The 70233-nt window shown below is 46.4% G+C and overlaps 4 protein-coding genes across 7 annotated transcripts; 2 read left to right on the top strand and 2 right to left on the bottom strand.

Annotated features, from left to right (window-relative positions):
* Nucleotides 1-13205: 13205 nt before the first annotated feature.
* On the bottom strand, nt 13206-23799 carry LOC108937521 (coiled-coil domain-containing protein 13-like). Of its 4 annotated transcripts, none has more exons than XM_018757532.1 (19): nt 23649-23797; nt 23129-23183; nt 21927-22220; nt 21010-21137; nt 20457-20599; nt 19626-19712; nt 19257-19373; nt 18914-19018; nt 18505-18660; nt 18188-18364; nt 17477-17683; nt 17194-17276; nt 16876-16953; nt 16685-16777; nt 16380-16499; nt 15089-15240; nt 14909-15005; nt 14222-14553; nt 13206-14100 (listed from the first exon to the last, which is right to left on the bottom strand). In XM_018757532.1, exons 3-18 carry the CDS (start codon nt 22187-22189, stop codon nt 14379-14381), a joined length of 2181 nt encoding a protein of 726 aa, XP_018613048.1. In that variant the 5' UTR covers nt 22190-22220; nt 23129-23183; nt 23649-23797; the 3' UTR covers nt 13206-14100; nt 14222-14378. The 4 variants fall into 4 exon arrangements, with proteins under 4 accessions (XP_018613048.1, XP_018613047.1, XP_018613049.1 ...); XM_018757531.1 differs by having other exon boundaries at nt 21927-22204; XM_018757533.1 differs by lacking the exon at nt 23129-23183 and having other exon boundaries at nt 21927-22204.
* Nucleotides 23800-29666: 5867 nt separating this feature from the next.
* On the bottom strand, nt 29667-34103 carry higd1a (HIG1 hypoxia inducible domain family, member 1A). Its single transcript, XM_018757926.2, has 4 exons — nt 33558-34103; nt 32061-32146; nt 31432-31566; nt 29667-30704 (listed from the first exon to the last, which is right to left on the bottom strand). Exons 2-4 carry the CDS (start codon nt 32137-32139, stop codon nt 30646-30648), a joined length of 273 nt encoding a protein of 90 aa, XP_018613442.1. The 5' UTR covers nt 32140-32146; nt 33558-34103; the 3' UTR covers nt 29667-30645.
* A 2699-nt stretch (nt 34104-36802) lies between these two features.
* On the top strand, nt 36803-42581 carry LOC108937776 (atypical chemokine receptor 2). Its single transcript, XM_018757925.2, has 2 exons — nt 36803-36890; nt 39435-42581. The coding sequence occupies exons 1-2, from the start codon at nt 36841-36843 to the stop codon at nt 40531-40533; spliced, it is 1149 nt and encodes a 382-aa protein (XP_018613441.1). The 5' UTR covers nt 36803-36840; the 3' UTR covers nt 40534-42581.
* Nucleotides 42582-53219: 10638 nt separating this feature from the next.
* Nucleotides 53220-54793, top strand: LOC108919335 (5-beta-cholestane-3-alpha,7-alpha-diol 12-alpha-hydroxylase-like). Its single transcript, XM_018727257.2, has one exon. The coding sequence runs from the start codon at nt 53243-53245 to the stop codon at nt 54776-54778; it is 1536 nt and encodes a 511-aa protein (XP_018582773.2). The 5' UTR covers nt 53220-53242; the 3' UTR covers nt 54779-54793.
* The last annotated feature ends 15440 nt before the right edge of the window (nt 54794-70233 follow it).

The following is a 70233-nucleotide window of genomic DNA, read 5'->3' as shown; positions in this document are numbered from 1 at the left end:
TTTTGCGGGGCCGGCGCTGTGGCTTGCGCAGCAGCCGGAGTTCAGCTGGGAGCTACGGTTCGGGCTGGAGGTAGGGTTAAGGCTGGAGCCTGGCCCATGCATGGAGATAGGGTTAAGGCTGGAGCTAGGGTTAGGGTTCGGGCTACGGGAAGTGCTGGGCCCGGCTAAGGGTTTCAGCTTTTTGCTGGGCCGGCGCTGTGGCTTGCGCAGCAGCCGGAGTTCAGCTGGGAGCTACGGTTCGGGCTGGAGGTAGGGTTAAGGCTGGAGCCTGGCCCTTGCATGGAGATAGGGTTAAGGCTGGAGCTAGGGTTAGGGTTCGGGCTAGGGTAAGTGCTGGAGCCCGGCTAAGGGTTTCAGCTTTTTGCGGGGCCGGCGCTGTGGCTTGCGCAGCAGCCGGAGTTCAGCTGGGAGCTACGGTTCGGGCTGGAGGTAGGGTTAAGGCTGGATCCTGGCCTATGCATGGAGATAGGGTTAAGGCTGGAGCTAGGGTTAGGGTTCGGGCTACGGTAAGTGCTGGGGCCCGGCTAAGGGTTTCAGCTTTTTGCTGGGCCGGCGCTGTGGCGTGCGCAGCAGCCGGAGTTCAGCTGGGAGCTACGGTTCGGGCTGGAGGTAGGGTTAAGGCTGAATCCTGGCCCATGCATGGAGATAGGGTTAGGGCTGGAGCTAGGGTTAGGGTTCGGGCTAGGGTAAGTGCTGGAGCCCGGCTAAGGGTTTCAGCTTTTTGCGGGGCCGGCGCTGTGGCTTGCGCAGCAGCCGGAGTTCAGCTGGGAGCTACGGTTCGGGCTGGAGGTAGGGTTAAGGCTGGAGCCTGGCCTATGCATGGAGATAGGGTTAAGGCTGGAGCTAGGGTTAGGGTTCGGGCTACGGTAAGTGCTGGAGCCCGGCTAAGGGTTTCAGCTTTTTGCTGGGGCCGGCGCTGTGGCGTGCGCAGCAGCCGGAGTTCAGCTGGGAGCTACGGTTCGGGCTGGAGGTAGGGTTAAGGCTGAATCCTGGCCCATGCATGGAGATAGGGTTAAGGCTGGAGCTAGGGTTAGGGTTCGGGCTAGGGTAAGTGCTGGAGCCCGGCTAAGGGTTTCAGCTTTTTGCGGGGCCGGCGCTGTGGCTTGCGCAGCAGCCGGAGTTCAGCTGGGAGCTACGGTTCGGGCTGGAGGTAGGGTTAAGGCTGGAGCCTGGCCCATGCATGGAGATAGGGTTAGGGCTGGAGCTAGGGTTAGGGTTCGGGCTAGGGTAAGTGCTGGAGCCCGGCTAAGGGTTTCAGCTTTTTGCGGGGCCGGCGCTGTGGCTTGCGCAGCAGCCGGAGTTCAGCTGGGAGCTACGGTTCGGGCTGGAGGTAGGGTTAAGGCTGGAGCCTGGCCTATGGCATGGAGATAGGGTTAAGGCTGGAGCTAGGGTTAGGGTTCGGGCTAGGGTAAGTGCTGGGGCCCGGCTAAGGGTTTCAGCTTTTTGCTGGGCCGGCGCTGTGGCTTGCGCAGCAGCCGGAGTTCAGCTGGGAGCTACGGTTCGGGCTGGAGGTAGGGTTAAGGCTGGAGCCTGGCCTATGGCTGGAGATAGGGTTAAGGCTGGAGCTAGGGTTAGGGTTCGGGCTAGGGTAAGTGCTGGGGCCCGGCTAAGGGTTTCAGCTTTTTGCGGGGCCGGCACTGTGACTTGCGCAGCAGCCCGAGTTCAGCTGGGAGCTACGGTTCGGGCTGGAGGTAGGGTTAAGGCTGGAGCCTGGCCCATGCATGGAGATAGGGTTAGGGCTGGAGCTAGGGTTAGGGTTCGGGCTACGGTAAGTGCTGGAGCCCGGCTAAGGGTTTCAGCTTTTTGCGGGGCCGGCGCTGTGGCTTGCGCAGCAGCCGGAGTTCAGCTGGGAGCTACGGTTCGGGCTGGAGGTAGGGTTAAGGCTGGAGCCTGGCCTATGGCTGGAGATAGGGTTAAGGCTGGAGCTAGGGTTAGGGTTCGGGCTAGGGTAAGCGCTGGAGCCCGGCTAAGGGTTTCAGCTTTTTGCGGGGCCGGCGCTGTGGCTTGCGCAGCAGCCGGAGTTCAGCTGGGAGCTACGGTTCGGGCTGGAGGTAGGGTTAAGGCTGGATCCTGGCCCATGCATGGAGATAGGGTTAAGGCTGGAGCTAGGGTTAGGGTTCGGGCTAGGGTAAGTGCTGGAGCCCGGCTAAGGGTTTCAGCTTTTTGCGGGGCCGGCGCTGTGGCTTGCGCAGCAGCCGGAGTTCAGCTGGGAGCTACGGTTCGGGCTGGAGGTAGGGTTAAGGCTGGAGCCTGGCCCATGCATGGAGATAGGGTTAAGGCTGGAGCTAGGGTTAGGGTTCGGGCTACGGTAAGTGCTGGGGCCCGGCTAAGGGTTTCAGCTTTTTGCTGGGCCGGCGCTGTGGCGTGCGCAGCAGCCGGAGTTCAGCTGGGAGCTACGGTTCGGGCTGGAGGTAGGGTTAAGGCTGAATCCTGGCCCATGCATGGAGATAGGGTTAAGGCTGGAGCTAGGGTTAGGGTTCGGGCTAGGGTAAGTGCTGGAGCCCGGCTAAGGGTTTCAGCTTTTTGCGGGGCCGGCGCTGTGGCTTGCGCAGCAGCCGGAGTTCAGCTGGGAGCTACGGTTCGGGCTGGAGGTAGGGTTAAGGCTGGAGCCTGGCCTATGCATGGAGATAGGGTTAAGGCTGGAGCTAGGGTTAGGGTTCGGGCTAGGGTAAGTGCTGGAGCCCGGCTAAGGGTTTCAGCTTTTTGCGGGGCCGGCGCTGTGGCTTGCGCAGCAGCCGGAGTTCAGCTGGGAGCTACGGTTCGGGCTGGAGGTAGGGTTAAGGCTGGAGCCTGGCCTATGGCTGGAGATAGGGTTAAGGCTGGAGCTAGGGTTAGGGTTCGGGCTACGGTAAGTGCTGGGGCCCGGCTAAGGGTTTCAGCTTTTTGCGGGGCCGGCACTGTGACTTGCGCAGCAGCCCGAGTTCAGCTGGGAGCTACGGTTCGGGCTGGAGGTAGGGTTAAGGCTGGAGCCTGGCCCATGCATGGAGATAGGGTTAAGGCTGGAGCTAGGGTTAGGGTTCGGGCTACGGGTAAGTGCTGGGGCCCGGCTAAGGGTTTCAGCTTTTTGCTGGGCCGGCGCTGTGGCTTGCGCAGCAGCCGGAGTTCAGCTGGGAGCTACGGTTCGGGCTGGAGGTAGGGTTAAGGCTGGATCCTGGCCCATGCATGGAGATAGGGTTAGGGCTGGAGCTAGGGTTAGGGTTCGGGCTAGGGTAAGTGCTGGAGCCCGGCTAAGGGTTTCAGCTTTTTGCGGGGCCGGCGCTGTGGCTTGCGCAGCAGCCGGAGTTCAGCTGGGAGCTACGGTTCGGGCTGGAGGTAGGGTTAAGGCTGGAGCCTGGCCATGCATGGAGATAGGGTTAAGGCTGGAGCTAGGGTTAGGGTTCGGGCTAGGGTAAGTGCTGGAGCCCGGCTAAGGGTTTCAGCTTTTTGCGGGGCCGGCGCTGTGGCTTGCGCAGCAGCCGGAGTTCAGCTGGGAGCTACGGTTCGGGCTGGAGGTAGGATTAAGGCTGGAGCCTGGCCCATGCATGGAGATAGGGTTGGGGCTGGAGCTAGGGTTAGGGTTCGGGCTAGGGTAAGTGCTGGAGCCCGGCTAAGGGTTTCAGCTTTTTGCGGGGCCGGCGCTGTGGCTTGCGCAGCAGCCGGAGTTCAGCTGGGAGCTACGGTTCGGGCTGGAGGTAGGGTTAAGGCTGGAGCCTGGCCTATGGCTGGAGATAGGGTTAAGGCTGGAGCTAGGGTTAGGGTTCGGGCTAGGGTAAGTGCTGGAGCCCGGCTAAGGGTTTCAGCTTTTTGCGGGGCCGGCGCTGTGACTTGCGCAGCAGCCCGAGTTCAGCTGGGAGCTACGGTTCGGGCTGGAGGTAGGGTTAAGGCTGAATCCTGGCCCATGCATGGAGATAGGGTTAAGGCTGGAGCTAGGGTTAGGGTTCGGGCTAGGGTAAGTGCTGGAGCCCGGCTAAGGGTTTCAGCTTTTTGCGGGGCCGGCGCTGTGGCTTGCGCAGCAGCCGGAGTTCAGCTGGGAGCTACGGTTCGGGCTGGAGGTAGGATTAAGCTTGGAGCCTGGCCTATGGCTGGAGATAGGGTTAAGGCTGGAGCTAGGGTTAGGGTTCGGGCTAGGGTAAGCGCTGGAGCCCGGCTAAGGGTTTCAGCTTTTTGCGGGGCCGGCGCTGTGGCTTGCGCAGTAGCCGGAGTTCAGCTGGGAGCTACGGTTCGGGCTGGAGGTAGGGTTAAGGCTGGAGCCTGGCCCATGCATGGAGATAGGGTTAAGGCTGGAGCTAGGGTTAGGGTTCGGGCTACGGTAAGTGCTGGGGCCCGGCTAAGGGTTTCAGCTTTTTGCGGGGACGGCGCTGTGGCGTGTGCAGCAGCCGGAGTTCAGCTGGGAGCTACGGTTCGGGCTGGAGGTAGGGTTAAGGCTGGATCCTGGCCCATGCATGGAGATAGGGTTAGGGCTGGAGCTAGGGTTAGGGTTCGGGCTAGGGTAAGCGCTGGAGCCCGGCTAAGGGTTTCAGCTTTTTGCGGGGCCGGCGCTGTGGCTTGCGCAGTAGCCGGAGTTCAGCTGGGAGCTCGGGTTAGGGCTGGAGATAGGGTCAAGGCCGGAGCCTAGGCTATGGCTGGAGGTAGGGTTAAGGCCGGAGCTAGGGTTAGGGTTCGGGCTTGGGCAAGTGCTGGAGTCCGCCTAAGGGTTTCAGCTTTTTGCGGGGCCGGCGCTGTGGCTTGCGCAGCAGCCGGAGTTCAGCTGGGAGCTACGGTTCGGGCTGGAGGTAGGGTTAAGGCTGGAGCCTGGCCCATGCATGGAGATAGGGTTAAGGCTGGAGCTAGGGTTAGGGTTCGGGCTACGGTAAGTGCTAGGGCCCGGCTAAGGGTTTCAGCTTTTTGCGGGGACGGCGCTGTGGCGTGTGCAGCAGCCGGAGTTCAGCTGGGAGCTACGGTTCGGGCTGGAGGTAGGGTTAAGGCTGGATCCTGGCCCATGCATGGAGATAGGGTTAGGGCTGGAGCTAGGGTTAGGGTTCGGGCTAGGGTAAGCGCTGGAGCCCGGCTAAGGGTTTCAGCTTTTTGCGGGGCCGGCGCTGTGGCTTGCGCAGTAGCCGGAGTTCAGCTGGGAGCTCGGGTTAGGGCTGGAGATAGGGTCAAGGCCGGAGCCTAGGCTATGGCTGGAGGTAGGGTTAAGGCCGGAGCTAGGGTTAGGGTTCGGGCTTGGGCAAGTGCTGGAGTCCGCCTAAGGGTTTCAGCTTCTTGCGGGGCCGGCGCTGTGGCTTGCGCAACAGCCAGAGTTCAGCTGGGAGCTAGGGTTAGGGCTGGAGATTGGGTCAAGGCCGGAGCCTGGGCTATGGCTGGAGATAGGGTTAAGTCTCAAGCTTGGGTTTTGATTTCAGTATTATATTTAGTGTTTTGTTTGTTTTTTTATTTGGAGATGACCTGATAGAAAATTCAATTCAGTTTTTTAAATTGTCTGCTCAAGATAAGTTTCGTAACATATAATTCATTGTAATTACAGTACAAAGAACAATCTCTTTATTTTTAAGGAAGATTTGATTGGAAATTGTCTTTTTTCTGAGCTCCTGTGGTATGTGTTTATAGATCTCTGTATAAAAATAAAAGTTTGATTAATAAATGTCCTCTAAACGAAATGAATGAAAGCACTGTTTAACTTTTTATTGAATATTGTCCTTTGTTATATATCAACTGGATGACAGATAAAAATGGGCCAAAGCAATCACGCAATACACGCTGTCCAGCTCTCCTGCGATGATTCAAGGACTTCAGCTTCACTGCAACCATAACATTTTGAAAAATATTGATATTATAAAAGGCTTGCAGAGCATCACATTTCAACAATGAAACCAAAGAGGAGCCAAGACTGAATCACACATAAAATGGGGAAGGATAATAATAGGGTCCAAGGAGACGCTACGGGAGGGGGGATGGGGCACTTGGCCTCTGCTTCATCCACTGGGAATGTGTGCTTTTCAGCCCAAAGCCATCAGGCTTCTTGCCATAATACACGTGCTTTTGGAAAAGGCTCACGTCATTTGTGTTCACCATGGTCATAAATCAGACCCAACTTCTAATACGCCCTTCACTTCTGTTGTGGGCTTGGTTTTAAAAGCCCTTTTTCTTTCTGTCTTCTTGTTGTCTGCCACTGGAATTTCTCTTGGCTTTGGTGATTCTTTCTAATTGAATATTTGTATTTGGTGGTAAAATTTCCTCTTTGCTCTGTAGTTTTTGGAGACTGAACACCACTCTGGAACCTCCTCCTAGGTATTCCCGGGTTGTCTTCTAGCCTCTGTGTAGCTGGGGGCCAACAAACTCAGTGTGTTCTGAATTAAGGGCACCTACTTAGAGAGCCAGGGTTCACCACACCAAGATATGGTGATCTTTCTTTGCCCTCTGCTCAGCAGCACCAGCATAGCAATATAGCTGCACGTCGTTGTATACATGTAACTGTAGGTATGAGTCACGTCAAAACACTGTGGGCTTCCCTGCAGTTTCTCAGTGTCACACTTTTTTTGTTGAAGGCTTCATATTCCAAATACATATTTTTCTCAACTTATAATATCAACACTCAGGAAACACAGCATACTAGTAGTTAGTTTAGTACTGGACTCAGTGAGACTTAGTGAAAGTAAGCTTTGGTTTATGGTTGCTGATTTGTTGGGTTGTTTAGATGTTTATTCATTTCAAAAAGGGTCAGAAGGACAAAGGTAGCTGAACAGATGGCGCTCAACTGGGCTTCATGTCTCAAGTGCTCTGCAGTATGTACGGGTGGCTGATACCCATGATGTTCTGCGAGGTGATGCCAGTGGTGTTGGACTCAAGCAATGAGTCAGTGACACCATCCTTCCACTTGATCTGAAGATCCTCCATGACTGGATACTGAAAATTTTACAGCTGATTTTTACTACATTTCTCTGGTATTTTTGTTCCTGTCACCTAAAAACCCCAAGAATATAGGGGACAGTCTCACCATTCCAGAATGAGTGATTGTTTTCCCTTTAAATTGCACAGGTAGATCTGACTGCATCCGTCAAATCCTTCTTAAAATCCCTTACATTTCATTATGAAGTACACAGGAGGGGTAGCCAAAAGAGATTTCTGTCTGCTGAAACTTGATTGGAGCCTTTCGAGAACACAAGAATTTACAAGCAAGCTGTACAGACAACTCCATACAGGAAACACTTATTTAGGAAGTGCTTGCAAGCAGATGAATATACAGTGGAGATTTCGCTGCTGGCAAGATGAACGAGGCTCCATTCACCCCCTGGACACAGAGTGGCCCCAACAACATTCTCAGCCCATACCGCCACATACCATATGAGCTATGAACAACACCTGATCTAAGGTGGCCTTGCCTGGCAGAGCATCCTTACCCAGGACCAACTGACAGCACCTACAGATACATCAGTTTGAATCCCTCCGCTTTACACTTTCTCTGTGTTCTCAGATGACTTTGTTTTCACAAAGTTTTCCTCCAGTTGTGCTAGAAAAGGTTCATCTGACAGCCTGCTAGCAAAGCTCTTCATAATTCCTTGCAGACAGACCCTATCCCTGATTTCTTTTATTAACCTTTGAGCTAATTCCTTCGACCAGAGGTTTACAGTGTTGGCTTTGTACACTGAACCACTTACACTAATTTATTCAACAGGGTAATTTTAATGAATCAGAGTAAGTATCTTGATCAAGGGTACTACAGCAAGAGGAGGGACTTGAAGCTGTGTCCTTTGACAATGCAGCAACAGCTCTAATCTACCGCAGCTGCTGCCACTTCCTATTTTTGGATGTTATATTGTTGTGAAAATGTACTGTTAGATAACTTACACCATAAACGTATCTTAATTTGCTCTGTTTGTGAATCGCAGTGAACAGACTATTCACATAATTTAAGGCTGTTGTGGTCTGCTCTTCCTCACCAGCAGCCCTGGTTATTAGGGCTATTAACAGCACCCTGGTCTCTTCTGGAGGTTTCCTGGACAATGGCTGCAGACGCTCATGGATGGACAATTTAGTTGTAATTTTGTTGTCGCTGACCTGGCTGTTACTTTGCACAGATTAGGCTGTCAAGTAATTCATCAGTTAGTGGGAATGGCAGTGCTCAGCATTGGTTACTGTTGACAGTTCATCATGTCCCAGTGCATGAACTGTCTGCAGTGACTGCCAAACACTGACGTTAAAGACTGTGGGAAAAGTCTCAGAATCCATAGTCTGATCAATGGTCTCTTTGAACTCCATTTGATAGAACAAGCACTCTTATCTTTGGGGCCTGTAGAACATAGAGTTCCAGTCAGTAACAGGAAACAACATGAGCATGTGTCCTTAGGTGGGATTCAAATCAGAACAGCCTTTACTCCTTCTCCATCTCCAGCAGAGGGAACTTGAAGTGTTGAGATTATAACAGCACCACAGGCCACAGTTGCTCAGCCTCAGCTATTCCCCTAAATAAAACTTCACATTTACGTTCATTCATCACACTTTTCTCCAAAGGTAACCCACACACACACACACACACAATGGCAGAAACCGCTTGTCCTGAGGGAGGCTGCGGCGAACCAGAGCCTAACCCGGCAACACAGGGTGCAAGGCTGGAGGGGTGGGGGACACACCCAGGATGGGATGCCAGTCTGTTACAAGGCATTCCAAGTGGGACTCAAACCCCAGACTCACTGCAGTACTGCCCCCCATCCAAAGGTAACCAAAATGCATTAACAACAGACCAACAACTTTAGACGGACACATGATTTTCAAAGTCCAGCTTGTGTGCCTGATACCACCATGGTGCTGGTTCACGTCCCTCATATAGCTGCCTATAGAAGTCACTTTTTTTATAACAAATAGAGAATCATAGCAGATGGTGCCGGACTCATTTATGTAGCTGTCAGGACATCGGTGTCTCTGAAGTGCATGGGTATGGGACCGTTTGGCATTGAAATGATGCAAGTCATACAATAATACAGAGGGAAAGATGTTCAAAGCCTTGTGCTAAAATTAAGGGTGCTGGACACAAACAAACCAACACTGTTTAGTCTGCTAATTAATTTGACTGATTTTACATACTTGTCCCATATGTGGTTTCTTACATGTAATATTGTATATACTTTTTAGTTTTTATTTATTTTGTTTGAAATTGCATTTGTCTTCGGGTACACTGTAACCCTTAACCTAGCCGTCAGCTTAACTGACACAAACAGTAAACAGCCTCCTAACCTGACTTCAATAACGTAATGTTTTATGCCATCTGCAGCAGACAGCTACACTGTCAGTATTTCAGAGACTGCTCAAACGGGAATCCTGTAGGGCTAGCAGCAGATACAACACAAATGCTGACTCATCTGTTTGCACCCACACCCAGCCATTAGGCCTCTCGCCACTTTTAATCGCACTGCGCAATTTCAGTATGCTCCATGCCAACCTGAAGCCACATGCTGAGATTCCTGTTTAGCCACAGGAATCCAATAACCGGTTTAACCCGGGGCTGAATGACAGTCCTTCTACTTGGGAGCATCAAGAAGCAAAAGCAAACAGCAACTCCGACTGAGCTTCAGATACTTGCTGACAATGTCCAAGTGGGCCATCACTTCCTCCAGGGGCATTGAGTTCCATGATTTTGGATTTTGCTTGAGGTTCTCCGCCTCTCCTTAGCTTAATAGTTCAGACTGTGTGAACGGCTTGTGTTAATTGTATTACTTTTTTTTTTGCAGTTTTTACTGTAATGGATTTACATTCATTCCCTAGTAACATGAGAGCATGGACATGCACAATGCGATGGATGTTTGACAATGTCCTCAGGCAGCCCATGCAGGGTCACCGAGGTCATGGGGGGAGCCAGCGCCTCACGTTGCTGGATGAGGCCCCGCAATCTGGGACTTGTTATACATCTCAATGGGTCTCTGAAGGCACATGGATGGAGTTCCACAGTAGTGGGTTTGGAAGCCACAGTGAGGGGAAACCACAGAGTTGCTCAGCATGGAGCTGCAGGCGCTGCGCTCAAGATGTAATGCAAATGGACATATAGGACATGTTCTAATCCACCAAACTTACAATTTGCTGGAACAGGAAAGTGCTGAAGTGCTGACCCTCAGGTGACCATTACCTGTCCAGCAAGCTCATGTGTGGAGAGCAGTGTGTCAAAACAGCTGGCCACATGAACCACGTGAGCACTTCTGAACCTGTGCTGCACCGCGGGGAGGACTACACTGGCCATTGGTTATGACTCACTGCACACTTACTCTCAGATCAGAGACCTTTTTCAAAGCTACATCCTTACATAAATTTGCTTCCAAATTTCAGATGTGGTTTTTCAAGCATTTCTCACTGGAGAATACAAATATCACCAAGAAGACAATTTAAAAAAAAAACTGAATAGCCTCTGGGAAGCTTTTAAAGTGATGATTCCGAATTGCATGATGCCAACCATGTATGGTACATTCAGCAGAAATTCAGTGGTTTGCTCAGATCACCTTTCTTTATATAAATCCTTGCATCTCGATCCTTGTTATATATGAGTTGAATGGACTGGTTTGGAAGGTTCTTTACCATGGGGTATGAGCAGCTACAGATGTCACACAGTGAACAACGGGGTGGCTCAGCTGCACTCTTTTGTGTAAAGAAGGGCTCAGTGGTGCCTGCAGGGGCTGAGACTCTTTAACGCAGCTGTGGTGCCATCTGAAAACCGAAGACACAAGAAGCTGATGTTTCATTTACTTTCTTCAGCTGCCACATATTTCAGATCATGCAATATTCTAGGGCCACCATTGACTGACTCTGATTTGAGACAAGACCTCCAGGTGTTGCAGGTGGCACAGTGGAACAGTCAGTAGCGCTGCTGTCTTACAGCAAGAGGATGTGGGTTCAATCCCTGGTCAGTCTGTGTGGGGTCTGCATGTGCTCCAGTTTCCTCCCACAGTCCAAAAGATATGCTGTTCAGGTTTCCCCATTGTGTGTGAGTGACAGAGAGAGTGTGTTCCACTGATGTATGGATGAGTGGCCCAGTGCAAGTAGTGTATCTAGCAGTGTAAGTCACCTTGGTGAATAAGGTGTGTGGGCTAGTAACACTATACAGAGTTCATTAGAAGTGACTGAGGTATGTACTCTGAAACGATAAGGTAAAAACTACCCTGGAACTGGTTAAATACATATAATTAATAATACACATATAGAATATTACTTTTTTCTAGTCAGGCTGCTGCACACACACAGCCTAAAACCGCTTGTCCCAAGCAGGGTCGCGACACACCAGAGCCTAACCTGGCAACACAGGGCGCAAGGCTGGAGGGGGGAGGGACACACCCAGGACGGGACGCCAGTCTGCTGCAAAACACCCCAAGTGGGACTCGACCCGCAAGAGAGCAGGACCTGGCCAAACCCGCAGCGTGACCGTGCCCTACTGCCAACCTGTTGCAGTAATCAACAAAACTATAATGTACAATTTTTTAAAATACTATAGTAAAACGCTAATAAAAGAGCACATATTTACATAACACTGAAGATAACCTGCTAAACCTGGGAAGGAACAGCCATAAGCTCAAGTTTTCCTACTGATGAGATAGGAGGTAGAAGAGACCTGATCACAGCAACTAAGGGCACACACACACTCAGACACAGAGCGCTAGCAAAAGGACCTCAATTTTTAACTGATACGCTTGATATCATCTGTTTAGTTACGGCTTTGTGGAGCCACAGCGGGCAGGACATTGGGACGACAGCTCTGTGAACAAGTGCTATCAGGACTCAGTGCTGCTCTGGCCTGGACTCTTGATTTAATGAACACTGAAAACATTTTTGAGCATCTTAGTGCGTGGGTGTATGTGCCAACATTTTTGAGCATCTTAGTGCGTGGGTGTATGTGCCCCTTTTTCTCTAAATTGTCTTTAAGCGACAAACTAAATGCTCACATTAGGTTGCAGCTGAACTCATTGAGCATATGCGCAGACGTACACACACGAACACACACACTGTGTGCACATGGGGCACTTTACTGGCAGTCCCCTCCTGCTGTCAGCCCTGCGTCCCATCACTCAGCAGCTGCACAGCACAGTTCCTCCATGTGGCCACACAGCTCACACACAACTCTCAGAGACACACAGCCTCTTGCCTGTTCCACGGCCATAAAGGTTTTTTGAGGGCCACTATTTTAGTGCGATGATGTACTCTCACCCGTTGCTGTCCCATAGGGCCTGGAGCCCACAAAGTGCCGTTTCAGGACAGACAACTAAGCCAGCCACGCTCTGAAATTAGGCGTGATGGGGACCCCGGCGGGACACTTCTCCGGAGCGGTGCACATGCATCCCACATGGCCTCAAGGGCAGCCTGTGTCCCAGGAAGTGCCGCGGTTCGTCCGGCTCCTGTTTAACTTCTCCGTGTTCCAAATTTGTTTTGGATCTTCACACATGTTGACACAACTCTTATTTGCACATTTAAAAAAGAGAAATTCATTCAACTCCTTCACAGGTGCGTCAGTGGGAGGGGCCTCACACGCACACAGCACGAGCAGAACTCTGTCATGTTCCTTGGTGTCGCGGTCACGTCCCCATACGCGGATTTTGTGCTGTTTTTGTTACTAAGACAAAAGCAGTGATTATTTAATATCACTGGGCCCCCTGCTGCTGGCCCACAGCAGCACTTGCACCCACAACCGAGCTCATTCTTTAGGGCCCCTGAAGCTCCTGTTTGCCACTTTAGTGTCCTCCTTTCAGAGGTATAAATACAGCTCTGTGCTGGTGGTTGGGGGGATTTGTGCTGAGCGTGGCAGAGTATGTGAAAAAAAGTTGACATTTTCAAATCTTACATATAGATCAAAACTGTCCTGTATACCGAGCTCACCTTTATTTTGTATTTACTGCTTATATTTAGTTGCTCTGAAGGGCCATCGTGACACAGCGGGTACCACTGGTGCCAACAGGCCTGAGTTATGCAATTGAACACAGGTTTGAATCCAGCTCAACAGGTAGACAGTGTTTCAAAGGCAGGCACAGAAAAACATGTAACACAGTGTTACAGCTTTAAAAGAGCACAACAGTGTACTCATAAAGACCACACACACACACACATTTTCAGAACCGCTTGTCCCATACGGGGTCACGGGGAACCGGAGCCAACCCGGCAACACAGGGCGTAAGGCCGGAGGGGGAGGGGACACACCCAGGACGGGACGCCAGTCCGCCGCAAGGCACCCCAAGCGGGACTCGAACCCCAGACCCACCGGAGAGCAGGACTGCGGTCCAACCCACTGCGCCACCGCACCCCCCCCTCATAAAGACCATCTATGACAAAAGTACGTGTTATAAACATTTTTTCACAGGCAGAGAAGCGCTTGGCGATATCGCCCTCTACTGGTACAGCTCTAGTATAAACAGCATTCTGGTTCTACAGTCTTTGTTGTTACAGCTCTGCTTCACATGTGCAAGGAAACAACTCACCCCACCTGACAAAAGTTCAGGTTCAGTACACACTCTAGTTTTGTCATCAGTTCCACAGCTCATCACAGACACACAAGGACATGGGTGTGTAACAGTGCTGAGACCAGCGGCTCAGAATTCAAGGGTGAAACCATTGGAATAACACAGATGTCTGCTGGCACCTTGATCCAAGACGTCCTCACCCTGAGTGATTGTGCTCACACTTCCATCTCCAGCTTTTTGACTTTGCCCTCCCTCTCATCTATCATGAGCCACAGCTGCTCCACCAGGCCATCGTAGTGCTGGGCTTCGGTGTTCCTCCAGGTTCCTCTGCCTCCCCTTGGAGAGATGATGCTGCTGACTCAGCAACTTGAGTGCCTCCTGTAGCTGTTTCATTTGCCTCTGCCAACATGTAGAACTGGGTGTGCCCCCAGGCTATGAGTGCAAAGCACACTGGAAGCCTGATTGGAAACACTACAGTCTTAATGGAATTGTACCCAATGACCTTTGCCCCTCAGTCCTAATGTCCCCATTTCATTAACATAACAGAAAACGGTGCTTAGAGAAAAATGACTCCTGTTCCAGTTGTAGGAGCTCTGATTCTCCCTTTGAATATGTTGAGGTACTGATGTCAGATTGCTTCGCTGTAATAGCAGTGGACACAGGGATCATCCCAGTGAGCACACAGCTGTCAGAACATCGCCTTAGCTGAATCTGCCACCTATACACAAATAAGACACCAAAAGAGTAATTTGCATATCCATTTGTAATAACAAATCTGGAAAATGGCAAAAAAAACCTTTTCATTTTTATATTTTTATTTTCAGACTTGACATACACACCTGTAAAAACTGTCCTGAGAGTGAAGCTCATTGAAAAATGTTCATTTCTACTCTCCTCACACTTGCTGTAGTTGAGATCATCATGGAAAGGCCCACAACTTGTTGGTGACGAATGCACAGCAGTGGCAGGGAGGTGAACTCACTGCTCTCTTTCCAACTAGCACTGCGTCCCAGGGCTTGTGTCTCGCCGGTGCTGCCGCAAGGCCTGCAGGAAGACCTGCTTGACCTGGTCTATCATTTCGCTGTAGAGCCGCAGGTCATTCTCCTTGGCCTGTCGCAGGTTCCGTAGGGTGGCCCTGAGTGCCTCGCTCTCCTCCTGCTGCGCGTCCAGCCTGCGGCAGAATGAGCAGTCACCCTGTTTCAGCCACATGCTGCTGGAGCATGAAGAGCTTATTAATTATTAATTTCAGAACATCAGAACACTATTTGGTTATAGTAATGGTCCATAACCCCCCCTGCACATGACTGAGAGCTCCTCACTACGATGGAGATGGGCTGCTGGAGCTTTTGAGCACCTCATCGTGAAGAACAGTCTCATCTTCTGATTGACAAGAGGCTTCAGGCCTCAGGTAATGTGTTGCTCAGCTGGAACACCTCTCCTAAAGCTGTAACTGTGCCATCTTCAGCTGTTACTTTTTGTGACCTTGACCTAAAAAAACGAGCAACCAGCAATCTTCATCAACTCACCTGGCCGAAAGCTCATTGATCTGGGCCTCCATGGCGATACCCAAGTGGCTTCCTGGGGACAGGTCAGTCTGGCTGGTGCAGCTAGACACACTTGCTCCTGGGCATCATAAGAGGAATGTCAGAAGGGGAAGACAGCGGTGCCCTTCCTCTCCTCTCCGCTCTGCTCTCCTCCCCTCGTACCTGCCCGGCCCTTAGCTCCGCCCTTAGACCTGAGCTCCTTCCCCTGGTCCATTCGGGCCTTCGCCAGCTGTTGCTCCAGAAACACGCCCCTCCGTCGCTCCTCCTGCAGCTTCTGCTCAGCCTCCAGGACCTTGTTTGTGGCACTCTGTTCCCTGTCTCCCGGAAGGAGCACACGTCATGAGCAGCGACACCACATATGACCTTACACACATTTTCCCCCACAGTTTATTGTGTGAATAGCTCTCCTGGAAACCATGATTAAAAACCCAAATCAACACATTTGCCTGGTAGCTTCTCAGTCATCGCATTGGGTGTTTATCACCAAAGGTCCAACCACCATGCAGCGAAAGTACACAGAAGATGGTAATGCACCAGTCAATGGAGTAATAATACACCTGAAATTTTACCTCTGTCATTGCCAAACTGACACACTGGGGAAAAGGGATTTTGATAGCTTGAACTTGATCAGAAATAAATATTTAGCTAGTCGGGCTGAAGAAACTGGGTTGAGAGCACCTTAACATTTTCCATATTCAAAATAACCTACAGTCAACTTAAGAGTGTAATCCAGTGACATAAATGGTGTCCAAACTGGTAAAAATCCTTTCACCTGCTAAATGTACACAAATACAGTCAAACCCCTGAATTTGCAGACAAGAAATACGCAATGACCAGAAGTGTATAATTTCAAACATTAACTACACTCAGCCCTCCTATAACTGAGTCCTGTATAATGAATAACTGCAACCATGTCCTATGAAAATATGTATCCTTTTCATAAAATGAGTTTATAACTCAGTACAATGCCATTTTGTTCATTACATGAGAAAACAACTGCACTCCAGTGCAGTGCAATTGCTGTGCAGCTTTGAGGCTCCCGGCAGGCTGGTATAAGGACAGCTGGATAACAACAATTCAAACCTTAAAGGTGCAGTTTTTAAAAACAGGTGAGAGGCTTCCTTTCTATGCTTTTTATTGATGCTTCTCACTCACCTAGGAGGGCTGTTATATATGTTAATTGTCCCCAAGAACTCTGTTTAAACTGAATAAAGTGAACGTATGAAACCTAGGAAAACATACGCTGCTCCACACCTGCTGTGGAAAAGGAGCCTTTGTAGGTAATACAAATATGTACTGAGCTGTGTGTTACAACAGCAAATTAAAACTGGTACCAAACTAAGAGATCTGAACAATCCCTGTGGAGAATAAGGGGGCTGAAGAGGCCTAAATACTCAATTCAGCCTTTAGGGTCCAAGCCCAGGCCAGTCCACCACCGGGACACGGGACAAACCTGGCCTGATGCACTTTCACCAGCTCAAGAAGCTTGTCTCTCTCCACACTGGCTGCTTGATAGAGTGCCCGGTACTCTTCAAACTTCACCTTCAGAGACTGCACTTGGGCCGCATTCGAGCTGCAGAACGAGTCAGACCAAAGACTGAGTGACAGACAGAGCCAGGAGCAACCACAAAGAGAAGCTTTTAGTAATGGAGTGAATTAAAAAATAAGATTTTAAGCACTTTTATCAACAAATAGTGTCCTGAAATAGCATTATTAAAAAAAAAATAAAGAAAATGTAATGGGATTGTGGAGACAAACCCAATTGTGGAGGTCCGTCCTGAAGCGGGCGCTGTACCAATCCTCTGCTGTTCCTCCTGAAGTTTCTGCTCACTGCTCACTCCACTGTGATCCCTGTCCCATAGAGTAAAACCCAAATTGAGATGACCCACCACTAGTTACTCTAGTCCAACAAATCAATTAGCACAGTTAATATAGGTGTAAAGACAAACCCAGCAAAGTCCTTTCCTCCTGAAGGAGGCACTGCTGCTCCTGCTTCCACTATATCATGGCTAAGTTTGGAAACTGAGCTGCCAATAAGGAAACAGAATAAATGAGCTGATAACAAGACAGAGGATTTCAGATGCACATATAAAGCTAAAATGGATCAGTTGTACCTATATTGTTTCATTATTTCACAATTCAGTTTATGGAACAGTAACTGTATGGCCATCAGTCTAAAAAAGGCAGTACAAACAGGACAATGCTAATAAGGACCATCCGTGACAAAAGTACAGGTTATAAACATTTTTTTGCGGCCAGAGAAGAACCTCTTGGTGATATCATCCTCTGTTGGTGCAGCTCTAAAAGTACAAGCAGCACCCTTGGCTCTGCAGTCCTCGCTGTCACGACTCTGCAACACATGTTCAAGGAAACAAAGTCAAATCCAACTTGCCCTACGTGGCCAAAGCTCAGGTTTAGTCCACACTCATCCACAGCTCATCTCACTCTCTCACACACAGACATAGCAGCGGCTCAGAATTCAAAGGGTATTTAAATAAGCTTTGGAATAACACAGATGTCAGCTGGCACATTGTTCCAAGATGTCCTCACCCTGAGCAACTCTGCTTGCACCTCCTTCTCCAGTGTCTTGATCTTGAGCTCTCTCTCAGCCACCATAAGCCGGAGCTGCTCCACCAGGCCACCGTAGCGTTGGGCTTCACTGTTCAGTCGCTGCTCCAGGTTCCTCTGGGTCTCCTGGGAGAGTAGATGCTGCTGGCTCAGCTGCTTCAGCGCCTCCCGCAGCTGCTTCATCTGTCTCTGCCAACACATAGAGGGATGTGACACCAAGCGACGAGTGTGGAGTACATTGGTGGCTTGACTGGAAACACTGGTGTTTTAATGGAATCGTAACCCCTGAAAACCGTCATGAGGTCCCCCAAGGCTGAGTTCCAGCAGCATCTCCTCTAAAATAAGTGGAAGATCCCCCAAGCCCTGGGATCCATAACAATCTCTCACACACACACACACACACACACACACACACACACACATTTTCAGAGCCGCTTGTCCCATACGGGGTCACGGGGGAACCAGAGCCTACCCGGCAACACAGGGCGTAAGGCCAGAGGGGGAGGGGACACACCCAGGATGGGACGCCAGTCCGTCACAAGGCACCCCAAGTAGGACTCGAACCCCAGGCCCACCGGACAGCAGGACCGTGGTCCAACCCACAGCGCCACCGCGCCCCCTCGGTCCATGACAATCATTTCCAGGGAAATTAAACACACAAACACAAAGCAGGCAGGCCTTTCCCTGTCTCACCTGCAAGGTGTCTATCAGCTCGTTGTCATGCTGGCCCTTGTCCAGTAGTGTGGTCACTTGGGTCCTCAGTGTCTTTGCCTCTGTGCTCAGAATCTGATTCCTGGCCTTTGAGGCATCCAGCTTTTTCTTAAGCTCCTCATGGTCCTTTAGCAGAGACTCGTAGGCCTCTGTGAGCCTCTGGTGGACCAGCAGGATAGTTTTAGAGGATTTTTTAGAATTCCATCTCTTGCACTTCTATGGTATTTACTGTGTGTGCATACTAACTACATGTAGTTTTGTTGAGGAAGGACCGATGAGAGCTAGCCTAGCGCCACTACCTCCACAGCCTCCCGCTTTTCCCGCTCCATGTTGCGCAGGTGGCCAACGCTCTTGTCCCGGGGAAACGGGGACCTTTGCGTGTCCTCGTGTGGCTCGGCATCACTTTGCATCCTCTTGTGTGCCGCCTGTCCCAACTGCTGCTCTAGTTCCCGCACCTGGTATACAAGCAGTGTCATGAAGTTGCTCAGGCAGATCAGTTAGAATTAATAATACCTGTTACAATGTTATAAATTTTATAACCTTATCAGTGTGTGTGCAGTTCCTTGAGCATTCTGTGCTCTAAAATAAGTTTCAAATGTTATTAATCTATACTTTGTCCATTTTACCGCTATAGCGTTATGTTAGTCTGGGGCGTGAAGCTGTGGGTGCAAAATTGGGCATCACTGAGCTCAGCAACAAGTCCCTCACCCGTGCCTGCAGGGCCAGGATCTGCTGGGAACGTCCCCTCCAGGTCCCTGGAGAGCTCAGCAACTGCTGCAGACTGACATCTTCCCCCACCTCGCTGCTCAGGACCTGCACACACACAAACACAGCCAGTGCCAAACCCAGCGGCACAAGAAACGCAGCCCTACTGTGAAAGAGACGCGAGAGAAAAGAGCTCACAGGTCATTAGTTCCATGTACAACACAGGGCTTCACTCACTCATGCTACAGTTCTCTTCTCTATTCATTACTTGTGTGAATAAGCATGAAGAGGCTAAAAAAATGTATGGGTAAAAGATGGGAAAAGGATGAGGAATGAAAGCACAAACCTTGTGTGCCATTTTCAGCTCCTGTTTCACAGCCTGGATCTGATTTCGGTATTCCGTTATTTTAAAATTGGCAGCAGAGAGTTTCTCCTGCAGGGATTTCACTTCAGGACTCTCGGCCTTCAGGGTTAAGGGAAAATCAATGAGCATTTTCTACTCCGTGTCGCCTGTGGGACACACACACCTGTGCTCTGCATCTCGTAGGGACAGAGTGTAGTTTTACAATGTTCTACGTGCTGTGTTCTTCCGTGACTCTATCATGTGCTGCCTTAATTATTGCAAAAAGTTTTGTAAGGAAACCATGCTATACCCTACCATACATAGTATTACCAGACCTGGATAAACTGATAAAGTAATGTTGCCAGGTATTACCAAAAATTGTGATGCCCATGACTCTTGTAGCTTGGATGACATCTTTTTGTCCCCACGAGCAACATTCAGAGATATTAAGTTCTGGAGCTGTTGAAATACATTGAATATGTTAACGAAAGGTGAATGTTTTTCCATCTCTGCCCTTACACACTGCTTCCACATGTTATGGCCAAGTTACACTTTTTATACAAACATTTTTCAGGTTATTTATTTATTTTTAATTCCATTTTCTTCACCTAGCCATTTCCCAAAATTCCTGTTTGCATCACAGCAACGAAATTTTAACAACTCACCCTGTAGATAGCAATAAGGATTCACTCAAGGAGGAAAAAGTGTGTGCAATTGCCTTATTTTTGCTCACTTAGACTTTTTACAGCTTCTGTGTGGTGTTTCAGAGTGTCAGTGATCGACAATAAAATGAGGAACACTGAACAGGTAAAGGGGATGAATCTGTCAACAATCAGCACTGAACAAGAGTTTCTGAAGACAGCACATTTTTTTTTAGTCATTTTACTTTTAATACTGTCTGAGGTTTTATATGTGTGTATGTTCAAAGGTCTTTTTACATAATTTTTGTATGCATTTTATCAGATGCTAACCAACAAATAAAATGAGAGACACCTGCTGTTAATCTTTTACTGACAGAGAATTAATGGGTACAGGTTTTTTGGATTTAAATTACAAACAGATTTCTCTTCACAGTTGTGTTTGAAAGCCGAGGAGCCACTGTATTAATTTTGCGACATTATAAATACACTAGTTTGCTTCTCAACCTATGACCACGTGTGTCTGTATTTTGCGCATACAGGCAGCCAGAGGAACTGAACCTACCTCCTTCTCCAGGTCTTTCACCCTGTTTTTGGCCTGCTTGACTTTTGTCTGTTCTTGTTCAAGTGCAGCAGTGAGCTCTTTGTTTCTTTTGGCCAACTGCACAATCTTTGCAGCGGCCACATCTTCGGACATGCCATGCGAGTCTGTGCCGGGGAGCAACACTTCCATTACTCTACATGGTCAGTGTTGCTTTGTAATACTGACCTCATCTCACCAATTGTTTGATTTTTCCAAAAAATTTAATACTTCTGAGAAACTTAGCAGATGCACTTCTGAAATGATTGATATGACAGATTTCTGACTGACATATGTTCCTCAAACAGAAGTTCAGCTAATTTTCAAACTGTGCCTCTTTGAAAACATTCACCAGTTTTAACTGATAAGGATTATGAAAAAAACCATAAACCTGTTTGTCATATTTTACTATTCAAAATTTCATGCAAGAGAAAGTAACTGAAAAACAGTAGAAAAGTGTGCTGAAATTTTATCAGCACAGGTTAACAAATCACAAGACAGTAAATCCATACAGAGCAGACTTGTGAATGTCCCATACCTTTTGAAACAAGCAGGTCCCCTTCCTTCCTCTTATTCACATTCTTTCTCTCCGGGTGCTTTTGGCTCACAATGCTGGGAATCCTGCCGCCCTCATCCTGCACCAGAGCCGCCTCCTCCCGCAGCATCCTGGGTCGGGGGTGACAAGTATGTGTAGAGCGGATACCTTGAGGCTATACTCTGGCAGTGAACTGAAACTCAGATTTGCAGGTCAGTGGGATCACCATCTGAACATTATAACCACTGTATAGTATGTTCCATATGTTTAAACAGAGGGTTTAGCAGCTACAGGTTTGTTTGTGAACCCAGTTCTCTGAAAGCGCCACATGGAACATGTTATGGTGGTGGAGGCTGGGGATCCTGTTTACACACTGAAGCAACAGTAATGGCATCATATCTGCCAAATCATGTTCCACTTCCTGTTTACTAAGAAGATTAAACCCACATCAAGGAGTTCCATAACTCCACCACAGACGGCCCCAAGCCCAGCTGAGAAAGGAGGAGGGTTGGGTGTGGGGCTAGCTACCCCACACCATAAAAACCTTGCCAGCTACATAAACGCCAACAAGGAACCTTCATGACATCTCAGCTCTTAGGGATGCCTGGAGAACCCTTGTTGGCAGCCTATGCCCCAGGAGGGGTAGAAGGCATAAGAAGAGAAGAGTTCCATCAGCTACGAACTCCACAAATATATTACATCACAGTGAGGCGTTGCATGCTAATGAATCAGCAGCCTTCTTGTGTTTAGTAACACAGTAAATCCTTACCTTATGTGAAAACAGGCACATCTGGCTTCAAACAATACACCCAAATTGCAGTGTTAAAAAAAATGGACAGAACACTTCACTCATGAACAGAAAGGCCAATGAATGGAAAAAATGCTGAGTTGAAGACAACAGAGCTGAGTTTTGTATTCACCTATTACTGGGTGATTTCAGATTTAAGTCTGGGAGCTTCAGGTCATCGCGACCATTGCCGTCCAGCAAGACACCACTGTGCTCCTGCTTCTCCATCCGCTTCTCCTCGGGCTTCTTCTTCTCCAGGCGCTTCTGCAGCCGTTTCAATTGCAGCTCCTGCAGAGCCTGGAACTGCAGCCTCAAGTTTGCCTTGATCCTTTCGTCTTCGCTGTGCCATGGGATGGCACTGGCCACTGGAGAGCGCTCTGAGCAGCACATTTCCATTGGATCTCCAGGATTCTGACAGACAGAAAGACTAAACTTTTTTCTTATAGTCATTCTGCAAAAAGTTAAAATGCATACCTCATAAATGCAAAAATGGATTTATAATTTCCCTGTATATATGAATCACGTCTCAGCTGCCACTGAGATGTGAAGATGAAGCAAAGCAACTGCACATTCCACCCAGTTAACGAAAAAAACGTCAAAACTTTGAAACATTAAAGGATGTAATAATTAATCCCTGTCTAGTGAACAGAGCAGCTTGAATATGTGTAGCCTGACTTCATCACTGCAATAACTGTCACGTCTCTTTATGTGATACAGAACAGACTGCAGATGCTTATGAAATAAGAGCATGTTGGGAGCTGCAGATCAGTCAGCTTCTCAATAAAATCTGACAGCGTTATTTCTGTGAGCTTTGAAGGCCAGCAAACCAGAGACCTTGTGCACAGCCAAGGTGCTCGCTGTTATGGCTCTGTTGGAAACACAGCTGCAAAAGCAGCATGAGGAGCTCCAGGGTGAGCAAGGGATGGTGGAAAGTCATGCATGTTTGGAACAGCCTGATCTGCACAAACCTTGGTGTGTGAATGCTAAACACCCATTTACCGTGAGACACACTACTGTTGCTGGAGAGACTCTAGATATCTATTCACTTTAAGATGTCCACTAAACATCACTGAATATATTGTCTGCAGCCTACAATAGTGTTGGCTGTATAATGTGATTGCTACTACTACGAATACTACTACTACGAATACTACTTATAATAATAATAATAGTACATTAACTGATTGACAGCATCTGAAACCAAATTCAGAACTTCACATACAGCCAGACATCATGGGACCTCTTTATGTGTTCTCTCACATTTCTGTGCAAATGGAGCAATTAAGCTCACTTTAACAGCACACAGAGACCTATAAATTTTAAATCAAATCTCACCTGCATATGTTAATACCTAAATGGTCAGCAGCAAAGAGAAAGCCAGGCTCAAAACCTGTAACCATAAAAATTGCAAGAATAAAGCTCTATTTATCACTGAGCTGCATAAGACATATAGGTGACTCCTCACTGGTGACTTTATTCATATGAGGAAAGGTTTCTGCAGCTGTAAACAGTAATGGCAGAAAGTCACCATATGAAAGTCACCACAGAATATGGAAACCAGCTGAGGAAAATTTGACACATTGTTCTCAGCAAATAATGCTGGGTACTCACAATCGGGTTGTTTTACTCTGAGACATAGGATAAGTTAAATAATCTAATTATATTACACTTATTTAACATAGTAGTCATCCTGAATGTGATTCTGCTGGTTTCTTAATACACTCCACAGTGGGGTTTTGTTTATGTGTTAATTTATGTTATTTCTTCAAAAAGAAATTATTTTTAGTATGTATAATCGACAGTTAAACTAGAGGAAAGCTGAAACTATGACATGTTAATAAAGAGGTTATCTTACCAAAACAATCAGCGGTCTGGAAGGAAGATCATCGTATTTTTAACACCGGAACCTGCTCAGTAAAACTAAGGATCTGCTGGGTGTGAACGTTTCCGCTAACAAAGGATGATGCATGCATATTGACTTCAATCTGAAATTTGTTTATTGTTTTACTTTAACCGCTTCCATGGCAACAGACTCGACCGTAATTCCTAGAATACTGGCGCACTCAAAATCTTTGCAAGTGTGTTTTTAACAGATAAATAAATGTGAGATAAATGATTTATGAAGATGCCTGGTGAAGTTACGTCATTATTTTTATGTGACAGTTCTCAAAAGTCTTGAACTTGGAGACGTGTCAAAAAACAATATAAAACAGAGTTGTTATCAAAAAAAAAAAATAAGGGAACGCGAGATTGATAAAAATATTAATATTTTCCGAGACTATAAGTATATTATTTAATGAGTGCTTTTCAATTTGCAAATAATTCAGTATTTTATTTTAAAATTCTAAAAAAAAGAAAATTACACGTGTATTGCTAGTAACCAACTGACCAGAATGAACAGAAAAAAGTTTCAGTAGGGTCTCCTCTTCACAGTTATTCATATACCTGACTCTTTTCTCCAAGGTGACTTGCTCTGTGTGAGGTTTGTACACTGAACTGCCTACACTGATTTACCATTTATACAGCGAGGTAATTTTTACTGCATCAGTTAGGTAAAAATTATTAATTTCATTTACTGTGTGTCAAGGTAAGTACTTTGATCAAGGGTGCTACACCAGGGGTTCAGTGATCCTGAATATTGTGATTACTGTTCATTGCTTAGTGTTCATTTGTGTCATTTTTCTGCACGAATGATTCACTCCAGAACATGGAGATAACTGTAAAGCAACCCAAAATCTGGTTACTCGTGTGTGTTTTCAAATTGCAAAAAAAGTAGTAAATATTAATGATCCGATACGATATGGAAAATGAAACCAATAAGGAATAAGCAGCTGTGAGAACAAAAACGTAATTTAAAACTAGTTTACTGTAACCACCCGCGGTACTGTAGGTGTACCCTTCGACTGGGTACATGACATGTTGATTGTAAATACTAGTTTTGAATAACAGGAACTATGGGAAATGAAAAATAGTTGCGCAACCGAAGCAGGTGCCATCGAGAGTGCCTGTTGGGGTGTGCGAGGCTAGTTTGAGGTGCAAGTCCGTCAGGAAAATCTGTCCCCGGAGTGCATTATGAGTGCATTATTGCCAACGTACTTGCTGAGGGGGGGCGTGGTGGCGCAGTGGGCGCGGCCAGGTCCCGCTCTCTGGCGGGTCCGGGGTTCGAGTCCCGCTTGGGGTGCCTTGTGACTTTCTGGCGTCACCTCCTGGGTGTGTCCCCTCCAGCCTTACATCCTGTGTTGCTGGGTTAGGCTCCAGCTCGCCGCCACCCCGTACGGACAAGCGGTTTCAGCGAGAGTCTGCCAGAGTGTGTCTATATCATATGTACGCGTACTTGCTGATATCTGTCGCTGCTCCAGTGAACATCAGGAAGGGCTGACGTGAATCTTTCTTTTGCCTCGTCACAATACTTGACTGCAATAGTTTCCATGGCAACAGATTGTACCGTAGTTTCTCCAATAACGGAGCAATAACCGTAGTTCCTGTAATAAAAACGAATGTGACCGTAGGTGTTCTAACACTCGCCCAAGACTGGGAACCACTGCTACTTCTGACCTCCAGCCGAGGTAACTTGTCAGACGCTCTATTTTCCTAGGGCAAGGAGGAAAATATACTGAAAAAAAGACAAGTACAGAAGAAGAAATTGTGGTTTATGTTGAAAATAAACATTTTAAATATAACTATCTGACGTCCAACACCACGCAGTCGTCTTCCATAACGTCAATATTTTTAAGAAATATTTGATTAAAAAATGCAATTGCTCCCATTGCATGGAAAATAGCTGCCCCACTGCTGTCTTGGTGAAATTTTTGATTTTTAATCCAGTTAAATTACGTGTATAATTGTAAAAAACTTTCTGTACCACAATAAATTTACTGAAAGCAACCTCTCGTGCAAAATAGTTGTAACAATTTCAGAACTAAAAACTTTACAGGTGCTGAATTTCATTTGTCCAGTTCATTTTTCTTGAACTCCTGGCTTCACACTGTACTCTCTGTAGACTGTGTAGACAATCCCTGCAAATAATAATAATAATAATAATAATAATAATTCATCAAAAGTGTTAAAAACAGCAACTGAACTAATCTAATTTCAGAGTTTGTATATTCCACATATGATCAAAACAGTTGTTTGTGTTACCGATCTAAATATATTTCTTTCATCTGAATACCAATTGTACTTAAATTTGTATGCGAAAAACAGAAAGAACTGTATATCAATCAGAAAACTGTACTTTTACAGCTGTCTACACAATTTTGCAACAAAACAGAGTATTGGATAAATTTGGTGTTTTAAGCATCCATTAGTAGCCAGTGATGGGTGAACTGGTTTACTGTTGTGAGTTTCTAACATAAAATGGTCCTAGATGTTACTGTCTGCTGGTACTACATACCAAAGGCCACTGCTCCGACCACAAAGCCCTGGGCTGCCACACGCATGCGCATGAGGCGCATGGACATCTTAGTGTCCCATCTGCTCTTCAGCCTGTAGAGGCCATATGCCACAGTTGCAGCACATCCAGCAACTCCTGACATGCAGAAGGAACAAGAAAAGAAAGCTTTTGTACTGCCACAATACCAAGTAACACTAGCTTACCAACACAGCTGGGACCAGAAGTGTGTCTGCAACCTGTCATTTTCATCACCAAGTCACTAAGACAGGTACATAATAAAGGCACCCCTGCAGTTATTTAGGTGCTGTTAAAACAGATAAAAGGCAAAACATAAAATAAATGATCTGTAACACATCCATCAGTCAACCCATTATCAATAACCACTCGTGCAACACAAGAGTCCCTGTAGTCCAGTCTGTCCTGGAAGCATAACGCACGAGGTAGGGTACACCCTGGATGGGACACGAGTCCATCACAGAGCCACACAAACCTTCTTTATTATGTACACAACTAAGACAGACATTCCTCAGTGTTTATTACAGGTAAAGTTTTCTGAAAATATTTCTGTAGCTATAATAAATATACTTTGTAAGACTTCATTTTAACATTTCTAATTTAAAATTACTTTAAATAAAAATGTTCCCTCAGCAATGTCCTATTCAATGCCAGTTGTTGACTAATTCATCTCATATACGGGCATTGATCACTGACACTCGGGATCACCAGACAGGAGTTGTAAATGCTGTAAATGCTGTAAACACTGTAGGAGTTGAATTAAGGTACTCTCACACTCCTATTCTGTTTCTGTATGCATTTTACTGCTTACTAAAGGTTGGCTGTGGAAGTGCAGGTAGCTTTTGATCTTTAACAGATGGAAACTTTGAAGAAGGAACAACGGGACAAGTGGTAAATAAAAAATGTGGAAAATGTTTGAATATTCAAAAACATTCTAAAGCAAATTTTCATAAAACAAGGATCTAGTGTCATCATTTGTGCTTTGCAAAATTACTGTTAAGTACAAATCAAATTTGTTTGCCCCACTAAAAATATTTGAATAACATTTACTGAGTTCTTTAAAAATAACTAGTTACGTCTGTTTTGTGTTACATAAATTAATGTCACTTTACCATTGTTAAAAATATTAATGCATTACTTAGTTAATGCAATCCTTTAGTAGGTGTTGTAACTTTTTACACTTACTGTGACACAAAGCTGTGAAGAAGACAAATGCAAAAATAATACCTGCAGGGACAAATGGATTCTCCCTCACCATCTTCATACATGTTGACTCTGATTCATTGCAAGTCTTTGTTGACATGGTGACTGAGGATGGACTGTGGTGGGGATGTAAGAGATAAACTTACCCTGAAATTCTCCAGTACAAATATCACCACCATGCTGTACAAATCAGTGAACAGTAGTAGGTTGCTTTGGATACAGGTGTCAGTTAAATGAAAAATAAACAAGCATTAGTTTTTTCCCACATGAACAGGCTCAGAAGTGAAGCTATGGATTTTTACCCTAAAGGGAGCAGCTTGGCTGAGATGTCCCAACTGCCCATTCCTGAAGAGTTAGTGCTATGTGTGGTGATGGCACCCGACTGGTTAGACAGAAAACTGTGACTGACAGCAAAGAGTGGCCAATGAACTCAGCCGGAGAAGCACACTGACAGCAATTAAGTGCATTTTTCCCTTAAATGGCTTTTTTGAATAAAATGGTTTTTGGAAAATGTGACTGACAGCTGATGAATTCACCAAAACCTAGAGAATCAAAGTAGCTTAATCAAAACTTTTAAACCTTAAAAGTGAACAGTTCTAGTGCAAGAAGGGGCTGGTTCACTGTTGTTATCCACTGGTCCAATGCAGGGTCAAGGTTGTCTGAAGCCTATCCGGGAAGCTCCGAGTGCTACGCAAGTCAGGGTATACTCAGGATGTGAAACCAGTCCATTGTAAGGTAATTGTGTGCGAGCACACACACACACAAGTTACACAGTAACTGCAACCGATGTCACCAGTTCAACCGAAGAGTGGCAAAAGTGTACCTGAATCAAAGTATATTTCTAAACAGAAAGCAGTTTCTTCAGAAACTTAAGTATTATAGAAGAGCTCGAAGGCTACACATACAACACACCACTGGTACTGACCCTGTCAAATGACTATGCATTAATAAAACTATTCATCACTTATGTCACCTCTAAACCACTGTCATTACCGCACATAGAGTATAAAAATATAGGTTGGATAAGCTGCATTGTTACACCTTTCAGAAATAAGATTTCACCACATTCACTCATATCTAAAAGCATTTTTAAAATACCGCTTATTTTAACCGTATGTTTTCACACAACACACTTCCAAATTTTCCAATTACTGAATTCTTTAAATAATGTTAATTTGTCATTTTACAGAATAATGAAGATGTAATCCTACCAAAATAACCAGCTGTCTGATTAGACCATTGTGCTAAAATATGAGTATAATACAAAAAAATAGCTTGAGGTTGCTGTGTAAAACAGTTGTTAACATAGAGGCAAATCCGGTCCAATTATGTTTAGCCCTTTAATTGTTTCCATGGCAACAGATTTGACCATATGCACCATACATCTATTATTTGCTGACTTACAATGTTAAGGTACCATTGTTTACAAATTTAGACAGATGGGTAATTTTTTAAAAAAAAAAAAATAAAAATAAAAAAATAAAAAATAGAAGCAGTTTAGAGCAAGTACATTGCTCAAGGGTACTACAGCTGGGAATCAAACCTGTAACCTTTGGGTCCGAAAGCAGCAACACGAACCACTATACTACCAGCTGTAACACAAGTTAATTTAAGAAGAACTACTTTGTGTTGTGGGGGGTGTGGTGGCGCAGTGGGTTGGACCACAGTCCTGCTGTCCGGTGGGTCTGGGGTTCAAGTCCTGCTTGGGGTGCCTTGCGACGGACTGGCGTCCCGTCCTGGGTGTGTTCCCTCCCCCTCTGGCCTTACGCCCCTGTGTTCCCGGGTAGGCTCCGGTTCCCCGTGACCCCGTATGGGACAAGCGGTTCTGAAATTGTGTGTGTGTGTGTGTGTGTGTGTGTGTACACTTTGTGTTGTCTTGCTTGTGACTTACATTGAAGTCAGTTCTACATCACCATGATTTCCCCATCCTCCAGGGAGGGAGGGAGGGAGGTTTCTAGTTTAGTTTCCATCTGCATGCCCTGGAACGTGTTGTGGTGCCAACAAGCTGAGCAGGTATTCCTCATCACTTTTTCTGCCCCACTTGCTGGCTCCTCTTGGTGAATCCCCAAGCATTCCTAGACCAGCTCCAAGATATGGTCTGTTGTGCCCTGCTCTACCCCAGGTTCTTGGAGATATGCATGCAATAACTACAGTGGTAGTTACTCCATTGTGAAGGAAGGCCTCAAATCAAGACACAAAAAGGTGGTTTCATAAGAACAGTAAACATTTGCATTCATAATAAAGACTAACAGTACCAGCCACTTGAATAAAAGCTTTTATTTCTCTCAAAATATACAGAATAACTGCATTTAACATACATTTCATTTTTACTCAAACAGCTGTCAGACAACCTGGTTCTGCTGAAGTTAACGTACATGTCAGTCACTTGACACTCAACTGCATCCAAACCCAATATTTTTCAAGCATGTCTTTACACCACAATTATATCAAATTAGAATAAAACTGGTTTATCCACACTATTTTTAAATATATACATACACACTACATAAGTTAGGTGGTCCTCAAAACAGTATGTGGCACCATTGAGAAGAATTACTTTGAAACAAAATTTGAAGGGGGGAGGCTAAAGCAGATGAATACAAATGACAAGGTAGCTTAAAAAAAAAAAAAAAAAAAAAAAAACCCACCCCATGTTTAAAAGTAAAACAAGTATTCTAGTTTTCAAAATGTTTGAAAAAGTTCAGAAACCCAGCAGTCTAGCTTCTGACAGGTTCCTGCTATAGTAGCCCATAGAAAGTGTTTTGTTTAGCTGCAAAGTCACATTAAAAACTAGTTGCATTGGACCAATTATTCTAAAGCATTTCCCCATTTTTCCCCTCAAACTCCACATTGCTCCTGTTAATCCTGCCATATAAACAGGTAGAAATTTGAGCATCTACCAAAATCAACTTACTGGAAGCAATTTCAGCCAAGAGCTACACATTTCTGTACTGACACGGAAAATGTTTCAATCCAAGTTCTCTGGTAGAAATGCTGAATGGTCTCATGTACCAACAGTTGTCTTTTACAACATAAAAGGATGAGAAGTCAGTTCATAAACATTATCCTCTTCCAAAGCGAAGGTGCTACACATCATGCTCACTCACCTCCCAACCACAATACATGAGCAAAAAGCAAAATGTTTAAATGCATACAGCCTCATTAAGTGCAACTTGCACAAAAGTCTGTATGAACTACAGTAATGAAACTAATGTACAGCTAAAATTAAAATTTCTCCCATTCATTTTTCTTGAACTCTTGGCTTTGTGAAGTATTCTTTATACATTGAGTAGACAACCCCTGTGGGAAGGGAAGAAAAAAAAAAAAAAAAAGAAAAAAAAACATTTTAAACAATTTCAGACATTGTTATTTCTCACTGTCAAGTTTATTCACATCTGATTATGTCAGGATTTGGATTTAGCAGCAGTGTTTTCTACATTTTTAGTGTTTTTTTTTTTTTGTCTCATACACCACAGTTAAGGTAGAGTAGCTGTCAAAGTCATTTATGGTTCTCTTGTTGCTTCGGTTGTTATATGCCACTGAAGACTACAGCTGTGACAGCGGTGTGAGTGAGCGAGTGAGTGAAAAGGCTGCCTGTGTTTAGCCTGGGGGTCTGATGTTCTGGATGGGTTTGAGTATGAACACCAGTGCTACAGAAGTTAATGAATAGGTTTTGGACCATGTGAGCAGAAGAGACCACAGGCTACACAATGAACATGGTATTCACTTGCTCCAGTGAATTCTGCTACCACTGGGTGCTACTGCAGTCCTGTGCAACTTCCATTGCAACCAATGAATTTCTTAAATCCAATGGGAGCATTTTAGATTAATTTTAACCATAAACTGCTTTAAGGATCAACAAATCTCTAAAAACCTCCTTCACAGCAACTAATGACAGGAAGCAGAATGACAATAGGTGAAAATATACTGGTCTTCCACCAGAAATGAGGCAAGATTAATTACAAATTTATTACATGTCATGAGTCTCAGGGCTACCGCTTCCTGTATGCAAACAGTTAGTACATACCAAGTGTCATTGCACCAACCACAAAGCCCTGGGCTGCCACACGCATATGGATGAGGTGTACGGACATCTTCGTATTTCCTCTGCTCTTCAGCTTGTAAAGGCCATAGGCGACAATTGCAGCACATCCTGCTATTCCTGAAGCACAAACACAATCATACCATGTCTTTTGTTCAGTTTATTGTTAGCCAAGCTACGGATCCAAGCACAAAATAAAGCAATTTGTTTGCTATTAAAAATTGCAAGGGACGAGCGGTTCTGAAAATGTGTGTGTGTGTGTTAACTATTGTATAATCCAATACACACACACACACACACACACACACACACACACACACTTCCAGAACCGCTTGTCCCTTACGGGGTCACGGGGAACCGGAGCCAACCCGGCAACACAGGGCGTAAGGCCGGAGGGGGAAGGGGACACACCCAGGATGGGACGCCAGTCCATCACAAGGCACCCCAAGCGGGACTCGAACCCCAGACCCACCGGAGAGTAGGACTGCGGTCCAACCCACTGCGCCACCGCACCCCCCTAATCCAATCCAATGTAATCCAATTACAACCTCTTAAGTGTTTGCATGCTAAAAGCTTTTAAAAAAAACCCTTGAGGTATAAATTTTAGAAAATACCTGCAGGAACAAACGGGTTCTCCTTCACCTTTCTCATGAGCTTTGACTCCAACTCTTCATAGTTCTCAACAGACGACATCACGACTCTGAAAAGGTGGTGGCATGTTGTAAGAGATTACAAAACAACCAAATGTCAGGTCACATTTTAAAGTTACTTATTTGAGCATTCATTCATCAGCATAACATAAGTAATGTCTTCATACATGGAACCTAGATGTTACTAGTTCAAGATCCAGCCTCTACCACAGCTGTAGTATCCTGTGTATATCAAGTTTCCTGAGTATTTTTTAGCATCTCAACACTCGTCATCATGCAGGTCCAGACCACATTCTTCAGAACCCATGCCCATTCTGTGAACACCACAGTGCTTTACCTCCATTTAGCTGCTTCATTCCCCTCAATGACTGACTAAAATTAAGAGATGTCCAATAACATCAATACCTTAAAGCTCTTGCAAGACTGCAACAGGACCTCTGAACCCAGTCAGAGTGCTACCATATTACTTCAAAACTTGCATCACAGAGCACAAGGACATATCATTAGAACTGCACACCAGCTAGACATGGCAATATTTGGTGGCAAAAGATTTAATGAAAGCCTATTTTACTAACAGTTACTAACAAATTGTAGTATGGAAGAAGTTACACTTTTTTTAAGCTCTTAGACAATCCTTAAGTTTGAAAGCTGTTGTCTCATTGGTCTAAATGGCTGTGCAAACATGAATCGAAACATGTTTAAACTACAAAATCCCAAAACCATTATTTCAGGTGTGCAAATACAAATTGTGAAAGTCAACAATAGACCAGCACTTCATAACTTTTGACCACTGATGAAACATGTCTGAAAGCTTGGGATGTGCAAATATTCAGATTTAGACAGTAACCTGGCCACTGGAGAATTAACACCAAATTTTAATCATGAATTAGTACAGATCACAAGGTTCACTCCTAGGTAAATATCACCATACCATGATAAGAATGCTGTATTACCTCCGGTACAGACAGTTTGCAGTCACAGGCCATTACAAGATAAACTACAGAAAAATTGCATTTATTAATCATTAGAAAAAAGAGGGGTGATTAAAATATAGCAGTGAAGGAAGTGCAAGCAGTTACCACAAATAAGTCACTCGTTTTTTAAATACACTGACTGAACAGGAAGACATCATGTTCACCCATTTAACAGAAGGGTCAAGTGCGGGGTCAGACCCAATTCGACTGAAGGTCACGCGTTACCGACGACATCAGCGGCAAAGAGACCGCTACTAGGGACACAAAATAATTTAAACCTTTACCGCTACCTTTTGTAACAGGCATAAACATTAATTTTAAACACACTTCTAAGAACCTTGTGAACAAGCTAGAAAAGAAAGAGCGTTTTGAGTGCTGGGACATAAACAAACGTGGGGAAAAAAAAGGCTGAACAAGAATGAAGAAACTGATAAATATCCAAACCCTAAAAGTAACGTCCGTCAACGACACAAAAAAAACTACTCACCTTTAGTTAGCGGTTACTACAGTTTTAGTATAGCTTTGTAATGGAACCGGCACCGATCACACTGCACAATACAAAGTAATTTGACTTTCCTTTACGCAGCCACGTGCTAACCGGCACAGGATGTTCTTATGTACTGCGTTTTCGTGGCGTCATTCTACATCCGCCAATCACAACTTCGATTGCGTAAGATACCTTATAATTATCGTATGTTGCCTATATTAGTTTATTTAAAGAAAATAACACTCCCAGGTAAATACCGCTGTAAAAAAAATGTAGAAAAGAAAAATATATTGAAATTATATAACATAAATGCAGTACGAATATTTAAGCTCATACTAGCATACATACGTACGACAAGTCTGTCAGTATCAGCGATATCAGACCGACAACATAATTGTGAAGTCTCTCTGAATATTTGGAGTGTCACCATTCTTTTTACGTTACTTTTACGTTCTTACACATTTAATGCAATAGTCGTGTAAACTTCTAAAAGATAATTTCCCTGAACACAGCTGAAGTCACCGCCTGTAATTTTCTGTGAACTGCTACGTACTGGTTTCGAAACTACGGAGCGTCCTTTGGGTCAAAATATCCACAACTTACGTTTACGCGTTGTGACTGGAAATAAGGGAATAAATCTTCTTGTCAAAATATCGATGGGTTTTGTAAGTGTTATAATTACAGGTTGTTAAATAACTTTTAATAACCAACACGGTAATGAACACAGAGTAAGCGTTAAAATATGTTTTGCAAAATGCTTAAAAACGACAAAATTGCTGCAAATATCAATATGTGCAGAACATGCCACGTGGTGGCTTACGTTGTTGTACTGTTAGCTGTTAAACACATTTTTTCTTTGTAGCAATATGGGAAGAACTGAGTCCTGCATCACAGTGACGAGACAGAAAGACACGTTTACTCACAGTGACTCAGTAAGTTTACAATGATTTAACCCTAAAAGAGCGACATCAAAACATGATTAGAGCGTCCCACAGACACAAATCGCGTTTCTTTTGTAGCACTACACATTTTAACATTATTTTTAATTAATAATATAACCTAAAGAAAATCTTAACGTTTCAATCAAATACATAGAAGAATGTCACAGAGTTCCCTCCTGCATTCACTTTGTCTTCACCTCTTCCAGTGCTCTAACGTAATAGCTGGCCTGCGTGCGTGCGAAACCTAACCTCCCTCCAGAGCAGCTTACGATGCTATCTTATGAGCTCTACATCGATTTACCTATTTATACAGAGTAGGACATTTTACTGCATTAGTTCAAGGTCTATTTTATTATTATCTTGTCTCCACAAGTTGTGTACATCGCACAACGAAATTCATACTTGCATGACAGTCTCCCGCATACACTTAAAGTTATGAATGCTGTAATGTGCTGCGCTCTGGGTTGGGATGAGGAGAAGCAGGAGGGACGCACGGGCGTCAGGAACACCTGCATACAATGGGAGAGATATAGCCTCTAACACAAAGAAATAACGCTGTCAGATCAAAGACTAATCAGTCCCTTTTCTTCAGGACCTGTATTTCAAGCCAATTTTAACACCCATGAGGCTTTCCTCTTATTATCACTCGTAAACACCCTCACCCATTTTACTATTACCCGGCCTTTGAGTTCCCACAGCGGTTGAACACTTAATTCACATTTTACCCACAATCCAACTATTTACAATGACCTCATTCTCCCGCTCGAACGTGACACTCGCCAGTAACGCGGGTCGTTACAATACAAGTAGACAATAAATGCACAGACAATAAACGTTGGTGTCAAACATTGAGGCAATTTGTACAGAAACACAACAGGACGAGCCTTTTGTGCAGCTCTCAGTACGGAAGGGTGTTGAGCTGCTAGGGCTTTTGTGGGCACAAATCGGTCTCTGAGTCATGTGGGGCGAGTACAAATAGTTCTGAGCCTCCTGCCAGAGGGGAGGAGAGAAAAAAGTGTGTGTGCACGATGACTGAGGACTTTAATGATACAGTACTCTTTGCTTTTCGAAAGCACCAGGTGTTACAGATGTCTTGTACAGGGGGTGGCTGAGTTCCCCAGGTCCATACCTTAGTCAGGGGCACTACAGCAGGAGGTGGGATTCAGTCTAATCACACTCACATTATAAGACAAGAGTCCTTAAGAATAAGTACAAATCAGTTCCAGTAAACACTATGTAATGTTATCAGCCCATACCTTATTCACCCAAGGTGACTTACACTACTAGATACACTATTGACAATGAGTCACTGATCCATAGACCAGTGAAACACACCTTCTTTCCCTCACTCACATACTTTGGGTGACATTAGAATCACCAATCCACTTGAACAGCATGTCTTTGGACTGTGGGTGGAAACCAGAGCACCCGGAAGAAACCCATGCAGACACGGGGAGAACATGCAAACTCCACACAGACTGAGCAGGGTTGAACCCATGTCCTCTCGCACCACCCATGCTCTGTGAAACAGCAAAGCTACTATTTTTATAGGTATTATTGTTCATAACTATTATTATTATTATTATTATTATTATTATTATAACTAAATTGTATTTTCTCTGAGATGTACGTCGCTTTGGAGAAAGATGTCTGCTAAATGAATAAATGGAAATATAGCTATTGTGAGTCCTTTTCTCGTTTTACAAATAATACCAACAAGCTCTATGTAATAAACTTTTTTCCCATTTAAAATGTATGTAATTCCAGTAATGTGTCTAAATAGTTTTTCTTGATCCATGCATCAAAAATGACAGTTGGGTGGTGTTTGCAGCTCAGCACTTGCACGGACAGAGCAACCTTATCTGATCTTCCAAGCTGATTTTCATATTCAAAAATAGCCATTTTTTGAACAAAATAAGCTCATTTATTTCTAGAAAGCACCATAGGGGTCATCACAGGGATACCACAGCTCAAGCTGCACACTTTGCGTTACACATTTTTTACTTGGCTTCTTCCCTGGAATTTTTTATTTGTGTCCAAAGTGACTGGTGCAAATGACCAGTTACTCACATCATTCTGTAAATTCTTATAAACTCGGTTCGCATTCAGCCTGAGAAAAACTTTAATGTTAAGGAGTTACTCCTATTGCAGTTTGGCATTAAAAAGACATCAGTGTCAGTGGGTCTTCCACTTGATAAGATGAAACAATAGTTCAGACAATAACATAACAGTTGTGAGTGATGACAGTTCAAGGTTTTCCAAAAGAATGACGAGAAAACCGAAAATAATATACTGCTACAGTGCAGCAAGGGGGAGGTAGCCTGCATACTTTCCACAGGAGGATGAAGACTGGAAGCAAAACATCTGGCACACATCCGAACCCAGAACCACGGTAAGACTGCGCTCCTTATTTTACATGTTTTCATCCATTTTGTGTCGACAATAATTATCTTCATCTTCATAAAAAGTTTTTTGTTTACATGATATGATCAGCATATATCATTTTCTCTTTGTTGTCAGAAGTAATAGCATTTTCAGTTTGCACAAACTAGCAAGCAATTGCATTTATATACCCATCACAGTGGTTCATGTACCGGGGCCAGAAAGTGGCACAGTGGTTAGGCCTGTTGTCTTGGAAGCAGAAGAGTCCAGCTACAAATCCCTCTTTCTGCCTTTGTTGCTTTGGTTATTATTTACTCTGGATTGACAGAGTAAGACCACGGTGCTGTACAAACAAGTGAATCAGGAGAAAGCTGAATCTTTCCCTTTCTATTTGTCTTGGGGAAAAGGTGTCAGACAAAAGTTATTGATAAAACTCCTAGTGGTGACTACTTTAGTGCTGGTTATTTAGAGAAGGCAGGCAGCTTCATCTCAGATGTCCTTTAGTCTGACTAACTTTGTATTGCTGCAACTGATGGCCTGCGGTTTTTCACCATAAACACATTTTTTTCATGTTCACTCTGGAGCGCTTGTGTTCCATCCAGCACTTTTAAATGAGCAACATACATCTGCCAGGGAGGTGAACAACCACTTAATGACCAAGTGGCACTGAGCTGATCATCTCACCTCACTCAGCCCCTTGATTATTTATCATGTATATTATTTATTAGGAGGGTACGGTGGCGCAGCAGACTTGGCTGGGTCCTGCCCTCTGGCGGTTCTGGGGTTCGAGTCCTGCTTGGGGTGCCTTGTAACGGACTGGTGTCCTGTCCTGGCTGTGACCCCTCCCCTTCCTGCCTTACATTTACATTTATTCATTTAGCAGACGCTTTTGTCCAAAGCAGCATACATCTCAGCAAAAATACAATTTATGCATTACATTAAGAGAAAGAGATACAGCTGCAGACATGTGACTCAAGTAAACATAGTTTGTTACCTTCCTCTTGCTGGACCGATGTTCATCGTTCAAGTAGGTGCATAAAATACAGGATAGACAAATCCTGATACCTCCTACCATTTTTTTTCTATTATAGGATACACAAACAATCACATACAATGCCAGAGTAGTGGCTGAATAAAGGCTTACCTGGGGATGCTCAAGAAGTTACAGTGCATGAACATTTACACCATACATAAGCAGGAGAGATCTTGGGCGAAATGGGTCCGGAAAAGGTGAGTTTTCAGACCCTTCTTGAATGAAGACAGAGTTTCCACAGTTCTGAGTGAGAGGGAAGGTCATTCCACCACAACGGAGCCAGAACCGAGAACCTCCGTGCTTTATCTTTCATGCGCGGGACCACCAAGCGAGCAGAAGCAGACGAGCGAAAGGGTCTGGCTGGGGTGTAGCGGTTGATCAAGTCCTGTAAATAGCTGGGAGCAGTTCTATTGATGCATTTGTAGACAATAACCAGGGTCTTGTATTTGATTTGGGCAGCTATAGGAAGCCAGTGCAGAGATATGAGTAGAGGAGACACGTGGGAACGCTTTGGCAAATCAAATACAACTCGTGCAGCAGCATTTTGTAGAAGCTGCAGAGGTTTGATGGCAGTAGCAGGAAGGCCACATGGGAGAGAGTTGCAGTAGTCCAGATGGCAAGTCACTATGGCCTGGACAAGTAGTTGGGCAGAGTCAATTGTGAGGTAGGGACGGATCCTACGAATATCATGCAGGATGTATCTGCAGGACCAGGTTGTGGCTTCGATGTGCTGATAGAAAAACAGATCGTGTCAATCGTTACTCCCATACTCTTAACCAAGGAGGTAGGTGAAATGAGTGAGTTGTCCAGTTAGATTGATAGACCATGATAAGAGGACAGGCCAGCTGGGAGCTGAAGAATCTCTGTTTTGGAGAAGTTGAGTTGGAGGTGGTGATCAGACATCCATGAAGAGATGTCCGACAGGCAGGCAGCAATGAGTGCGGAGATGTCTGACGCACCAGGTGGAAAGGAGAGGAAAAGCTGGGTATCATCAGCATAGCAGTGACATTTGAATCCATGGGAGGCTATGACTGGACTGAGGGAGGAGCTGTAGATCGAGAAAAAAAGAGGACCCAGTACCGAGCCTTGCGGGACACCGGTTGAGAGAGGCAGAGGAGGAGAATGAGAGCTCCGCCAGACCACTTGATAGGATCTGTCAGATAGGTAGGACTCAAACCATCTTAGTGTTGCACCTTTGATCCCAAGCTCATTAAGAGAGGAGAGTAGAATCCAGCCTTGTGCCAAGTGTTGCTGGGTTAGGCTCTGGTTCACTGTGACCCCATTTGGGACAAGCAGTTTCTGTGTGTGTATGTGTGTTTTTTTCTTTGTTTATTTATTTATTTATTTATATTTATTCATCCATGTGTCTTCCAAGTATGTCTTTGTTTGTGGGGGTATGTTGTACATTGTATGCTGCTGCAACCAATGAGAATTTCCGCTTGGAATTAATAAGGCTTGCTTCATTCATTCATTCATTCATTCATTCATTCATTCATTCAAATTGTACCTCTGTTTTTTCAGCCTTCCAATTGGAAACTTCATCATGACCGCAGTGGAAACAACAGTAAACACTACTGCAGAGCTGGAGTATATATATGACTACAGTCTATATTATGAAGAGCATGACCAGGACCAATATGCACCTTGTGACAAGTCGCATGTGAGGGCTTTTCAGAGAATTTTTCTGCCCACATTGTACTCCATCCTGACTGTGCTCAGTATAGCAGGCAATCTGCTGCTGGCCATTATTCTGCTCAAGTGCACCAGGCTGAGGGGTGTTGCATCTCTGCTCCTTCTCAATATGGCCCTTTCCGACATGCTGTTTGCAGTCACTCTGCCATTCTGGGCCGTGTCTGCGCACTCCCACTGGCTCTTTGGTTCCGCAGGCTGCAAAACCCTCACTGCCGTTTTCACTCTGAATCTGTACAGCAGCATCTTCTTCATCACTTGCATGAGTCTTGAGGCCTACCTCTGCGTGGTCTGGGCTTGCAATGAGCGCACGGCACGAGGCCGGAGGGCCTCAATGTGTGTTGCCGTGTGGATCCTCGCCTGTTTGTCAGCTGTACCGAGCCTCGCCTTTGCCACTGTCGAGGAGACAGATGGAAAGATGCAGTGCGTGTACAGCTTTGGAGAAGTGCACATCTCGCCCTGGAGACTTTTCATGAAGTTCCAGCTGAACATTTGTGGATTCCTCCTGCCCTTCCTCGCCATGTCCTTCTTCTTCCTGCGCATCCTGTGTGTGATGCCTAGATCAGGCATGAGGAAGAAGTTCAAAGTGCTCTGGCTGGCTCTGCTGCTGCTGGGGGTCTTCTTTCTGTTCTGGTTCCCCTACAACCTGATGGTCTTCCTGCACTCCCTGCAGGACCTCCATGTCCTCTCGGACTGCGCCCTGAGCGCTAACCTGGACTTTGCCACGCACTTCACGGAGAGCTTAGCCTTTGTACACGCTTGTCTGAATCTTCTTATGTACGCTGCCGTTAACAGGAGGTTTCGGAATGAGCTCAGCAAGATACTGAAGAGGATGTGCCATCGGGGGAGGGAGTACTCCTTGGAGTGCACAGGAAGCACAAGTCCAATGTCAGCACCGAGCCCAACAATAGTGCTGACCACTGTGTGTTAACATGTTCCTTCTTCCTCCCTGTAGGCCATCAGGAAGGGCTAGCAATGAGCCTGGTGCAGTCAAACCCAGGCCCATTGGCTTCCTGGCTCAAAAGTTCATCATGTTGTTCTCCGATGCCATTTATTGCACTGCAGGGTGTTTCTGTGCACCTTGCATGCCTGCTGCTCACACAGAGACATTTCACCTGTGTGTCCTTTATCTGTACAGTACAGTGTGGTCCTGTGCATTATTATTTCTATGATTATTTGTTTTTTTGGCTGACACTGATATCCCACTTATACAGTTGTGTATTTTGCTGAAATAATTCCAGGTAAGTGAAATTAATCCAGCAACATTCTAATGGAACGGAAAGGCCTGAAGCACTAACTACTCGCTGATCTCTGTAATTCATGCTGTAAACATACAGTCATTTCCTTCCCCATGAAAAAAAAATTAAAATGGCCTGTGTGTGTTTCCGAAAACTTGGTTTATCTAGTCATTTAGAATTACCCTGGCCCCTCGCGTTGCAAATGGTCAAGTTAACAATGTTTAATCGGATTTTCTTCACTTGTCTGTTTTGTAATTAGTTTATTGCCCAGCAAACATCATTGGTGTTTCCATCTCCAGGCATTTGTTGGCAGTAAAGCAAACACAAACAAATCAGAAGTTTTGGATATGTTACGCTCACACTTGCACTGTTTACAGCACACGTCTGCTGTTCCTAAGTGTTTACGATCAGTAAGGAGATGAGAAATGTTGGTTTTTATTATGTGTAAAAAGAGTCAACGGTGAGTATTAAAGAGGAATCAGAGTAGACAGCTTATTTCTGTTTTCTGTCATTTTTAAGGTTGGCGCAAAGATAGAAAATGTAAAAAAAAAGTAATTCATATTGCTTCCAGGAGAGGGAGACAGCAACCAATTCTTAAGTCTTTCCACCCTTTCCAGCTAAAACAGCCAGCTCTCCAAGTTATGTCGTTACATACATTTCTAGTTTAACATTCATAATCTTAATCATCTTAAAACAGATTTACAAAAATCTGCAGTCCATACCAAGTCATTCGGAGAGTTTCACAAAACCACTCACTAAAATCTTAGTGTCGGCGTCAGTATAATTCAGACAGATAGAGGACGTTTCGTCAAATCGCTACTAGGTTGAACATGAAGAGGGAGAGTCATTCGGTCTGTAATAGAAACATCCGTCCTGAGCGAACAAGTATTTTCCAAAAGCGGTGAACTTACATAAAAAGAGGCGCTAGTCTGAAGAGCTCTAATATCAAACCTATTGTCAGGCCCCCAACAATGAGCAAAGCAGCAACACCTGCCGACAATCAAGGGGACGCAGGATAAAAGGAGGTCTGCATCCACACACAGATGTGGATTCTTGCAATTGCCTCGTGCTTTGCAGGATCAGTGGCCTTGCCAGGTTCCTGACCGTTTGCTTGTTTTTCTTGACCACGACTTAGATTGCCCCATTTATGATGTTTGCGTGTCTCAGACCTTTGCCTGTCCCTGATCTTGAGTTCACCTTGTTCCCGGAACCTGATTACCTGAATAAAGACTCACCTGCGCTGGGGTCCTCCACTTGCCTGTACCCAGTGTTCCTCCCTGACACCTATATTGTTCTTGCTTTGTAATTCTGTTTCAAGCATATGCATCTGTAGCACGCTGTTGATAAGAACAGGCAATAATTTTGACATTGACCTTGTACATGATCTTCCATTGATTGTAGGTATTTGACTCGGCAGGTTTGCTGGTCAAATCAAGGTCCTGTTCTTATGGAAACTGTGCTGTATATTCAGTACTTAGAGATACTGCAAAATTTTTGACTTATCTCTTTAAATATTCCTTATTAACCCTTTCCAGGCAGCCATTGGAAATTAGCATTAGATAGTAATTATTTTTCAACTGTCAGTATTAATACTGGCCTGAAAAGGTTAAACGACACATGTCTATGATGAGGTATTCAGTATGTATGTATACAATTCTAATGGGTATATGTTTCCAGAAGTGCAAGTTAAGAAATGTGATTTATTGAACGGTATAAAGATCCCTTGTCATTCTCAATAAACTGAATTGTTTGTTTTACAATATTGCTTTTCCCCCATTTTTGAGCTTTTGGAATCGACTTGACGGTTTAAGACTCTGTGTGTGTGTGTGTATACTTTCTTTCTTTAACAACATACAAAGCTCTTATTGTAATACTGTAACTTTTTGCAAAAGGAATGCTTGGAAATCTTAATTTTAAGGAATTTTTGGAATTGAACAGTTTTAGAAATACATGGGGACACTTTGAAAGGTCAAAGACAATTCATACCACAGTATTTTGTATGAAGGGGGGGCGCGGTGGCGCAGTGGCGCAGTGGGTTGGACCGGGTCCTGCTCTTCAGTGGGTCTGTTGTTCGAGTCCCGCTTGGGGTGCCTTGCGACGGACTGGCGTCCCGTCCTGGGTGTGTCCCCTCCCCCTCCGGCCTTACGCCCTGTGTTACCGGGTAGGCTCCGTGACCCCGTATGGGACAAGCGGTTCTGAAAATGTGTGTGTGTGTGTATTTTGTATGAGCTGGAGAGGTTTAATGCAGGTAGCCAGAACAGCAGACAGGGGGGAGTTGCAGTAGTCCAGGCAGGACATCATCATGACCTGGACCAGGGTGTGGAGAGTGGTAGTGACAGATTTAACATTTTAGGATACTCTTAACTTTTATTAAATTAACACCTTTATGAAAGGTGCCTTCCTGTGTTACGTAACTCTACATTGATTTATCCATTTAAGGTAATTTTCGCTGTATCAGTTCAGTATAAGTACCTTGATCAAGGCCATTATGCAACAAGGGGCATTCAGAAAGTTCAGATTTCAGATTGGAAGCAGCTGTGCTACTCAGAAGAAGTTAAAAGTACATTTTAAGTTGTTGAGCTGTGTTTTGCTTTATGGAAAATAACAGAAAAAACTGTTTTCCTAACAGAAGGATATGACTCTGAGAAATTCCTTCCTATCAGAGAGACACCGACCTTCAGGAAAAGAAAATAAGCAACAGTGAAGAGACCCAAACTAACACGCAATGAATCCGAGCCATGTATTCATTATTCTTGTGCTGCTTATCTGTGGCCAAAAGTGGAGAAAAAGCAAGTGTTTTTCAACCAGTGTTTCTTTCAATCCACCAGGGGCTTTCTCTTTTGCCCTTCTCATGTCCACCTGGTGATTAACAGTGGATTGCCTGGAGGCAGAGCAAAGTTGTAAAGGCAAAAATTACTTCAGCTTCAAAAGGGCATATCAGGACAGATGAAGAAAAAACTTTGACATGTTATTAATCTGAATAAAGGCACAGTTACCCTTCACACCACTATTACTGGAAAACGGGCTCCAAGTCCAGGACTTGCCCTCACCCACCCGATGCTGTTAACATACAGAGGGGCAAAATGTGGAGAAAAACCCAATGTAACTAGTTACATTTTAAATATTGTGTTTAGATCGCGGGGGCGCGGTGGCGCGGTGGGCTGGACCGGGTCCTGCTCTCTGGTGGGTCCGGGGTTCGAGTCCTGCTTGGGGTGCCTTGCGACGGACTGGCGTCCCATCCTGGGTGTGTCCCCTCCCTCTCCGGCCTTACGCCCTGTGTTGCCAGGTAGGCTCCGGTTCCCCGTGACCCCGTATGGGATGAGCGGTTCTGAAAATGTGTGTGTGTGTGTGTGTGTGTGTGTTTAGATCGCGGGGGCGCGGGGGCGCGGTGGGCTGGACCGGGTCCTGCTCTCTGGTGGGTCCGGGGTTCGAGTCCTGCTTGGGGTGCCTTGCGACGGACTGGCGTCCCATCCTGGGTGTGTCCCCTCCCCTTCTGGCCTTACGCCCTGTGTTGCCGGGTAGGCTCCGGTTCCCCGCGACCCTGTATGGGACAAGCGGTTCTGAAAATGTGTGTGTGTGTGTGTGTGTGTGTGTGTGTGTGTGTGTGTGTGTGTGTGTGTGTATTTCAGGATAAGTACCTTGATCAAGGGTACTGCAGAAAGAGGTTGGATTCAGTCCCATGTCCTTTGTTTGTAAGGTGACAGCATTAAGCACTATGCTGCTTCTGCTGCTCTCTTTCATGCTGGCATCTGCATTGCAACCAGTCCTTCCTCTGCATGACCATAGGAAGTGGTGGTTGGTTGGGTGAGATCTCCTGTGAGGAAGCAATGGAAATTCATGAGATAGTTTAGAGGGAATGCTGGGTTCAAAGTTTGCAGCTCGGGAACTAGTATCATTATGCCCAGAAAAGCAGCAGAGATAGAGAACCAACCACAACTAACAGTGTTTCTGGCTGCTCCTTTCTTCCTCCTCAGATCTTTCACTATGTGAATTCTCACTGGCGTAGAAATGCATCTTGAACATTCCCAGATGTTGTGAAGGAAACACCCTACTGTCTGGCTGCTGAGAAACCAAAACAGAAATTTCCTGAGATTCTAAAAAAAGCAAAATGTAACTGGCTTGTGTCATTCCATCTAATTTGCTGGAGAGCTGTAAGATATTTGGTCATGTTTCCCAAAAAGAAAAAAAAATTAAACATAAAATTCTGTAATAAACTGCCAAGTGTTAAGGCTGATTTGGATGTCACGTCCAACCAAATATACACCTGGAAAAGAAATATGTGTTGCATCTGTTTTTGGTTCTCTAAGCGCTTTGAAATATCTGTTTTCAAAACTCTGGTCAAAGGATGTGCACCCTGACACATACAGGTCACTTACTACAGCTCAGAAAGAGTCTCAAGGTGTGTAGATTCTCAGTTTGGTCTCCAATGAGCTCCCTCTGTCCCTCACGCCTCCTCCCTGGGTGGCTGGGAAGGGAGCAGATAGAGATCAGGAGAGGTGAAGTTGAGTGAATGATCAAAGGGCCATCAGTCATAAAGACCATGTGTGATTTTCAGCCTATGCTCATGACAGACAGTGTGAGAAGAAAGAGGGAGGGAGATGAGTCAGTCAGCATGAAGAGAAAATTGTTCATAACCATCTTCTTATCTTCAAGCCTATATGATCCCTCGTAGTTCACCCACAGATGTAGCTGGGTGTGTCTGAGTTTTATTTCAGGGAAAAATATCTACAGAAACCACAAATCTGCAATGGAGCTATTTTGGTCAAGGTTCAAATTTCAGCAGCCAGCTTGGATACCATCCAGCACAGGCAGTACACCTATGCCACACTTTACCCTATGCTATCAATGGACATTTTTTCAACGTAGACTCTGGGGTTGAGTAATGCAGGAACCTTAACCACCAGATCTAGCACTGAAAATTGATTATGGATTTCAGAATTAGATTTCCTGAAGCAGGTCATTCAAGAATTTTGCCACCTTTATTAATGTAACTCATGGTCTAATTTTTTGTTCTGGAGAGTCTGTAGTACACTGCACTGTTCCTGAGACTGAGCAACAACTTCCAAGCCACAGCTAAATTTCCAGCAGTACAGCTCATTTTCTCTGCTCCATTGTCATGTCCGAAAAGAACAGAACTCCAAGATGAGTAAACCACACAGCAAAACTACATCTGGGCCTCATTTGTGATGCAGTTTGTTGGGAATTTGCAGAGAAGACCAGGAGACCTGGAAGTATCTTCAGCAGGATTCTTTACTGCAGATGAGAGCATCAGTTTACAACATCAGAACGTGCTGTTTCGCGCTGTAGTCATCAAGTCTAACTAAGGGAGACATACATTGTAGTTTTATAGACATTCAGTGGGCAGTCCTTAAAGGTGTGACCTTACACAAAGTTTTAGAGGTGATACCTTCAAACAAAGCATCAAAGGCAAGGAAGCCTTCATAGGAATCAATCCCCAACTGCTAGCTACCCCAAACTTCCTTATCACCAAATGGTTTGACCACCATCTAGTAACAAGAACTGGGATATGTCAGCATTCTCACACAGTTTCATTTAGATGCAAATAATCACGAGTAATCACTGTCATCACATTAACAGACCCATTCAACTGTATATTGATCTAATCTTCCAACAGATGTTGTCTTGAATGCCCATAAGCAATGTGTATTACCCTGATGTTTTCATATGATAATATGGGATAGACAGACGATCAATTGATCTTAAAGTTACCCTAGATTGTGGATTCCTACAAGTTCTAACAGCTGCTTCTACCACACAAATATACATTCAACATGTCATCCAAAAATATTTGGATTTATTTGGGAGTGTCAGATGAATTTCAAAGCCAGGAATGCAAAGAAATTTTCTTTGATACTGTAACGACCCCACGTTACTGTTTTTGGAGAGAAACTCCTAAATGTAAATGGTTGCATATGGGGAATAATGTGAAATGTGGGTGTGCAACCACTGGGGGCACTTCTGGGGAAAATGATGGGGTGACTGTGTCTACGAGTCTCTTAAGAGAGAGCCTGGGGATGCTAAGCAAGCTGGGAAGGCTAGCTGTAGGCAGAGGTCCTGAAGGAAACAAGGTCCTCAGACCAAAAGCATTATTTCTCTAGTGCTGATGTTCAAATAAATTGCTTGCAATGAAGCGAGCCCAGCAATAGTGCTGACCACTGTGTGTTAACATGTTCCTTCTTCCTCCCTGTAGGCCATCAGGAAGGGCTAGCAATGAGCCTGGTGCAGTCAAACCCAGGCCCGTTGGCTTCCTGGCTCAAAAGTTCATCATGTTGTTCTCCGATGCCATTTATTGCACTGCAGGGTGTTTCTGTGCACCTTGCATGCCTGCTGCTCACACAGAGACATTTCACCTGTGTGTCCTTTATCTGTACAGTACAGTGTGGTCCTGTGCATTATTATTTCTATGATTATTTGTTTTTTTGGCTGACACTGATATCCCACTTATACAGTTGTGTATTTTGCTGAAATAATTCCAGGTAAGTGAAATTAATCCAGCAACATTCTAATGGAACGGAAAGGCCTGAAGCACTAACTACTCGCTGATCTCTGTAATTCATGCTGTAAACATACAGTCATTTCCTTCCCCATGAAAAAAAAATTAAAATGGCCTGTGTGTGTTTCCGAAAACTTGGTTTATCTAGTCATTTAGAATTACCCTGGCCCCTCGCGTTGCAAATGGTCAAGTTAACAATGTTTAATCGGATTTTCTTCACTTGTCTGTTTTGTAATTAGTTTATTGCCCAGCAAACATCATTGGTGTTTCCATCTCCAGGCATTTGTTGGCAGTAAAGCAAACACAAACAAATCAGAAGTTTTGGATATGTTATGCTCACACTTGCACTGTTTACAGCACACGTCTGCTGTTCCTAAGTGTTTACAATCAGTAAGGAGATGAGAAATGTTGGTTTTTATTATGTGTAAAAAGAGTCAACGGTGAGTATTAAAGAGGAATCAGAGTAGACAGCTTATTTCTGTTTTCTGTCATTTTTAAGGTTGGCGCAAAGATAGAAAATGTAAAAAAAAAGTAATTCATATTGCTTCCAGGAGAGGGAGACAGCAACCAATTCTTAAGTCTTTCCACCCTTTCCAGCTAAAACAGCCAGCTCTCCAAGTTATGTCGTTACATACACACACACACACACATTTTCAGAGCCGCTTGTCCCATACGGGGTCACGGGGGAACCGGAGCCTACCCGGCAACACAGGGCGTAAGGCCGGAGGGGGAGGGGACACACCCAGGACGGGACGCCAGTCCGTCGCAAGGTACCCCAAGCGGGACTCGAACCCCAGACCCACCGGACAGCAGGACTGTGGTCCAACCCACTGCGCCACCGCACCCCCTGTCGTTACATACATTTCTAGTTTAACATTCATAATCTTAATCATCTTAAAACAGATTTACAAAAATCTGCAGTCCATACCAAGTCATTCGGAGAGTTTCACAAAACCACTCACTAAAATCTTAGTGTCGGCGTCAGTATAATTCAGACAGATAGAGGACGTTTCGTCAAATCGCTACTAGGTTGAACATGAAGAGGGAGAGTCATTCGGTCTGTAATAGAAACATCCGTCCTGAGCGAACAAGTATTTTCCAAAAGCGGTGAACTTACATAAAAAGAGGCGCTAGTCTGAAGAGCTCTAATATCAAACCTATTGTCAGGCCCCCAACAATGAGCAAAGCAGCAACACCTGCCGACAATCAAGGGGACGCAGGATAAAAGGAGGTCTGCATCCACACACAGATGTGGATTCTTGCAATTGCCTCGTGCTTTGCAGGATCAGTGGCCTTGCCAGGTTCCTGACCGTTTGCTTGTTTTTCTTGACCACGACTTAGATTGCCCCATTTATGATGTTTGCGTGTCTCAGACCTTTGCCTGTCCCTGATCTTGAGTTCACCTTGTTCCCGGAACCTGATTACCTGAATAAAGACTCACCTGCGCTGGGGTCCTCCACTTGCCTGTACCCAGTGTTCCTCCCTGACACCTATATTGTTCTTGCTTTGTAATTCTGTTTCAAGCATATGCATCTGTAGCACGCTGTTGATAAGAACAGGCAATAATTTTGACATTGACCTTGTACATGATCTTCCATTGATTGTAGGTATTTGACTCGGCAGGTTTGCTGGTCAAATCAAGGTCCTGTTCTTATGGAAACTGTGCTGTATATTCAGTACTTAGAGATACTGCAAAATTTTTGACTTATCTCTTTAAATATTCCTTATTAACCCTTTCCAGGCAGCCATTGGAAATTAGCATTAGATAGTAATTATTTTTCAACTGTCAGTATTAATACTGGCCTGAAAAGGTTAAACGACACATGTCTATGATGAGGTATTCAGTATGTATGTATACAATTCTAATGGGTATATGTTTCCAGAAGTGCAAGTTAAGAAATGTGATTTATTGAACGGTATAAAGATCCCTTGTCATTCTCAATAAACTGAATTGTTTGTTTTACAATATTGCTTTTCCCCCATTTTTGAGCTTTTGGAATCGACTTGACGGTTTAAGACTCTGTGTGTGTGTGTGTATACTTTCTTTCTTTAACAACATACAAAGCTCTTATTGTAATACTGTAACTTTTTGCAAAAGGAATGCTTGGAAATCTTAATTTTAAGGAATTTTTGGAATTGAACAGTTTTAGAAATACATGGGGACACTTTGAAAGGTCAAAGACAATTCATACCACAGTATTTTGTATGAAGGGGGGGCGCGGTGGCGCAGTGGCGCAGTGGGTTGGACCGGGTCCTGCTCTTCAGTGGGTCTGTTGTTCGAGTCCCGCTTGGGGTGCCTTGCGACGGACTGGCGTCCCGTCCTGGGTGTGTCCCCTCCCCCTCCGGCCTTACGCCCTGTGTTACCGGGTAGGCTCCGTGACCCCGTATGGGACAAGCGGTTCTGAAAATGTGTGTGTGTGTATTTTGTATGAGCTGGAGAGGTTTAATGCAGGTAGCCAGAACAGCAGACAGGGGGGAGTTGCAGTAGTCCAGGCAGGACATCATCATGACCTGGACCAGGGTGTGGAGAGTGGTAGTGACAGATTTAACATTTTAGGATACTCTTAACTTTTATTAAATTAACACCTTTATGAAAGGTGCCTTCCTGTGTTACGTAACTCTACATTGATTTATCCATTTAAGGTAATTTTCGCTGTATCAGTTCAGTATAAGTACCTTGATCAAGGCCATTATGCAACAAGGGGCATTCAGAAAGTTCAGATTTCAGATTGGAAGCAGCTGTGCTACTCAGAAGAAGTTAAAAGTACATTTTAAGTTGTTGAGCTGTGTTTTGCTTTATGGAAAATAACAGAAAAAACTGTTTTCCTAACAGAAGGATATGACTCTGAGAAATTCCTTCCTATCAGAGAGACACCGACCTTCAGGAAAAGAAAATAAGCAACAGTGAAGAGACCCAAACTAACACGCAATGAATCCGAGCCATGTATTCATTATTCTTGTGCTGCTTATCTGTGGCCAAAAGTGGAGAAAAAGCAAGTGTTTTTCAACCAGTGTTTCTTTCAATCCACCAGGGGCTTTCTCTTTTGCCCTTCTCATGTCCACCTGGTGATTAACAGTGGATTGCCTGGAGGCAGAGCAAAGTTGTAAAGGCAAAAATTACTTCAGCTTCAAAAGGGCATATCAGGACAGATGAAGAAAAAACTTTGACATGTTATTAATCTGAATAAAGGCACAGTTACCCTTCACACCACTATTACTGGAAAACGGGCTCCAAGTCCAGGACTTGCCCTCACCCACCCGATGCTGTTAACATACAGAGGGGCAAAATGTGGAGAAAAACCCAATGTAACTAGTTACATTTTAAATATTGTGTTTAGATCACGGGGGCGCGGTGGCGCGGTGGGCTGGACCGGGTCCTGCTCTCTGGTGGGTCCGGGGTTCGAGTCCTGCTTGGGGTGCCTTGCGACGGACTGGCGTCCCATCCTGGGTGTGTCCCCTCCCTCTCCGGCCTTACGCCCTGTGTTGCCGGGTAGGCTCCGGTTCCCCGTGACCCCGTATGGGATGAGCGGTTCTGAAAATGTGTGTGTGTGTGTGTGTGTTTAGATCGCGGGGGCGCGGGGGCGCGGTGGGCTGGACCGGGTCCTGCTCTCTGGTGGGTCCGGGGTTCGAGTCCTGCTTGGGGTGCCTTGCGACGGACTGGCGTCCCATCCTGGGTGTGTCCCCTCCCCTTCTGGCCTTACGCCCTGTGTTGCCGGGTAGGCTCCGGTTCCCCGCGACCCTGTATGGGACAAGCGGTTCTGAAAATGTGTGTGTGTGTGTGTGTGTATTTCAGGATAAGTACCTTGATCAAGGGTACTGCAGAAAGAGGTTGGATTCAGTCCCATGTCCTTTGTTTGTAAGGTGACAGCATTAAGCACTATGCTGCTTCTGCTGCTCTCTTTCATGCTGGCATCTGCATTGCAACCAGTCCTTCCTCTGCATGACCATAGGAAGTGGTGGTTGGTTGGGTGAGATCTCCTGTGAGGAAGCAATGGAAATTCATGAGATAGTTTAGAGGGAATGCTGGGTTCAAAGTTTGCAGCTCGGGAACTAGTATCATTATGCCCAGAAAAGCAGCAGAGATAGAGAACCAACCACAACTAACAGTGTTTCTGGCTGCTCCTTTCTTCCTCCTCAGATCTTTCACTATGTGAATTCTCACTGGCGTAGAAATGCATCTTGAACATTCCCAGATGTTGTGAAGGAAACACCCTACTGTCTGGCTGCTGAGAAACCAAAACAGAAATTTCCTGAGATTCTAAAAAAAGCAAAATGTAACTGGCTTGTGTCATTCCATCTAATTTGCTGGAGAGCTGTAAGATATTTGGTCATGTTTCCCAAAAAGAAAAAAAAATTAAACATAAAATTCTGTAATAAACTGCCAAGTGTTAAGGCTGATTTGGATGTCACGTCCAACCAAATATACACCTGGAAAAGAAATGTACACCTGGCACAAACATGGAGGCTGACTGAGGAAGAGCCCTACTGTAACAGTCATGAGCAAGTTGCCCAAGAACTTTAGTAAAATTAATGGCCTTGCCCAGCCGGAACCTGGACTACATAAATGCAACTATCACTGTAATGCATGAGTTCCCGTTAGGCTGAAAGGGAGAGTACAGGGATGTAGTAATGGGCCTGGTTTATCTCAGCTCATGCTACACAAGAAATTCATATGTCTCTACTACGCACTGGCCTGCTGCCCCAGAGCCAGCTCACACACATTACTGTCAGATGGCATCACTGCTTCTGGTAAAACCTGCAAAACACAGAGCTCAGATCATTGCATGTACTCACTGAGAATAAGAGTAAAATGGGGAATATTACATAGCATGTTAAATTGTTTCCTCTTTAGCTCATTTTGTGCTAACAAATCCACACCGAGATGGCTCTTCCCAAGTCAAGTCAAGGCAAGTCAGAACAGTACACAAGACTACATAAAGAGCAAATTCACAGCAGTGTGAAACAAGTGCAAGACAATAAATATACAGAACAGAACAGTAGATACACAGGACAATAAATTCACAGGACATGGGCTGTAAACTGTAAACCATTTTGTAGTGTGAAAGTAACATGCACCATGCTATATGCATTCATATTATATTCTCCAACCTTCAGTGGCGGATTTAGGCATGGGCGACATGGGCAAACGCCCAGGGCAGCATCTTACCGGGGGCAGCACGGGGTGCCCAGGGGAAAAAAAAAAAAAAGAAAAGAATGTGCGATCAGGTTTTTACTGCTTATTTGGACGTCACGTCTGCGCAGACCGTTCGGCGTATGACATCAAAGTTCTGCGGGAGCGTCTCACAAGCAGACTGCACCTCCATATGCTTTCGAATCGCTCTTGTAGTAGTTTTATATCATACGCGGCTCTGATTGTGCAGCACAGGAACATAGTCGAACACACACCTGTACTCTTAATAAGAAATACAAGAAGGACGGGCAGGGTTAGTTGACATCACCTCAGGGCATCCAATTGCAACACCTGAGGTAACATCTGCAAGGAGAGCAGGAGGGGAGGGGGAGCGAGCGAGAGAGGTTTTTTTGGGGGGAGAAGGGGGGCGCTGAGCAGGGGGTTCTCCCAGGGCATCATAGATATTTCAGCATTTCCAAGTTACTTATTAGCTACAGATATGACCAGTAACTTGGAAATGTCCTTTTATTGGGAGATGCTGTGCAGAGTCCTCTGATAGCTGTTATGTTAAAACCATGAAAAACAGAAAACTCTCAGAGGGGAGGGCTGTGGGTTGGTTTCACAGGATAATTTTTAATCTGTTACAAATCATCTCCGCACTATTGGAGCGTTTCATGCCAAGCAGGTGGAGTAAAGTTGTTAAATAAACAGGAGAAATTTGAACTGGAGTGGTATTGGTGACACAAGGTGAAGGAAGATGCACGTTCTGTTGCCAGTCCTTCTTGCCATCTTGGCATGCTTGCTTGGGGGACTGTACCTCCTGGGGGCCTTTCGCAGGCGTCGCCCCGGAGAGCCGCCGCTGGACAAAGGGCCCATGCCTTGGCTCGGACATGTGCTGGAATTCCGGAGGGACACCTCCAAGTTTCTCCAGAGGATGAAAAAGAAACATGGGGACATTTTCACTGTGCAGCTGGGAGGCTTTTACTTCACATTCATCATGGACCCCCTGTCCTTTGGAGCAGTAGTTAAGGAGTCCAGAGGAAAACTGGACTTTTTCAAGTTTGCAGAGCAGCTGGTGGCGAGGGTGTTTGGCTACATGGCCATGGAGAATGAACATAAGCACATGCAGCTGTCCAGCAACAAGCATCTGATGGGAGACGGCCTGGTGGTCATGACTCAGGCTATGATGGGAAACCTGCAGAACTTGATGCTATACAGCTTGGGCCAGGGTGACAACCAGAAGACCTGGAAGGAAGAGGCACTGTTCAACTACTGCTACAACATTTTGTTCCGGGCTGGTTACTTGACTCTCTTCGGCAACGAGGTTGCTTGCTCCTCAAAAAGTCCAGAGAAAGCTGAAGAGCTTGACAGGGTGACCTCCAATGAGCTCTTCTATAAGTTCCAGAAGTATGACAAGCTTTTCCCTGATTTGGCCTATGGGGTCTTACCCCCAAGAGAGAAGATGGAAGCTGAGAGGCTGAAGAGGTTGTTCTGGGACAAATTTTCTGTTGAGAACGTTAATAAAAGAGAGAACGTCAGTGGATGGATTTTGGAACATCAGCAGTTCAGGGAAGAGAATGGAGTGGAGAAGTCCATGCAGGACCGGTTCATGTTCCTACTGCTCTGGGCCTCACAGAGTAATACAGGCCCTACAGCCTTCTGGCTTCTTCTGTACCTCATGAAGCACCCAGAAGCTATGAGAGCTGTCCAGAAGGAGGTGGAGGAGGTGCTGAGGGCCACAGAGCAGACGGTGAAGCCAGGAGGCCCCCTCATTAACCTGACTCGTGACATGCTGCTCCAGACCCCTGTCCTTGACGGTGTTGTTGAGGAAACCTTGAGACTGACAACTGCCCCAGTTCTTACTAGAGCCGTTGTGGAGGACATGATCTTGAAGATGGCTGATGGACGCGAGTACAAAGTCCGCCAGGGTGACCGCGTCTCCCTTTTCCCCTATGTCGCTGTCCATATTGACCCAGATGTCCACCCTGATCCACTCACTTTCAAGTACGACCGCTTCCTCACACCAGAAGGGACCAGGAAAACAGACTTCTATAAGAATGGCAAGAAGGTGAAGTACTACAGCATGCCCTGGGGTGCCGGGGTGTCCATGTGTCCAGGCCGCTTCTTTGCCACCGGTGAGGTGAAGCAGTTTGTGTTTCTCATGCTGTCATACTTTGAGTTTGAGCTGACGGATCCAGAAGAGAAGATTCCATCGATTAATTGCAGGCGCTGGGGGTTCGGATCCATGCACCCAACAAGAAATGTCCAGTTCAGATACAGGTTGAGGTTCTAATTCTAAAGACAATGCCAGAACTCATGTTGAATATGGATTAATTTGTGATCATTATTTTCTTTAGTGCCACATGCAAACTTTGTTTAGGCCATTTCCCATTATGCAAAATCTTTCAAAGCACAATAAACATGTGAAATAGATATTTTGTGTTTTGTATGGTAAAAGATGTCCATGTAGCTTTTTCACTGATTGCTGAGAATTTATTAATTGCAAGTGACCTCAAAGAAACACACACACACACACACACACACACACACACACACACACACACACACACACACACACACACACACACACATTTTCAGAGCCGCTCATCCCATACGGGGCTACGGGGAACCGGAGCCTACCCGGCAACACAGGGTGTAAGGCCGGAGGGGGAGGGGACACACCCAGGACGGGACGCCAGTCCGTCGCAAGGTACCCCAAGCGGAACTCGAACCCCAGACCCACCAGACCCACCAGACAGCAGGACTGTGGCCCAACCCACTGCGCCACCGCACCCCCCCTCAAAAAAACATTTGAAGGAAAATGCACTGAGAATAACTAAAGTCAGTTTTAATGCTAAAGTAAGTGCCTTATTAGAGCGAGATTAGTGCTTCTTGTTTCATTTGAAGAGTGCAATGCAGAGACAACCACTTGTAACACATTTTAGTATATGTTCAAATTCATTGTGCCATGCAAATATTAAATTTCCTAGAATGAAAGCTTGTCAGAAATGTCCATGTTATGCAAATTCTAGCTCTAACTTCCATAGCACAACTGTATAGTAAAGGCAACTGTTGGGAAATATGTTATTATTAAATTTCATTTTTGTTATGCTCTTGAAATTAATCAGCACAACCACCCTGTCAGCATACAAGTACTGTATGTATGCTGTGCCCTTTTGATCCTAGTGTCATGTTTCCAACTGGGAAGTGAGTCGTCAGACCCAAGTGCAGAGCTGAGGCATCCTTGATTGGGGTCAAGTTGTGGTCAGGAATACAGGCGGGGGTCACCGAGGAGGGATCGTTGTTAACAGGAGAACGACCGGTACATCGCTAGAGCCGGGTTGTCATGGAAACAGCAGGGGCTGGTACCCTAACACGCACTGAAATGGGGAACAGCCAGTGAACACATGAGGCAGGGTGTTATGTGCACATTCGGACCGTGGTAAAAATCTCACCTACTACTGTGGCTTCTCTGTGCAGTAGCTTCGCAAGAACCTGCTGATATCCTGTTGGAGCTGTTTCACTTGCCCATTCGCCTGCAGATGGTACCCCGACATTAGGTTCATGGATACTCCCAGCTTCTGCCAGAACGCTTTTCGTAGCTGGGAGGTGAACTGTGGCCCCCGGTCAGACACTATGTTTTCAGGGAACCCAAAGAGGCGAAACACATCGAAAAATAAGAGCTCCACAGTTTCTAGTGCTATTGGGAGCCTGGGGAGGGGTACCAGACAGCAAGCCTTGGAAAACCTATCCACAATGGTCGTTACAGTGGTCTTACCATCCGAGGCAGGAAGGTCCACTAGGAAGTCCAAAGCGATGTGGGACCAGGGATGGTTGGGCACTGGCAGGGGTTCCAGTAGCCTGGTCGGCTTCTGGGTTGACGGCTTGGCTTGGACGCATACCCGGCACTCCTGGACACAGTCCTGGGGGTCTTTGGGTAGAGATGGCCACCAAAAGTGCTTCTGGAGGAGGGCTTGGGTTTTGCTATACCCAGGGTGCCCTGCTGTGGGATGGTCATGAGCCCACTGCAGGATGGTCGCTCGCATACTGGGGGTAGGTGCTGTTTCCCCACGGGTTTACCTCAGGGTTCTGGTTCTGTAGCTTGGGCCTGAGCGAGCTCTCGGCAGAACTTCCACTGTACCGGAGCCACGAAGCAGGTCAGAGGAAGGATGAACTTCGGGTCCTGTTTGATTGGCTCCCGTTCGTGCATGCACGAGAGGGCATCAGCCTTGGTATTTTTACTGTCAGGCCGATACGTGACGATGAAATTGAAACAGGTTAAAAAGAGAGCCTACCTGGTTTGTTGAGGGTTGAGGCGTCTCGCTGTCTGCAGGTATGTTGCGTGCCCTCGAGCCAGTGCCTCCACTCCTCGAGGGCCAGTTTTACAGCCAGAAGTTCTCTATTCCCAATGTCATAGTTTCTCTTGGCCTGGGACATCTTCTTCGAGAAGAAGACGCAAGGGTGCAACTTAGGTGGATCCCCCTGGTGTTGGGACAGTACATCTCTGACCCCGGTTTCCGAGGCATCTACTTCCACCACAAACGGCGCTTCCGGATCTGGATGGCACAGGATCGGAGCCGTCATGAACCGGGTCTTGAGGGCCTTGAAGGTGCGATGTGCCTCCTCTCTCCAGGGGAGCCTGGCTTTCTTGGTAGAGGTTAGCGCAGTCAAAGGGGCAGCCAGAGTACTAAAGGGGTGAATGAACCAGCAGTAAAAATTGGCAAACCCAAGGAAGCTCTGTAGGGCCTTTACAGTGGTTAGCCGCTGCCATTGGGGAACAGCCCTTACCTTCTCTGGGTCCATAGCCACTCCCTCTTTGCTGAGGACGAATCCCAGGAAGGATACCTGCGCCTGGTGGAATTGGCACTTCTCCCCCTTGACAAAGAGACGATGTTGCAACAGTCACTGTAGAACCTGTCGGACCAGGGCCACATGCTGTTCTTGAGATGGGGAATAGATAAGAATGTCGTCAAGATACACCAACACCCCGTGATTGACGAGGTCCCCAAGGATGTGGTTCACAAATGCCTGGAAGACACTTGGAGCATTAGCAAGACCGAAAGGCATAACTAGGTTGTAGCATGCCAGGGCAGTCTGAAGGGGGGGTGGAGTCGGGGATGGAACGACAGCAGCTGAACTTAATCAATGCCTCTATTTCTTTTCCTGCCTCGACCAGTGAGGAGAGAGAGTGACTAAGGAGCTGACACCAGAGACGACCCGAGACGTGAGAGAGAGAGAGAGAGAGAGAGAGAGAGAGAGAGAGAGAGAGAGCATGACCCCGATCACCCCCATGAAATAGCAATTCTCTGTAGCCCCGTTTCCCCCCCCTCCCCTTTTGTCTGTTGACCCTCAGAATGTTGACTAAACCCAGCCCTCTCTAGCAACCCTGGTGACTGTGCCGGCAGTTCTTTCTTACATAGGTATTCATAGTGGCCCAGGGTAGTGCTAAAAGCCATCTTCCACTCATCCCCCTTGCGGATTTTTACCAGGTTGTAGGCACTGCATAGGTCCAACTTGGTGAACCACTGTGCTCAGTGGACATGTTCCAGGGTGGCTGTGATGAGGGGCAAGGGATGAGAGTATTTCACGGTTATGCGGTTCAAAACACGGTAATCTATACAGGGGCGGAGGCCCCCGTCTTTCTTCTCGATAAAAAAGAACCCAGTGGCTGCCGGTGAGGTGGACGGGTGAATGATCCCAGCCACAAGGGCTTCCGAGATGTACTGTTGCATCGCCTGTTGTTCGGGTATGGAAAGCGGGTATACCCGCCCCCGAGGAGGTGTTGGTCCTGGGAGAAGGTCTAAGACACAATCCTAGGGCCGATGTGGAGGGAGCACCACTGCCTGCACCTTACTGAAAATTTCAGTCAGGTCTTGATATTCAGGGGGTATAGGTACCTGCGGGGGAGAGTCAGAACACTCGACCGAAGTGGCCCTGCATGGCAGCCTCAAACAGGTCCTCTTGCACTGCAGGCCCTAGGACACCAATTCTTCCGTCCCCCACTGGAAGACTGGGTCATGCAGGGCCAGCCAGGGAAACTCGAGGATCACCTGGTCTCGGGACCCACGATAAGGCAAAACTACAACCTCTCCTTGTGGCAGGTCACTACCCCCAGGTGGAGGGATTCAGTATGGGAGTTGACAAATCCTCAGCCCAGGGGCTGTCCATCCAGTGCACTCACCCTCATCCGGGTCTTGCATGGGCCCGTGGGCACGCAATGTGTTGTCGCGAACCCTGTGTCCATGAAACGCCCGCCCGCCCCAGAGTCCACCAATGCTTGGGTCTCCACCGAGTGCTTCCCCCAGGATATAACCACAAGAACAGTGAGACGGTTACATTGAAGCACACCACTAACCTGGGGCCTGGGGCAGATTGGGCAATCAATCAGGAGGTGCCCTGGGTTTCCGCAGTAAAGACACAAGCGGCTTCAAGAGTCTTCGCTGCCATTCTTCTGCAGTGAGGCGGCCATGCCCCGGCTGCGTGGGTCCGCGATGGGGAACATGTCACCAGAACGCGTCTCAGGTGGGGCTCGCGGTCCTGGGTGAGGTTGTCAAGTGTGACGGCAGTCTTGATAAACTGGTCCAGCATCCACCTCTTTCCCCAGAACGCGAGCTTCTTTTATAACCTGGGGTTCAGTCTGCGCCAAAAGCAGGCGAGCTGGGCAGTCCTAAATTCCGCCGCATAGTCGGCGGCCGAGTAGTCGCCTTGCTCCAGGTCCAGTAGGTGCTCGCTGGCAACCTGGTCGCAGTTCGGGAGCCCAAACACTGCCTGGAAGTGGGCTTTGAAGTCCTTGTAAGAGTCCTGGAAACAGCTCCCTCTGGCAGCGGTGGCCCAGTCCAGAGCCCGGCCCATCAGGAGGGAGATCAGGAAGGCCACATGGCTCCGGTCTGAGTGGTACACCTGTGGCAGGCTGCCGAAGACAGCCCGCACATCAGGATGGGGTGCCATCATACCTCGCCCGGGTGGCCAGGCAGGGCTCATGTTCGGGAGGTGGTGCTGGTGCGATGGCTGCTGCGGGGTTCTGGTCCTCTGGGGCCGGGCTGGCTCTTGCAATCCGCCCCTGTATCTGCAGTGCGTTCACCAGGTCCTGGAAATCGCAGGTCAGGCGGCTGAGAGCCTGTTCGTGTGCTCCCAGCAGCTCTGTCTGCGAGGGAAGCGCACGCTGGTAGTGCGCATGCTCTGCTGGGTCTGTGTTTGAGGCGGAGCCATCTGTCATGTTTCGAACTGGGAAGTGAGTCGTCAGACCCAAGTGCAGAGTTGAGGTGTCCTTGAACGGGGGCAATCCAAAAGTTGTGGTGAGGAACATGGGGAGTGTGGTGGCATAGTGGGTTTGACTGGGTCCTGCTCTGCAGTGGATCTGGAGTTTGAGTCCTGCTGGGGGTGCCCTGGGACGGACTGGCATCCCAGCCTGGATGTGTCTCTGGCCCTATGCCCTGTGTTGCTGGGTTAGGCCCCATGACCCCATATAGGACAAGCAGTTTCAGATGATGTGTGTATGGCCAGGAATACAAGCGGGGGTCACCGAGGAGCAATCATCATTAACAGGAGAATCCAAAACAGTAAGTCAAAGCATAAGCTAAAAGGTAAGGGACATGAGGAGGGAAACAGGGTACAACCCACCTTTTCCAGATCCACTTCACCTAAGATCTCTCCAGCTCATACAGGGTGTAGCTGTTCACGCATCGTAACTCCAGAAGCATCCCCAGATACAACCTTCATTCAGCCATTACTCTGGTATTGTACTGCTCATTTGTGTATCTTATAATATTTAATTTAAAAAAAAAAGTTAAAAAATAAATTAATAAAAAATTGGTGTGAATATTGGGATTTGTCTATCCTGTGTTTTATGCACCTACTTGAACAATGAACCTCGGTGCAGCAAGTGGTGGGGAACAAACTAGGTTTGCTTGAGATTTTCATGTGCGTAGCTATGTCTGCTTCTCTCAATGTAATGCATAAATTGTACTTTTACTGAGATGTACATTGCTTTGGACAAAAGCTTCTGCTAAATGAATAAATGTAAATGTACAGGAGAAAGGGCGAGGAGTGGAAACAAGGACAGGAAGGTCAGGAGAAGAACAGAAGTCTTAGAGAGATGCAAGCGAGTAGTAAGGCTGAACGTGGTTTTCTGTTTGACTTCGCACCGCGCCTCCCTTTTATGTTCTGGTCCCCTGATCCGCAGCAGGTGTTTCTCTTTGCGCCGAGCCAGAGGGCACGACACCTAGAGATTAACAAACCAGCTTTTTAATGTTTGATAACCAGTTTTTTTGCTGTGAACAAACAGACCACGGTTGAGCAAAAACTGAAATATTTTTAAATAACTTTTTGTGTGTGCCTGAAGTGGCACAAGTAAGATGTTGCCAAGTGGGTTTCTTTTATCACCAGGTCAGCATTTAGTGCTTATAATTTAACTAAAATTGCAATAAAAAAACTACAGGGGCTAACAATTTAGGGCAGCAGTTAGTGGTCATGGTTCATTTTTCCCTACAGCTAACCCTTCACTATTGTCACGCAGAACAAAAGATGCGGGGATGGCTGGACCCAAGTGCGGGATCGTTTGGCAGTAACCAAGGGGTTTGGTCAGTTCTTGCTGTCATGGAAGGGCGATGAGTTGGTCGATCAGCGGTGAGAATGCGAGCAAGGATCCGTGGATGTAGTCAGGAGACGATGCGAATGGTCTGAAGCCAGGAAACGAAGAACTGGTGCTAGGACTGAAGGAGGTCGGGACATGAGCGAAAAAGGGGAACAGTTGTCTCAGGGACATTCTGTGAGAGTGAAGGGGCTGAGGAGGGTCTTTTAAAGGCGAATGCTCTGATTGCCGTCCGGTGCTTCATTGGCGTCGGGTGCTGTTGGTTGTGGTGTGGGCATGGACGTGGACGTTGCAACTATTGGTTCTGTCCTGCTGCAGGTGGCCAGTATCTCGTCTTGCTTGTGCTGATGAGCTTCTGCTGTGATTGATACCCCAAAAGGAACTTTGAGCCATCATTTTCTCAACATGAGGTCCATGATGTTGTTTTATAGCTGCTCTCCATATACAGTCTGCATTAAAAACAAATCCATTTCAAGCTCCTGCTCTTGTGAACACTCTTGCATTTGGAAGCTTGTATAATTTCAATACACCTTATGCTGGCATGATGCAGTTTGCCCTGAGCAAATCTTTTTTACGATACTCCACCTTCATCTCTAAGATCATCAACTCCTCGCTCTCCTCTGGCTGTTTCCCAGCTGCCTTCAAAACCGCTCTAATTTCACCTCTGTTAAAAAACACTCTCTCTGGATCCCAATCTGGTTGAAAATTACAGACCGGTCTCTCTCCTCTCCTTCCTGTCTAAAATCCTACAGTGGGTAGCCTGTGATCGCCTGTCTGATTTCCTCACCCAGAACCATCTCCTCGATGGTTATCAGTCTGGTTTCAAAATTAGTCACTCCACTGAGATGGCCCTTCTGGTGGTGTCTGATGCTCTCCAAGCCGCTAGAGCTGCCTCCCTCTCCTCGGTCCTCATCCTCCTCGATCTGTCTGCGGCATTTGACACAGTCAACCACTGGATTCTACTCTCTCCTCTCTTAACCAGCTTGGGATCAAAGGTGTGGCACTAAGATGGTTTGAGTCCTACTTATCTGACAGATCATATCAAGTGGTCTGGCAGAGCTCTCATTCTTCTCCTCTGCCTCTCTCAACCAGGGTCCCACAGGGCTTGGTATTGGGTCCTCTTCTTTTCTCGATCTACAGCTCCTCCCTTGGTCCAGTCGTAGCCATGGATTCAAATACCACTGCTATGCTGATGATACTCAGTTCTTCCTCTCCTTTTCACCTGGTGCGTCAGACATCTCCGCACGCATTGCTGCCTGCCTGTCTGACATCTCTTCATGGATGCCTGATCACCACCTCCAACTCAACCTTCCTCAAACAGAGATTCTTTACCTCCCAGCTGGCCCATCCTCCTATCACAATCTATCGATCAAACTGGACAACTCACTCACCTCGCCTATCTCCTTGGCTAAGAGTCTAGGAGTAACAATAGACTCGAGTCTGTCTTTCTCTCAGCACATCAAAGCCACAACCCGGTCCTGCAGATACATCCTGCATAATATTCGTAGGATCCATCCCCACCTCACAATTGACTCTGTCCAACTACTTGTCCAGGCAATGATGACTTCCTGTCTGGACTACTGCAACTCTCTCCCATGTGGCCTTCCTGCTACTGCCATCAAACCTCTGCAGCTTCAACAAAATGCTGCTGCATGAGTTGTGTTTGATTTGCCAAAGCGTTCCCACGTATCTCTTCTTCTCATTACTCTGCACTGGCTTCCTATAGCTGCCTGAATCAAATTCAAGACCCTGGTTATTGTCTACAAATGCATCAACAGATAAAGCCTTTTATCAGCCACTACTTCGGCATTGTATTTGCTTGCTTGTCTATCTTAATATAATTTTTTTTTTAAAAAAATGGTAGGAGGGTATCAGGATTTGTCAATCCTGTGTTTTATACACCTACTTGAACGATGAACCTCGGTGCAGCAAGTGGTAGGTAACAAACTAGGTTTACTTGAGTCACATGTCTGCAGGTATGTCTCTTTCTCTTAAGGTAATGCATAAATTGTACCTGTGCTAAGATGTATGTCGCTTTGGACGAAAGCGTCTGCTAAATGAATATATGTAACGCACCAGGTGAAAAGGAGAGGAAGAGCTGGGTATCATCAGCATAGCAGCAATATTTGAATCCATGGGAGGCTATGACCGGACTGAGGGAGAAGGTGTAGATGGATAAAAGAAGAGGACCCAATACCAAGCCCTGTGGAACACCGGTTGAGAGAGGCAGAGGAGGAGAACGAGAGCTCCGCCAGAACACTTGATAGGATCTGTCAGAGGTAGGACTCAAACCATCTTAGTGCTGCACCTTTGATCCCAAGCTGGTTAAGAGAGGAGAGTAGAAAATTCAAAACCCTGGTTACTGTGTACAAATGCATCAATAGAACTGCTCCCAGCTATTTACAAGACTTAATCAACAGCTACACCCCAGCCAGGCCCCTTCGCTCGTCTACTTCTGCTCACTTGGTGGTCCCGCACACGAAAGGTAAAGCTCGGAGGTTCTCGGTTCTGGGTCCGTTGTGGTGGAATGACCTTCCCCTGTCATTCAGTGGGCAGTCCTTAAAGGTGTGACCTTACACAAAGTTTTAGAGGTGATACCTTCAAACAAAGCATCAAAGGCAAGGAAGCCTTCATAGGAATCAATCCCCAACTGCTAGCTACCCCAAACTTCCTTATCACCAAATGGTTTGACCACCATCTAGTAACAAGAACTGGGATATGTCAGCATTCTCACACAGTTTCATTTAGATGCAAATAATCACAAGTAATCACTGTCATCACATTAACAGACCCATTCAACTGTATATTGATCTAATCTTCCAACAGATGTTGTCTTGAATGCCCATAAGCAATGTGTATTACCCTGATGTTTTCATATGATAATATGGGATAGACAGACGATCAATTGATCTTAAAGTTACCCTAGATTGTGGATTCCTACAAGTTCTAACAGCTGCTTCTACCACACAAATATACATTCAACATGTCATCCAAAAATATTTGGATTTATTTGGGAGTGTCAGATGAATTTCAAAGCCAGGAATGCAAAGACATTTTCTTTGATACTGTAACGACCCCACGTTACTGTTTTTGGAGAGAAACTCCTAAATGTAAATGGTTGCATATGGGGAATAATGTGAAATGTGGGTGTGCAACCACTGGGGGCACTTCTGGGGAAAATGATGGGGTGACTGTGTCTACGAGTCTCTTAAGAGAGAGCCTGGGGATGCTAAGCAAGCTGGGAAGGCTAGCTGTAGGCAGAGGTCCTGAAGGAAACAAGGTCCTCAGACCAAAAGCATTATTTCTCTAGTGCTGATGTTCAAATAAATTGCTTGCAATGAAGCGAGCCCAACAATAGTGCTGACCACTGTGTGTTAACATGTTCCTTCTTCCTCCCTGTAGGCCATCAGGAAGGGCTAGCAATGAGCCTGGTGCAGTCAAACCCAGGCCCGTTGGCTTCCTGGCTCAAAAGTTCATCATGTTGTTCTCCGATGCCATTTATTGCACTGCAGGGTGTTTCTGTGCACCTTGCATGCCTGCTGCTCACACAGAGACATTTCACCTGTGTGTCCTTTATCTGTACAGTACAGTGTGGTCCTGTGCATTATTATTTCTATGATTATTTGTTTTTTTGGCTGACACTGATATCCCACTTATACAGTTGTGTATTTTGCTGAAATAATTCCAGGTAAGGGGTTTTTCAAAAACCCCTTATGACAAAAAAATCAAGGCGTCCGTTTACCCCGCCCGGTATGGGGTCACCGGGGCCCCACCCTGGAGCCAGGCCTGGGGGGGGGGGCTCGCATGCGAGCGCCTGGTGGCCAGGTCTATGCCCACGGGGCCTGGCCGGGCTCAGCCCGAAGCCACAACGTGGAGCCGCTCTTCGGTGGGCTCACCACCTGCCGGAGAAACCGTAAGGGGCCGGTGCATTGTGATTTGGGCGGTGGTCGGGGCCGAGTGCCTGGCCGACCCAAACCTCGGGCGCCAACTCTGGTTTTTGGGACTTGGAATGTCACCTCACTGGCGGGGAAGGAGCCTGAGCTGGTGCGGGAAGTTGAGAGATACCGTCTAGATATAGTCGGGCTCACTTCCACTCACAGCTTGGGTTCTGGAACCACTCTACTCGATCGAGGGTGGACTCTCCACTATTCTGGCGTTGCCCAAGGTGAGAGGCGGCGGGCTGGTGTGGGCTTATTAATAGCCCCCCAGTTCAGCCGCCATGTGTTGGAGTCTACCCCGGTGAATGAGAGGGTCATCTCCCTACGCCTTCGGGTCAGGGAACGGTCTCTCACTGTCGTTTGTGCTTATGCGCCTAGCGGCAGTGTAGAGTACCCGGCCTTTTTAGAGTCCCTGGGGGGCGTGCTGGAAAGCGCTCCCACTGGGGACTCTGTCGTTCTACTGGGGGACTTTAACGCCCACGTGGGCAGCGACGGTGATACCTGGAGGGGCGTGATTGGGAGGAACGGCCTCCCTGATCTGAACCCGAGCGGTGAGTTGTTATTGGATTTCTGTGCTAGTCGCGGTTTATCCATAACGAACACCATGTTCATGCATAAGGGTGTCCACCAGTGCACTTGGCACCAGGACACCCTAGGTCGGAGGTCGATGATCGACTTTGTAGTCGTTTCTTCTGACCTTCGGCCATATGTTTTGGACACTCGGGTGAAGAGAGGGGCTGAGCTGTCAACTGATCACCACCTGGTGGTGAGTTGGATTCGATGGCGGAGGAAAAAGCTGGACAGACCTGGCAGGCCCAAACGCATAGTGAGGGTCTGTTGGGAACGTTTGGCGGAGGCCCCTGTCAGAGAGGTCTTCAACTCCCACCTCCGACAGAGTTTCAACCAGGTCCCGAGGGAGGTGGGGGACATTGAGTCCGAATGGACTATGTTCCGCTCCTCCATTGTCGGTGCGGCGGTTCGGAGCTGCGGCCATAAGGTCTCCGGTGCCTGTCGCGGCGGCAATCCCCGAACACGGTGGTGGACACCGGAAGTAAGGGATGCCGTCAAGCTGAAGAAGGAGTTCTATCGGGCCTGGCTGGCTCATGGGACTCCTGAAGCAGCTGACAGGTACCGACGGGCCAAACGGAGCGCGGCTCTGGCAGTCGCCGCGGCAAAAACTCGGGCTTGGGAGGAGTTCGGTGAGGCCATGGAGGAAGACTTTCGGTCGGCCTCAAAGAGATTCTGGCAAACCGTCCGGCGACTCAGAGGGGGGAAGCGGTGTTCCACGAACACTGTTTACAGTGGAAGTGGTGCGCTGCTGACCTCAGCTGAGGATGTTCTCGGGCGGTGGAAGGAGTACTTTGAGGATCTCCTCAATCCCTCCGACACGCCTTCCGTAGAGGAAGCTGAGGCTGGGGACTTGGAGGGGGACTCGTCCATTACCCTGGCTGAAGTTGCTGAGGTAGTCAAAAAACTCCTCGGTGGCAAGGCTCCGGGGGTGGATGAGATCCGCCCCGAGTTTCTCAAGTCTCTGGATGTTGTGGGGCTGTCTTGGCTGACACGCCTCTGCAGCATCGCGTGGAGTTCGGGAACGGTGCCTCTGGACTGGCAGACCGGGGTGGTGGTCCCTCTTTTTAAGAAGGGGGACCGGAGATTGTGTTCCAACTACAGGGGGATCACACTCCTTAGCCTCCCTGGGAAAGTCTATGCCAGGGTACTGGAAAGGAGAATCCGACCGATAGTCGAACCTCGGATTCAGGAGGAGCAATGCGGTTTTCGCCCTGGCCGTGGAACACTGGACCAGCTCTATACCCTCACTAGGGTGTTGGAGGGTTCGTGGGAGTTTGCCCAACCAGTCCATATGTGTTTTGTGGACCTGGAGAAGGCATTCGACCATGTCCCTTGTGGCATCCTGTGGGGGGTGCTTCGGGATTATGGGGTTCGGGGCTCGTTGCTACGGGCTGTTCGTTCCCTGTATGACCGGAGCAGGAGCTTGGTTCGCATTGCCGGCAGTAAGTCAGACCTGTTCCCGGTGCATGTTGGACTCCGCCAGGGCTGCCCTTTGTCACTGATTCTGTTCATTATTTTTATGGACAGAATTTCTAGGCGCAGTCAGGGAACGGAGGGTGTCTGTTTTGGTGGCCGCGAGATCTCGTCTCTGCTTTTTGCGGACGATGTGGTCCTGTTGGCTTCATCAAGTCAAGACTTGCAGCGTGCACTGGGGAGGTTTGCAGCCGTGTGCGAAGCGGCGGGGATGAGAATCAGCACCTCCAAATCCGAGGCCATGGTTCTCAGTCGGAAAAAGGTGGATTGCTCCCTCCGGGTTAGGGGGGAGTTGCTCCCTCAAGTGGAGGAGTTTAAGTATCTTGGGGTCTTGTTCACGAGTGAGGGAAAAATGGAGCGGCAGGTCGACAGACGGATCGGTGCGGCGTCTGCAGTAATGCGGTCATTGTACCGGTCTGTTGTGGTGAAGAGGGAGCTGAGTCGTAAGGCGAAGCTCTCAATTTACCGGTCGATCTACGTTCCTACCCTCACCTATGGTCATGAACTCTGGATCATGACCGAAAGAATGAGATCGCGGATACAAGCGGCAGAAATGAGTTTCCTCCGCAGAGTGGCTGGGCGCACCCTTAGGGATAGGGTGAGGAGCTCAGTCACCCGGGAGGAGCTCGGAGTAGAGCCGCTGCTCCTCCGCATCGAGAGGAGCCAGTTGAGGTGGCTCGGGCATCTGTTCCGGATGCCTCCTGGACGCCTCCCTGGGGAGGTGCTCCGGGCTTGTCCCACTGGGAGGAGGCCTCGGGGCAGACCCAGGACACGTTGGAGAGACTATGTCTCCCGGCTGGCCTGGGAACGCCTTGGGGTTCCCCCAGAGGAACTGGAGGAGGTGTGCGGGGAGAGGGAGGTCTGGAGTACTCTGCTCGGACTGCTGCCCCCGCGACCCGGCCCCGGATAAAAGCGGAGGAAGATGGATGGATGGATGGATGGAATTCCAGGTAAGTGAAATTAATCCAGCAACATTCTAATGGAACGGAAAGGCCTGAAGCACTAACTACTCGCTGATCTCTGTAATTCATGCTGTAAACATACAGTCATTTCCTTCCCCATGAAAAAAAAATTAAAATGGCCTGTGTGTGTTTCCGAAAACTTGGTTTATCTAGTCATTTAGAATTACCCTGGCCCCTCGCGTTGCAAATGGTCAAGTTAACAATGTTTAATCGGATTTTCTTCACTTGTCTGTTTTGTAATTAGTTTATTGCCCAGCAAACATCATTGGTGTTTCCATCTCCAGGCATTTGTTGGCAGTAAAGCAAACACAAACAAATCAGAAGTTTTGGATATGTTACGCTCACACTTGCACTGTTTACAGCACACGTCTGCTGTTCCTAAGTGTTTACGATCAGTAAGGAGATGAGAAATGTTGGTTTTTATTATGTGTAAAAAGAGTCAACGGTGAGTATTAAAGAGGAATCAGAGTAGACAGCTTATTTCTGTTTTCTGTCATTTTTAAGGTTGGCGCAAAGATAGAAAATGTAAAAAAAAAGTAATTCATATTGCTTCCAGGAGAGGGAGACAGCAACCAATTCTTAAGTCTTTCCACCCTTTCCAGCTAAAACAGCCAGCTCTCCAAGTTATGTCGTTACATACATTTCTAGTTTAACATTCATAATCTTAATCATCTTAAAACAGATTTACAAAAATCTGCAGTCCATACCAAGTCATTCGGAGAGTTTCACAAAACCACTCACTAAAATCTTAGTGTCGGCGTCAGTATAATTCAGACAGATAGAGGACGTTTCGTCAAATCGCTACTAGGTTGAACATGAAGAGGGAGAGTCATTCGGTCTGTAATAGAAACATCCGTCCTGAGCGAACAAGTATTTTCCAAAAGCGGTGAACTTACATAAAAAGAGGCGCTAGTCTGAAGAGCTCTAATATCAAACCTATTGTCAGGCCCCCAACAATGAGCAAAGCAGCAACACCTGCCGACAATCAAGGGGACGCAGGATAAAAGGAGGTCTGCATCCACACACAGATGTGGATTCTTGCAATTGCCTCGTGCTTTGCAGGATCAGTGGCCTTGCCAGGTTCCTGACCGTTTGCTTGTTTTTCTTGACCACGACTTAGATTGCCCCATTTATGATGTTTGCGTGTCTCAGACCTTTGCCTGTCCCTGATCTTGAGTTCACCTTGTTCCCGGAACCTGATTACCTGAATAAAGACTCACCTGCGCTGGGGTCCTCCACTTGCCTGTACCCAGTGTTCCTCCCTGACACCTATATTGTTCTTGCTTTGTAATTCTGTTTCAAGCATATGCATCTGTAGCACGCTGTTGATAAGAACAGGCAATAATTTTGACATTGACCTTGTACATGATCTTCCATTGATTGTAGGTATTTGACTCGGCAGGTTTGCTGGTCAAATCAAGGTCCTGTTCTTATGGAAACTGTGCTGTATATTCAGTACTTAGAGATACTGCAAAATTTTTGACTTATCTCTTTAAATATTCCTTATTAACCCTTTCCAGGCAGCCATTGGAAATTAGCATTAGATAGTAATTATTTTTCAACTGTCAGTATTAATACTGGCCTGAAAAGGTTAAACGACACATGTCTATGATGAGGTATTCAGTATGTATGTATACAATTCTAATGGGTATATGTTTCCAGAAGTGCAAGTTAAGAAATGTGATTTATTGAACGGTATAAAGATCCCTTGTCATTCTCAATAAACTGAATTGTTTGTTTTACAATATTGCTTTTCCCCCATTTTTGAGCTTTTGGAATCGACTTGATGGTTTAAGACTCTGTGTGTGTGTGTGTATACTTTCTTTCTTTAACAACATACAAAGCTCTTATTGTAATACTGTAACTTTTTGCAAAAGGAATGCTTGGAAATCTTAATTTTAAGGAATTTTTGGAATTGAACAGTTTTAGAAATACATGGGGACACTTTGAAAGGTCAAAGACAATTCATACCACAGTATTTTGTATGAAGGGGGGGCGCGGTGGCGCAGTGGCGCAGTGGGTTGGACCGGGTCCTGCTCTTCAGTGGGTCTGTTGTTCGAGTCCCGCTTGGGGTGCCTTGCGACGGACTGGCGTCCCGTCCTGGGTGTGTCCCCTCCCCCTCCGGCCTTACGCCCTGTGTTACCGGGTAGGCTCCGTGACCCCGTATGGGACAAGCGGTTCTGAAAATGTGTGTGTGTGTATTTTGTATGAGCTG

The sequence above is a fragment of the Scleropages formosus genome, chromosome 7, assembly GCF_900964775.1.
Source record: "Scleropages formosus chromosome 7, fSclFor1.1, whole genome shotgun sequence".
NCBI lineage: Eukaryota > Metazoa > Chordata > Actinopteri > Osteoglossiformes > Osteoglossidae > Scleropages > Scleropages formosus.
The sequence above is the reverse complement of the archived record's forward strand: the minus strand, read 5'-3'. Positions and strand labels throughout refer to the sequence as shown.

Bases quoted from the DNA above. Each gene is read 5' to 3' on its own strand.
- LOC108937521 (XM_018757531.1), bottom strand. The intron at 19,713-20,456 runs GTAGGTTCAGTT...GTATTTCAACAG, and splicing joins TGAAAGACCTGGAGAAGGAG to CTCCAGAACTTAATATCTCT. The intron at 18,661-18,913 runs GTGAGGGACTTG...CTTGTATACCAG, and splicing joins TCCTGGCCCTGCAGGCACGG to GTGCGGGAACTAGAGCAGCA.
- higd1a (XM_018757926.2), bottom strand. From the start codon at position 32,139: ATGTCGTCTGTTGAGAACTATGAAGAGTTGGAGTCAAAGCTCATGAGA. The intron at 31,567-32,060 runs GTATTTTCTAAA...TTTGTGCTTCAG, and splicing joins GAACCCGTTTGTTCCTGCAG to GAATAGCAGGATGTGCTGCA. The intron at 30,705-31,431 runs GTATGTACTAAC...CCCTTCCCACAG, and splicing joins GGTTGGTGCAATGACACTTG to GGGTTGTCTACTCAATGTAT.
- LOC108937776 (XM_018757925.2), top strand. From the start codon at position 36,841: ATGAAGACTGGAAGCAAAACATCTGGCACACATCCGAACCCAGAACCA. The intron at 36,891-39,434 runs GTAAGACTGCGC...CTGTTTTTTCAG, and splicing joins CATCCGAACCCAGAACCACG to CCTTCCAATTGGAAACTTCA.
- LOC108919335 (XM_018727257.2), top strand. From the start codon at position 53,243: ATGCACGTTCTGTTGCCAGTCCTTCTTGCCATCTTGGCATGCTTGCTT.